The sequence below is a fragment of the Citrus sinensis genome, chromosome 2 (assembly GCF_022201045.2).
Source record: "Citrus sinensis cultivar Valencia sweet orange chromosome 2, DVS_A1.0, whole genome shotgun sequence".
Taxonomy (NCBI): domain Eukaryota; kingdom Viridiplantae; phylum Streptophyta; class Magnoliopsida; order Sapindales; family Rutaceae; genus Citrus; species Citrus sinensis.
The window spans coordinates 18900340-18961287 of NC_068557.1; the positions used below are offsets into that span (position 1 = coordinate 18900340).

Here is a 60948-nt window from a genome sequence, read left to right on the forward strand (position 1 = left end):
TGTCACATTGACTAGATGATGTGGCGGCATCTTACTGGACCGAAAAATGTTAATGTGGTGTTGACTGATGATGTGACGTTAACCGATGATTTGGTAGTATTCTATTGGATCGAAAAATATTGATGTAGCGTTAACCAATAATATGGTAGCATGTTATTAGACCTAATGATATATTTTAACCAACCAGATCTTACCACATGGTGCAATTCTGAGCGTCCAAATTATTTTCATTCAATGGCATGTTTTACTTATTGTATCTATAAAGAGTGACTCTATTGGCACCCCTCTATATCTCTTATGAAACCCCTCTTATTTTTATTTACAAATTTACCCTTTATATTTAAATTATATTAAAAATAAAATTTATCTAATTAAACCCACCTATGTTTTCTTATTTTTTTTCTCTATTATAAACTCATTAAATCTATAAAATTTGAAAAAACAATGAATTGTCATAGAATAAGAATTTGATCTAAATATAACAAAATTTTTGTAGGAAAAATAATTTTGTGAAGTTTGTTTACTTAGGCCAATTTTTTTTTTTTAATTCGCATATATGTCTTTATGTATATATTAAGGTTATTACCTACTAAGAAAAACAAAGACAGATAGAGATAAAAATCATAAATTCATGAATGTTATAATCAATAAGAGATTGAAAGTGATTTGGAATGGGAGAAGGGTGATAGAGAGCGCCTAACAAATTTTTTTTTTAAGTATCGATGCAAGGGTTTATTAAGAAAGTACAACAAACGAGGGTTTTTAGGAATTAAGAAGAATATGTAGAGAAAAGGGGTTTAAAAAGAATGTTAGAGGTGTGCCAATAGTCCAACTCATCTATAAATAGGGGCTCGTCCCTCTAATTTGACAGTTCTAAATCTAAATTTGAGCCACATTTTCTGTAATTCTCTCTCCATCTTGTACTTTCAATGTATTTTAATAAAATTATCATTCTACCCTAAATTTAAATATGAGTGGCTAATTTATTTCTATCTTGGGTTGAAAATAGAGCCTCAACATGATCTATGAGCTTAATTTGGTAAGTTTATTTTATTTTCTTCTCTAATTTATGTGGTTGTTTTGACTCATTGTTGACAGACAGTATATCTTGTCTAGATTTTACATGGTACACCAGCTTCTTAGTGAAAATTTATTATTGTTTGACACAATGAGCACTCTACACTATATTTATTAGAAAGAGACTCCCCTTTAGTATTTGTAGATCATCTTGATTCAATGTTGACAGAGAGTACATCTAAGTTATTTAGTAGATGGTCTTGCTACAATGTCGATGGAAAGATTATTATCGTCTGACACAAAGCGGAAGATTGTTACTCTTTGGTATACTGAGCGCTTGATATCATATTTATTAGAATAATGTTTATGAAGAGTGGAAATATCCCCTCATAAATTAATCGAAACTAAAAATGAATATTAAACCCATGGTGAAGTGTTGATTGTGAATTTAGAGACTCAAGTGTTTTATTATTATTTTCATCATCAATTTATTCCCGCAATTTTTATTTTAAATCTTAGTATTTCTCAAAAATCATCTCCAGTCAATTCACAAACACACGTAGAAAATTAACCTTAAGGATAAATAAATTTATCTTCTCGTGGGATCAACATTCGTCACTATAAGTCTATGCTAAAATACATTCGTGTGCTTGTGAGTATAATAAAATTTGCACAATAATGTGGAAAGATTGTTTAATGAATATTTTACAAACATCTTTACTTCAACCAATCCATCCCTAGCCTATTTGAATGCAGCCTTAGTAGACTTGCCAAAACGAGTAACAAGGGAAATGAATAGTTATTCAGATAAGAAGTTTACTGAAGAGTATGTTTCAGAAGCTCTTGCTCATATGTGCCCTCCACTGAAGCACCAGGTTCAGATGGTCTTCCAGCAATCATTTTTTAGAAGCATTGGAGCCCGATCAAGGAAGGAGTGATCAACACATGCTTGAATATTCTAATGAGGGAGATAGTATAGCACTCGTAAATCACACTTATATTGCCTTGATTCAAAAAATGCATAACCCTATAAAGGTGATTGACTTTAGAACAATTATTCTTTGTAATGGTATCTATAGGGTTGTGGCAAAAACATTGGCAAACAAATTGAAACAAATTTTGATTGATATTATCTCTCCAATCCAAAATGCCTTTATCCCAAATAGGTTAATCATTGATTATGTAATTATAGGATATGAATGTTTTAACAAAATGAGACAAAGAAGGGAAAAATGAAATAGGTTGGTAGTACTCAAACTAGACAATAGCAAAGATTATGATAGAATTAAGTAAAACTTTTTAAAAATGCAATGCAGCAACTAGGTTTCTCTTCAAATTGGGAGAACCTAATTATGAAATGCATATCCACAACAAGTTTTTTAGTGCTGATCAATGAAGTGGCTAAAGGTCTAATCTATCCACAAAGAGGATTAAGACAATGGTACCTATTATCACCATATCTCTTTATCATTTGTGTAGAGGTCTTCTCAAACCTACTCATACAAGAAAAAAAGAAAAAGCTAATTCATGGATTGAAGTTCAGCAAAGCTTTGTTTCTCATCTTTTGTTTGTAGACGACAACTTGGTTTTCCCGAGAGCTTCCACTGCAGATTGCAAAAACTTAAAAAAGGCTTTCAATGTTTATATTGTTGCTTCAGGTTAGATTTTCGACTACGAGAAGTCTTCAATGCTCTTTAGCAACAACAAAAATCATAGACAGATGGATGAGATTAAAAGCATATTTAATTCGAATGTTGTTTCAAGACATGAGAAGTATATTGGCTTGCCATCCATGGTGGGAAGGAAGAATATCAATTTCTTTAATGATGTCAAGCTAAGAGTTCTCAACAAGTTGACGAGCTGGCAAAGCAAATTCTTTTCTTATGGGGGAAAGAAAGTGCTTATCAAAGTTGTACCTCAAGCAGTGCTTGCATATGCGATGAGTGTTTTCAAAGTGGCTCAAAGCATCTGCGAAGACATTCAAAAAGCTATAACTAGACTCTAGTGGGGTTCTTTAGAGAATCACAGAAGCATTCACTAGGAAAGATGGCAGAGATTGTGCCATGCCAAAACAAGAGGAGGCTTGGTTTTTAGAGATTTTTCTAGCTTAAAACAAGCCTTAATTGCAAAGTCCACCAACTTTGATGACATAAAATTTAAAAGCCATGTATTTTAAGAATTCTAGCTTTATGGAAGCAAAAGTAAGCTCAAATTCATAGCAAAAGTAAGCTCAAATTCATATTTTGTGTGGAGAAGCATTTTATGAGATAGGCAAATTCTTCATAAAGGTTCAAGATGGAGAATTGGTAGTGGAGAGCAGGTGTATGTTTATAAAAGTAACTGGGTTTTAAGACATGAGACTTTAAATTAATTTTCCCCTTAGACTTTGCCCTCAAATTCTATTGTAACTGACTTGATTAACAATCAACAATGGAAGGAGGATGTGATTGTTCATAATTTTATAGAAGAGGATGTCACAAGGTTTCTAAGAATTCCTCTCCCAAGATCCCCACAAATGGATAAAATAATATGGCATTTTGACAAGCATGGTAACTGCTCAGTAAAGAGTGGGTACCAAATAGCTCTAAAGCTAAAATTTGCATACATGGCTAGCAGCTCAAACAAATTCAAAACTCATTGGGAGGTTATTTGGTCTAAGGAGATCCTAGAAAGGATCAAAGTGTTTATGTGGCGAGTAGCTCAAAACTTGCTGCCTACAACCCATAGTCTTTGGAAAAGAAGGGTCATTAAGGAACCAATGTGTTGCAGATGTCAAAGTGAGAGTGAAGGCATTTTGCATGCCTTAATGCGATGCAAGCATGCTCAAAAGGTTTGGAAATTGACTTAATTTCATTAGAACATCAAGTTGCTGGCCAGACAGAATATGTTAAGTGCCCTTCAAGAGTTGGCAACAAATAGAAGCAAGAAAGAGATGGAATTGATAATTGCTTTGTGTTGGCCGATTTGGTATTCAAGGAATTTTCTCATCTTCAAAGGTTAAAAAGAAGATTCTCAATTATCAGTGGTAAGGGTCGTAGCAGTTGTGGATTTATATCAAAAAATTAAAATTTCAACTGATCAAACAATTTCTAAGCATCAGAGCAGCAACCAAAAAGCATGGTTACCTCCTCCAAATGGGTGGTATAAGGTGAATGTTGATGCTGCCATCAGATCTTGAAATCTAACAACAGTGCTGGGAGTGGTTATTTGAAACTCTAGGGGCAAGGTTGTAGCAACAGCAGTTCAAAGGGTTCCTTATCAAAGGAATTGGCTTGCATGTAAGCTGAAGCAGTAAGTTTCAGCATTCACGTAGCTCAAAGTGCTAAGTTTCTGCCAATAATCATGGAATTAGATTCGAAAGAAATAGTTAATCTCTCTTGCAATAAAAAGGGGATCAAGACGGCAATATTTTGGACGATAGCCACAATTCAAGCTAGCTTAAAGAGCTTAAATGGGGCACAAATCCAACAAGTTCCGAGAGGTTGCAATACTACTGTCCATGCTCTAGCGAAAATAGCTCTAGATTATGATACTCCTGTTGTATGGCTGGGGAGAATCCCAACTGAAACTTTGATGTTATTTTCTGATTTATATCAATGAAAGCTTTACTTTCGCATCCAAAAGAAAAATCATTTAGAAGCTAGGAGGTAATCATCAAACAGGAAAAGAATTGTATTAATGAAAATAATTCTTCGTTCACAGAACAAAGATCTCGACCTTTTGAATTGTTCCCAGAAAAAAAGACTCAAGTCCCATCAAAGGGATCTTTCTTACATTATTTGAACTTTATTCAACTCTCACATTTTACAACCGTAAGTTTCTTTGGATGAAGCAAGTCCGCCTAGTAGAAATGATGCAGTTATTTACTGCTTAATCAGGTTGCGAATGACAAACGGAAGGATGCCTCCATGATCAAAGTAAGCCAATTCTACCTGCAAATCCAATTTGAAATTAAAAACAATGGAAAGCATTAGGAAACTTCAAACATCGTGGACCCAAAATCACAGTCATACAATATCAACACATCTTCTTGCTTAACGCCATTGACAGCCTGATTTACCCTTTGCCCCCATATTCAAAAGCAATAATAAATGAAATATTTCAAATTTAGACAGGGAACTTAATTGGAAGTACCTCTGTGTCGAAACGGACTGTGCAGGTAAAGGATTTTCCACTGTCAGTGGTGACAGTCACATCTTGGCCAGGTCTTATTTCACTGATCTTACTTGGGAGATCAATACTAAATCTCTCATGACCAGTCAAACCCAATGAGTCTGCATCCTCACCAGCCTTGAAACAGAGAGGAATGATACCCATTCCAACCAAATTACTGCGATGAATTCTTTCAAAACTTTTGGCGATCACTGCTTTAACTCCCTGTAACATACAAAAATTTACTCTCAAGAGGACAAAATGTGGCCAACCACAGCAAGGTAAATGAAGGGCTTACTCAAATGGCCAAATAAAGAGACTTACCAACAACATTGGACCCTTGGCAGCCCAATCACGGGAACTTCCACTTCCATATTCAGCTCCAGCCAAGATAATTGTACCATGACCAGCACTCTTGTATTTCTGAAATAGAAGATTACTCAGAAATTTAGAAATTAACTATAAACGTGGGTACAGACAATGATGTTGAACATTAGACATTCTCCAAAAATACTGGAAAATAACATCTGATGCATAATAACACTTCTCTAAGACATACATAATAGAGTTTGGTATTATAGAAGGATGTGATGTTGCATAATACGAGGAATTCTGGGTCAAGCTGTTTATGATGGGCATTGCTAAATCTCAAGGGCATGGTTGCCACACAGAGAGTAACCAAGTCAAGTCAGGATTCATAGTAGTCAAAAAGTTCCTAAAATGAGGAAGCAAGAAACAAAATATTGTCACGAAGAAATACTATGCCAGGATTTAATACTGAGGAACTCACCATTGCTGCATCAAACACAGAGAGTTTCTCCCCTGTTGGAACATGGACCGTCTTTGGACCCACTTCCCCATTCAAGAGCTTGTTAACAAGACGGATATTTGCAAAAGTTCCTCTAGCCATCACTTCATCATTGCCACGACGACTACCATAAGAATTGAAGTCCCTGCGTTCCACACCACGCTCTAGCAGGTACTTTGCAGTGGGACTGTCTTTGTGGATACTTCCTGCCGGAGAAATGTGATCTGTAGTGATACTGTCACCAAAGTTCAGCAAGCAGTAGGCATCCTTAACTCCATGGGCTCCAGGAGGATCCATAGTCATGTCCTTGAAGTAAGGAGGTTCATGAATGTAGGTTGAGTTAGGGTCCCAAGAATAGAGTTTACTAGCTGGTACAGATAACTGATTCCAAGTGGGATTTCCCTTTGTGATAGCCTCATAGGTACTTTTGAACATGTCTGGCAACACACTGGATTGAACAACCTAAAAATTATGCAACCAAAGTTAAATAATTTCAAGCTGGTAGTTAAAAATTATATCACTTTATCACATAATATGCAATTTGAGGAGAAATTCATTTCAAGAACCCTTGTGTTGTATTTGACTTTAATAAAACTTAGTCCCCAAGGTTTTATTTGCTTTTGTCACATCATGGGACCTTGCTACTTTGCTGTGACAAAATACTTTGCTGTGACAAAAAGGACTAGCTGTCAAACCTTTAGAGATCCGGCTGTGCTTAAGCCAAAACTTTGGACCTTGTCATAAAGTTTCCAAACTCAACATTGCTTACCTCTGCAATTTCTTCTGTAGTCGGCCAGATATCCTTGAAATAAACACTCTTACCATCCTTGGTTGTTCCAATCGGCTCCTTATCAAAATCTATGTCAACCTGAAACAGATACATGTTACTCATTGAAATTATAGGAGAAAATGACTCATATCATATAAATGTATATACATGAAGGATTATTGCAACTATTAGTACTCACGTGTCTAAAAATTTAAACAGTTGTAGCTTTAGCAATCTTTTTGAGTTCTTTAAAATGGTACATTTTCACATTTTTTGCAGTAACTGCATGAACTGTTCCCAATATCGAAAAAGTTTAGACTCCATGATCGATTAAAATTACATACCGTGCCAGCAAGGGCATATGCCACAACTAAAGGAGGAGAAGCAAGGTAATTAGCTCTTGTCAAGGGATGAACACGACCCTCAAAATTCCTGTTTCCAGAAAGCACAGCTGCTGCCACAATGTCTGCATGAAAGAAAAGCACTGAATTAGATATACAAGTTGAAAATAAACACGATAACTATCAAAGGAAAACAAGATAATTGCTAAAAAAATTAACATAACAGATCCACAGTAGTGAAATCTAATGTTATTTAAACTATACACCCTTAATCATGGAAAAGTTTGCAATTAAAAAATTTAAACAGTACCATTGTCAGTAATAGCAGATGCAACAGATTCATCCAGATCCCCTGAATTTCCAATACATGTTGTGCATCCATATCCAACAATATGGAATCCTTGCTCATTTAAATATTTTTGCAGTCCACTATACCAAAGAAACCAAAAATTAAGGCTTTCTCATATTCACATAGGCAATAAGCAATAAAATTATCTTCAATATCACTATTTCACGAATCTTATGAAATACCTCTGGAGTAAATATTTAGTAACAACTCCTGAGCCTGGGGCAAGACTTGTTTTAACCCATGGCTTGACCTGAAAAAGCAGTTAATTATGTGATCATTACAAAAATCCAAGGGACCAGTAAACTAGCTTTTACATCATTACGGATGATGGTTGAAAAGAAGTGGGGTAGATTGAGGACTTTCGTTTTTTTGGAGCTTTTTGATTTCAAAATTAATACATCTAACCATGCATACCTGCAAACCAAGTTCACAAGCCTTTTTGGCAACAAGACCAGCACCAAGCATAACACTGGGGTTTGATGTATTGGTGCAACTTGTGATTGCAGCAATCACGACACTCCCGTGCTTAAGCTCTGCTGGCTGTCCATGGAATGAAAACTTGACCACTTTTTCCTGTGTCTCTTTAGGTACAGCAAAGCCCTGCAACATATCAAAACATTTAGGAAGTGCTGAGAAGGGCAGGGCTCTCTCCAACATGCTTTTTGACCAGGGATCTACAGTAAATTTCTAAGCACAAGATGCCGTGGCTATAAACATAAACCAGATTCACACTTCATCAAGATTGTTGTAAGTTAAGAGCTTCATATTATCCTCAAGTAGCATATGCAGAAAACCATGTGAACATAAACTCATAAACACACGGAGAGGAGAGTGAGCGAGAGAGAGATTTTATAAATAATTCATAATGAAAGCATGTGGCTCAATGCAGGCCTGTAGCACTGTTAGTGGGTACCGATCATGGTGCAATATAGTGCAAAGGATTAGCAGCTAATAATAAGGGTTATAGTAAATGTAACTAATAGCTATAAGCAAAAATCTCAATGGTGAAACCGGTGGAAAAGTAATTGTCAGCAATAGGCAGTGCTGTTGCTGGTCAATGTCACAGGTCTAGGTAATTGTAATGATCTTGTTTATGGTGCTTGAAGTGCGGAAAAGGCCATCATAAAGAGGTTCAGACCAGTGGATGGTACACAGCATTACTATATTTAATTATAACCAAATCATCAGAGAATATAAACTACGTTACTAAATCAATTAAACCAATTAAACCAAACATCGAGTATGTTAATTGGGCTGCAACTTGACAAGAACTTTACAGCATAAGATTCACCTTGAAGCCGACTTTATTGTCAAGACATGAATGCCAATCTGCCTTCATTTCCTTCAAGGGAACCCGATCATGAGGTCTGCAAATAATAACAGTTAAATCTTGCAGAAACAGTAGCAATTGCATCAATGCCTAAAAATTTGCACAAGGCATAAAGCACACCTCTTTGGTCCCGAAATACAAGGCTCAACATCAGCAAGGTTCAATTCTAGGTATGATGAGTACACCCTTTCTTGTTGGGGCTGAAAGTTGAGCAGGGGAAAAGGTCAAAAGAAAATTTGGCTTTGTTGAATATAAAATTATAATATAACAGAGAAGAGGAGAGGAGGAGAGAGGGAGATATTACCTCATTGTAGTCGACAAACATTTTATTTGCTCGAAGATAGCCTTCTACCATTGCCACCTGAATTTATGGAAAAGTCATCAACTGCTTTAAAGGGAAGAATTGCAATCACTACCCGCAAAAAAATTAATATACTCACTGTCTCATCACTCCTTCCAGTCAATTTGAGATATTGTAAAGTAACATGATCCACAGGGAAGAACCCCATGGTTGCTCCATACTCGGGAGACATATTAGCAATGGTAGCTCTGTCAGCAAGTGAAAGTTCACCCATACCATCCCCTAAAAGGGCACACAAAAAGTATTTAACAATGGTACAGAAGGAACACAAATAAGAACAACTATAATTCAATCCCACGAAGTCAATTTACCATGGAACTCAACAAATTTTCCAACAACACCATGTTTCCTAAGCATTTGCGTTACAGTTAAAACAAGGTCAGTAGCTGTGACCCCGTTGTGCAACTTTCCAGAAAGCTTGAACCCAACAACACCAGGCAACACCATGCTCATAGGCTGACATATTAGAAAATATGAAATTAGAACCGAAAAAACAACACATACAACATACTGATGCCACGGCTGTATACACATCAGTCAAATCCAACATGACCCTGGTAGCATAGAATCAACAAAATCATCCAGAATCAATACTGGAAATAGACAAAAATTGACCACCAATTTATCAAAAAAATTACCTGACCAAGCATTGCAGCCTCTGCTTCTATACCTCCAACACCCCAGCCAGCAACTCCCAACCCATCAATCATGGTTGTATGAGAATCAGTACCAACCACACTGTCGGGGTATAGCATGCCGTTGGTATTGAAAACAACCCGTCCCAGATATTCAAGATTGACCTGAAATTTAGTCCATGTCAACTCACTTCATGCAAAATCTTTAAATGAAAAAAAGTCTATGAGAGAATTCATATTTCAACATAAACTCAAATAAAGGTTAAGTATTTTGACCAATGAAAACAGATATTTCATTCAATCATCAATAACAGAGGCAAAAGAACACACGGCAAGGGAACCATCTAGAAGTCATTGAAAGTGTGTAATACCAATACAGGTTATTATGAAAAGATTCAAATCTCCAGTTTGAATATTAAACTAAGTTTAAAAGCTATCTTACCTGATGCACAATACCAGAACCAGGAGGAACAACAAGCATGTTATGGAAAGCACTAGATCCCCATTTGAGGAAAGCGAATCTCTCCTTGTTCCTCTGAAATTCAAATTCCATATTTGCCTTAACTGCATTTTCCGATCTTGTTACATCAACCTGAACCGAATGATCAATGACAAGATCTACAGGAACCTGCACAGGAGAAATTGTTTTCTAAATGCATTGCAAGAAGCCAATGAAAGCAGGTGGTGGAAAAGGCTTGGTATATATGAAGAGGGAATTAAAACTAAATTTGGAAAATTTTGAAAAATAGAGTGAGTACTTTAGTTCACTGTACTATTATGTTTTTCCTAAGATATCAATCATAGGATTCTCCAAGACGATTAATCCTGCACAATAGGGTTACCTTGAGAAGAAAGCGGGAAAAAGAAAACTAGAAACAGTACCACTAATAAAACATTAAACAAGGAAAATTAAAAAATAAGCTTATTAAAACATGAGGTAAACTTATCCAATATAAAACCAAGGGAAGCGTGCACGGCATCTGCTCAAAGAGTTAAAATCTGAATATTTTAACATATTATGATAAGAATTGCATCAGCAATAATCATAAGCTAAGTGATGAATGCTTCACTAATGTCGAATGTGGACGCAGAAGATTAAAAGGAGACGTACAAGAGGATTGATCTTGTTGGAATCACTGCCAAGCTTGTTCATAGCATCACGCATGCAGGCAAGGTCAACCACGGCTGGTACTCCAGTAAAATCCTGCCAAGAGAAAAGAATGGATTAAAGATGATGAATTTTTTATCAGAGCTACTCTGTAAACTCGATCGGTGATATACCTGCAACAATACACGAGCAGGCTTGAAGGGAATTTCAACTTGCTTTGGTGCAGAATTTTCCCAGTCAATAATTTTCTCGATATCTTCCTTCTTAACTTGAAAGTTGTCACAATTACGAATAGCAGATTCAAGCAGGATTCTGATAGAGTATGGCAGCTTCTCTATCAAGCATTCACAAGAAACAAGAAATAAATGGTATCAATACAAGCTTGGCAGAAAAAAGAAACAGCAACTGGATTATTGCCCTAAAGTTTTAACTCCCAGGCTAAGTTATAAGACAAAAAGTAATTTTAAAGCATAAGGCAACCATATATGAAACACATGCTAAATTCCAATAACAAGTGGTAGAGAATATACCAATTCTTGGATCATTGAGTGCAGGAAGGCTATAGAACTTTCCAAACTCGCCACCTCCTGGCTTTGGAAGAGCGGTCAAGATCTCCTTGAATGGATGTTCAGCAGCTGAATCCACACAGAGAAACAAACACAGAATTAAGTCAATCCAACCGTCTAGGCTCAGATAGCAACCGAAAAAAAAAAACCCAAGGGCATATGTTAATATAAGACAAGCCTCTCAGAGATAACTATCAGTGTATACAAGTTGCTTTGGCATCAGTAAAAGCACTTTTAAATAGCTAAAAAGTGCTTATCTTCATTGTTCGAGTGTTTAATCTTAAAGAGACGAAAGTGATTTTTACGATCAAAATGCCATTTCCAAAGCATCCTATTTGAGCACAGAAAGTATAAATTTCCATTTTTTGAAAAAAGAAAAAGTACCGAAACATCATCCTAGTTTTTGATATGCATCATCCTATCACATGAAAGTAATTTATTCATCAATAAATCCACCTAGATCCAGAAACAAAAAAAACAAGAAAGCCTAAATTTTGAATATAAAATTTTGTTACTGACCATAAGAAGTAGCGTATTAATTAATAAATGAGATTTAAATCTCAAGTTTCCAGTTGATTGCGACCTGAAGAAGCTAAAGCGCGGACTTAACTTATAGTTAAATCTAACAACTTTATTCAATTTAACAAAGTTTTTGAATTACTTCATTCTAACTAAGCTGATCAAAACAACTCCAGAAAAGTCGGAAGTGAAAAACAGTACCCATAGTAGCAAAGGCGCGTTCGAGCCGTTCGATGGCAGGAGCAACGGTTCTGATCTGAGCGCGAAGACTAAGCGGAGAGCGCCAGTCAACGCGGTGGCTCCAGCGAGGGACGGAGCAGCGGAAGGATCGAACGGCCGAGGCGAAGCCGAGAGATCGCTGAGAGACCAACGATGAAGGAGAAGGAGAAGGAGAAGGAGAAAGAGAACGTGCAGGTAAGGACTTAAATGAAGATAGCGAAGAGACGAATCGTGACCTAGAAGAAGCTCTGAGGAGTGAAGAAGCTGCTGAGGTGGAGGTTGTTATATACATGACGATGGTGAGGTACGTATATGTCTTGGATCACGCATTCACACAAAACGGAAAGGCAAAAAACAAGAGATAAGGATTTGGTACAGAGTCTCAGATGGATTTGATTATTGGTCGGTTGATGGCAATAATGCTCTTTCAATTCATGGCGTCTTCTGTTCTGTTATGTTAAGATGAAAGAGAGAGGGTGAGAGGGCGTGTGGTGCGCAAAAGTGGCCTAGGGCTGCGTGCCGTTTCTACGACTAAATGTACTCGTTCAGAGCTCGGCTGGCTGAAATTGAACTGGCTGGGAATATGCTTCTCTGTGGTGATCTCCAGTTTTAGCTTTCTGTGTATGCAATTAATTTGAAATAATTAACTGAAAATTCAAAATAATTTAGAAGTTGAAATTGATAAATTCAAACAACACTTGATAAATGGTTGGTAAAATCATGATTAATAATGTCTTTTTAATTGTTAGCCTAATATCAATAAAAATCATCAAAATCAAACTATTTAAACATATCCAGATTGCGAGATATGGTTTCCATGAAATAACATAATGAAAATTCAATTAATAAATATTTTATTAATTTATATATTATCAAGAGTTAATTCAATGTCTATTAAAAAAGAAAGTAATAATCTAACGTGACAGATATTAAGTGCCTATAAAATTGCCACTAGATTATTACTTAAGCTTAATTTATAAGAAGAAATCATTAATTTCCTCTTACTAAAGTTGATATATACAAATTATTCTCTTGTTGTTTTCACAATAGCCAATAACTCTTTAGGCACCATAATTTTACTCTATTATTCTATTTTTTAAATATGCTTTTATTTATATTTCTTATAAATTAATTAAATCATATGAATTAAAATAAAAATAAAAAATTTAAATATTAAAATAATAACTATAATTTTTGGTGTGAATAAATAACATTTTTTTCTTATAACAAATTTACATTTTCAAGATAAATTATCTAAATGATCAATTTATCCCTCTTTTCCTTCAAATTTTTTGTGCCAAGTTTTTGGATATTGTAAAAATAATGAAGAATAAGTGGTATATACTAGTTTTATTAGGAGAAAAATTGACAATCTCTCTTTACAATAATTCAATTGTATTGGATTCAACCATCGGATTTAATAAAGAACTAATAAGATCATTTAACAATTAGATTATTTAATTATATGAGCACGATATGTTCAATAAAAATTATCGAAATCTATTTATTGTTAATTACTTTTAACTGCAGTTATAAGTTTAGACAAGTTAAGGTTTTTTTTTCCTTTTCTTCATCAGTCCCAAATATTTGGATGAGATCCAAGGAACGAGAGAGGATTGAGATTTCTATTAAGCGTATGGTAAGTTGATTTAAGCAATTTTGATGGGGACAAATAAAGGGATCGTATGGTCTGAATTATCTGATTCAGTAATACAAATAATCTGGAAACATCGCACTGGAATATAACCTCAATTCAAAAGAATTTATTTTGGAAGTTTCGCAAGTGGCATCCTTAATATTCCCTCGAGGGCCTCAACTACGTTTCATAAAATAGTGGGATGAGGAAATCATTATGTTTTCTTACATCATTTACAGAGTTCAATAATCTACACTGCTACTGGCCCACGTCGAGCATTCACAATGGCCCGTCAGATATGATATTTTTTTTTTGGGTTAAGATATTAATTTAAGAGAGTGCGGGGACCATGAAGCGAGGAAATATTGCCATCTTTCTGTAATCTGAATTCTGAAATCAAAAGTCAAAATGGACGATGAGAGTCAAATCAACGGTCACGGTTCGCCAAGAAAGAGATCAGCGAGCTGGGCCACCAAATGGAGCTTCTAAAATTCAGCCTTTTTGTTGGTTCTGCCGGGGCCCAGTAGAGGTTTGACGGTTCCCAGGCCTTTTTTAGCTGCTTAATATTAATAATATTTGCATTTAATTATTGACTCGAAAACTTATGATTGAATATGTAACGAGATCACCAAGTTTGAATAGGAAAACGGGAGTTGGGCAATTGAAAGTTATCCTCTGGCAAGAAAATTTCAATACGAACTTTTGTTGAGGAAGTTTGAAGAATGGATGTAGAATTGACAGAAGCTTCTTTAATATTTGGTGTTTTGTAACTTTTAATTGGAATTTTGTTGAAAATTGATTAAAAAAAAAAGATTGTGAACAGTAACACAGTTTGACCACACGATAAACAGTAATATGGTTTGACCACGCAATGAACAGTAATACAGTTTGATCACGCAGCTTGAACAGTAACGTAGTTTGAACAGTAATATCCGTTTGGTTATAAATATGAGCTTTTCATAAGTTTTCATCATCGCAATTTTGAGAAGCAAGAGAAGCATTAAGAGCTTCCAACATGGGAGAGAAATGTTCTTAAGAGGAGTATTTGGTTCCTCAATATGGGTACTATAGGTTTGCTTTGTTAAGGGATATTTCTGGAGATTATGAATTTGGAGCTTGGGTGAGAGAAAATTATTTTATGAGAAACTAGTTGTAAAAATTTTTTACATAATGAATATTTTTCTTTGGTTGTTTTTTGACAACGGCCATGATTTTTCTCAAGATTTAGAGTTATCCACGTAAATCTTGTATTGTGTGATTGATGTATTCTTCATTTAATTTTTTCCTGTTAATTTGTTGCTTGACAAATTGCTTGAAGTGATCTTAGATGAAAACTCAATTTCCTAACAAATTTGAGTTATATACGTCAAAATTTGAATTCATTCAAATCAACCACCATTTATAACCACATTCTCCGTTTGTGACAACCCAATTTATTTTTTATGTCCAAAAGACTACAATCATGAATACAGCATGATAGTTTCTCCTCTCAAGTGGGTGAGGGTTTAGTTCTCTTTTTGGTCAAATAGAAATATTTGTAGTAACCTTAGCCCAATTGAGATTAAAAATTACGGGGTAAAACAAAGTTATAGAGTAATTTAAATCAATTCAATAGTTTCTATCAGGCTATATAACCGATGAAATATAAAACACAAATAAAATAATTTTTATGCCCTTTATTAATTTGAAGATAAATAATAAAATAAAGAGAAGGCTATGTCTGTACTCCTAAATTTGGACTATTGGTGCCCTCAAAACTCCATTAAAACTCCTCCAATTATTATACACTTAATACCTTCTATTGATTTTCTCACTCTTATGTATGTGTGTGTGTGGGCGCGTGCTCTAATCTTAAAATTTTAAGTTTGTGCAAATAAATTGTCCAGATTGAAGAGAGAGAAAAAAAAATTAGACATGTGTGATGTGCAATAAAGAGGGAATAATTTTATTAATATTTGTACTCAAATATAATTGTAATAAAACAAGGATATTATAAGGTTAACGAGGATGCCGCCGCCAATAGTCCAACCCAAGTTACTTGAAGGGCAATATATGGCAGACGACCATATGGAAAGCTGTGGACAGATTAATACATTTGACCCTAGGTAGCCCTTCCCCTTGTTCACATTCACGATTAGCTCTATCTCAAATGCCCAATATCCTAATTTTTTTAGTGTCTTATAAAATATTTTTTGAAATGTTAAATTTATCGATTAGAAGCACAATAATATAGTAAGAGAAAGAGAGAAAGTAAATAAGAAATACAATGTTTAAAGAGAAATTTCACTGAATCTCATGTGTATCTAAATAAGAAGTAAAAGTCCTTTTTTTATAGTGATACAATCATAGTGAAGTAATGAAATAGATCATAATGTAAGAGACAACGATCCATAATTTAGGGAGATCATGAGAGTTGTGGAAAGATAAAAAGTTAATAGTGGGGAGATAAATAGTATGCTTAATGAGCATCCACATAATTATAATTATTTCATAACACTTCTCTTTAGATGTTCATCTTATAAAGAATATGTCTTGTTAAAATCCTTACTAATAAAATCCCACTGGAAGAAAGATTAGTTAAGAAAAAAAGAGTATATTATTCATTTATATGTTTTAAATGTGCTAATTGCCTCATTAAAAACCATACTAGGAAAAATCCAATGGAATGAAGCCTAATGAATGAAAAAAGAGTATAGTGCATGCAGTTCTCTCTATCAATAACTCCCTTCATTGAATACGCTTTCCCTCAAAATGATATGGATGCATTAAAGATCAATTATAATTTGTTGTAACTAACAATATTTTGGTGAAATATTCTGCAGGATCAAGATCATCCTTTGAAAGCTTAAATATATAATAAATTAGAAATACCATAATCTTAAATTTGAAGAATATCGCCATATATATATCTTCATATTTTGTTGATCTTCTTAAATAAAACCAAGTTTTAGTATCCATTTTAAGGGGAAAAAATATATGATAGACTTTATTTTAACATCTCAACTTTATGCTAAAAAGTATTTTAATTTGCAATGATATAGTTTTTTCCATTGCATGTATATGCACAAATTGGAATAAAGTATAGTACTTGAGGACCAAGACATGTATATTATATTTCAAAATAGAACCATTTTTTAATATGAAATACTTATAGTATTTTTATAATATCAACTTTTCACTTGACAAATTTCAGTTCATAAATTGAAAGAAATTCTTTCATGTCAAGATCTTTCATCTTGAATTTTTTTTTCTTAAAAGAAATAAATTCATACACTCTTCATGAGTTTTTTCATGATAAAATCATCAACATATATTACAAAGATTGAAAATATAATTTCCAATTTTTAACAAAATCTCATAGTAAAGTGGATAATTACATATTCCACTTATAACAATTTCACTCAAATAATTATATTTTTATAAGTTTGGATTGCTATAATATACACAACTATGATTATAGTTTTATCAAGAACATATAAGGTGTAAACTTTTTTATTTAGTACTTCAAGTACTTGTTCAAGCATTTTATCCTTTAAGGATAAATACATAGATTCTTTAATTTAATTTTAACACATTATAGTTTAGATTCACATTTTATTAATAAATTTTAAGACTTCAGTCGTATGAACTACAACTCTATAATTTTTCAAATTTTACGTCTTCTAGCATATGGACTACAAGTCCAAATATTTACAATTTTGACCAATCATATAATATGATATTCTTTCACATTTTTCTGGTTCGATATCTTGAAAATTTTATCGTAATAACTAAATGTTTATTGACAAAAATCTTATGTCAATTTCAATTCTTTCTCTTGCACCAAGTACTAACATTAATTAAATATTTCTCATTTTCAATGTATATGTCTAGTTGAGATCTTTTGAAGCTTTTAACATATTGCCTCTACAGGGACTGGAGATCTCTTTTTCTTAATGTGCATGCATGTCTTTTATAAGGCAATTTAAATCTTTTTATCTCTCGCCATTTACCTCTTTGAGGTTATTTGAGATTCATTTTCTAGTTAATATATTATGCATCTCCATGGATAATATATTCAATAATTTAATATAGACCAAATATTTAGCTATACATGCAAACATGGTCTTTTTAGGAGCACAAAATTATTTCATTTCAATTTTCTGTGAATTAAATTTTTGCACCATTTGATCTACCACATGCTTTATTTGTCTCATAATTTCGTCATTTATAGACATCATATCAACCCATAATCATATCTCCATGTAATTTTTCTCTTTCACACATCGATAAATTCATCTAATAATTGATCAACAATACACAGAGTACGATAATATATTTGAACTTCATGTTCAAGTTCTAAAAGAATGAATAGTCCCCTAAAGGATATTAAATGATTTTACTCTACCAGGGATATGATAGTAGAAGAGAATCATAACTTTTTTTTTTCCATCCTTCAAGATACATGTAGACCATTTTAACAATTCTTTAATACTTCAAGGATTCCTAAGTTACTTTCATGTTATATTTTCAATATCCTGAATTTTAATTGGCATGATAATCAGTTTGCTATTTTAAGAGCATTTTGAATCATACAATATTCTTTATGATTTAGAACAAGAAACCATATGAGCTTTCAAAAATATTTATTCAAATCGTGATGATTAGGGGTGGGCACAACTGAACTAGCTAGTAAAGTCGTTAAGATACACTAAATTAAAAACTTACTAATGATATAAACAACTAGTATGAAGCAAGTAAGGATCGATCCCACAAAGGCTACACTAGTTTTATTTATTATCAACTCTAAAAAAAAGACTTAAAATAAAAATAATACAATAACAGTAACAAAAATAATAAAGACTAAAAATATAAATTAATCTAACTAAAGAAAATGCCAACTATAAATAGAAAGGGTATTATGAAATTTTAAGTAAATGGCAAGAAATAGAGAAACCAAAACTATAAAGATAATAATATAATAGAAACTCTAATTAGAGAAATAATAATACTGACAACTTTGGTCAAATGATTACTCGTCACTAGCAAACAAGTACATAAACAATATATCAATTCTATCATAAATTTTCATTGAAACTATCAACTGTGGATAACAATAACCTCTGTTAATCTCTATCTTTCCTTAATATGTTGTTAAGCAAAATAAGTTCTTCACACAATCTCTAACTATTAAATAATTTAAGACTAGGTCTCTAAATGTAATATAATGGAAGCATCAAGTAGAGAAAGATATTAGGTTGATCAACACAATAAACACAAAGCTCGGATTATTTAACCTAAGTTATGTTCTCCAATTGCAATCACGAATTCCAATTTGCTACTAATGATTAAAATATCAAGACAATTATGAATCAAGTATTTCAATTTAGTGGTAGAATTATTCAAGTCCTATCTAATTGACCACTCAAATAAGAGAAGAATAAAATCATTAACATTAATTATAAAATAACACAACAATTTTAATTAAATAAATTGAATGATAGAAATTAAATATTAATTATATAGCATGTTTAGGGTTTTGAATTCACCCTCAACCAAATAGAAAATCTAGCTTACCATAATTGAATAAGGAGTAAAAGAGTTGATAAAACCAGTCATAAAAATTAATCTAAGCAGCTGGTTTTACTTTTGTCTATATTCGGCCAAATAGCTCTTGCTCATTTGTCTTCAACCAACACCTCTTCCTATTCATGTTTCTATAAAATAGAGGCTCTTGGGTTTGTGTTGCTTTTGGTTGTGTGCAGCTTTTGGTTGTTTACCACTGCTCCAAATGCCACTAACCATGCCTTTATATAATGATTTCAAAAACCAACTCAAGCAACACAAGATTTATGCATGCAATCTTTTAAATTGGTTATATAAATATTGCATGCAACTTATCAAGCCATGCACATTAGATAAATTTCTATTTTATGCATGCTTGTTCCCAAAGTCTTCAATAATCTCCATGTGATGGCCATAAGCTTTTGCATGTGCATGAATTAATTTTATTGGCTTTGGTTTGATCGGCTTGAATTCCACATGCATGTATGCCTAATTGCTTCCTAGTGCTCCACATGAATGCATGCATGATGGATAATTAAATTGCATATTCCTTCATTTGTTTTAATTAGATTTGTTTATTATTTTCCGTTTCTGATTCTTTCAAGCATATTTCTTTCTAAATGTTCCGAATTATTTTCTGTTTAATCCCAAAATATACCTAAAATAAAAAATAGGGCAATTATTATTGCACTACCTTTATTTTACCTTATGTTCATCCAACCACTACAAAATTTTAACATGTACTTTGCACCACATTTCTTTTCACATTTGTATCAACTAGCCACTTTTGCATTAACATTATTAAATAATTTTAATAAAATGACAATTTTACCCCAAATAAATTAAAAGATTATTTTATCTTATAAAAACTTTTAAAATTAAAAATTATAATAATAAAAATATCCTTAAATTTAATAAAAAAATAAATCCCAAATAGAGGTGCTCAACTAATTTTTAATAAATTTAGATTTTACAAAATTTTAATAATTATTTTTATTAAAAATTATAATTTTAAAAAATTTAATAAAAATAAATGAATTTATTTATTAAAAAATTATAATTTTATAAAATTTTATTAAAATAACTGAATTTATTTCTTAAAAGAATAAATCCTAAAATTTTAATAATTTAGGGGATTTTTATTAAATCCCAAAATTTTGCAATTATTTTTATAATTATAATTTTATATTAAAATAATTTTTATTAAAAATAAAAATTCTAATTTTGGAATTTATTTTTATTAAATTTAGGGATATTTTTATCATTATATATATATATTTTAAAGTTTTTATAAATAAAATGGTCTTTTAATTTATTTTGGGGGTAAAATTATCATTTTATTAAAATTATTTAATAGTATTAATGCAAAAGTGACTAGTTGATACAAATGTGAAAAGAAAGGTGGTGCAAAGTACATGTTAAAATTTTGTAGTAGTTGGATGAACCTAAGGCAAAATAAAGGTGGTGTAAAGATAATTTCCTTAAAAAATATAAAAATTAAGATAATAAAATATAATTTAAAAAATTAACTAAAATAATTAAAATATTTAAGACCAAACCAAGAAAAAGATGGAGAAATTAATAGTAAAATACGGAGAAAATATGCACTTATAACTAAACCCAAAAAAATTATTCTAGTTTGGTTTTTCAGTGGTTCGGTTTAGTACTTTTTCTTAGAAAAAACCGATTATTCCAATTTGGTATAAAACCAAATAATTTGGTTTGGTTTTTGATTTAAAATTTCAAATCTAAAAACCAAACAGAAAAACCAAAAAGATAATTTTTAATTAAAAAATGTCTATGTCATATTACGAGTGGGTTGGACTGAATTGGACAGTATTTTATAAAAAAAAAATTGAATAGACTAATGCAGTAACCAAACATAATAAAAATTTCTAAACTGATTTTTTAAAATTCCCAGATCGAACTAACCAAAAATTTCAATTTATTCTGAAACCGAACCGAATCGAATTGTGCCCTCCCCTTATTGATGATAATATTTTTCCTTCATATTGTTTTATGAAACAAATTCATAGTCATCTTTTCATAAAATTTATAGTCTTTCCTCCTATAGGAAATGATATATGATGAAGCAAAATTACTTATTTTTAGTTTTATTGTCCTTCAAAGACAAGATAATGAATAATATCACTAATTTTAGTATAGTTGTTCAGAACATACAGTTAAAGAAATTTTCATCATAATGCAATCCTTCGGGAATGCATTCTAAATTATCTTTCGTTCTATATTATAAAATTCACACTTCAGAATGAATTTTCTTGATTCAAGATTACAAAATATATAATAGTAATTGAATATTAGAATAAGAAATATAAAAAAATAACGATATAAATAATAATGATAAAAGTATGAATTCATCGATAAGTTATTCTAAATTATCAAAATGCATTTACAAATGTAAATATAATTTTAGATAAAAACAAGATAGTACAACTCATACTTTTAAGAGTAAGATAAAGGAGAGATATTACCAAATTTTAAAGAAGACATGTATTGATCTCTTGTGGTTAGAGACTCATGCTAATAACATGTTAAATTATTTATCAATTAGGAGCAAAAGACACAATGTCTGGAAAGAAATTTTATTTAATCTCAAGAGTCTACAAATATAGTAAAAGAAAGAGAGAAAGCAAATAAGAGACATAATGTCTGGAGAGAAATTTTATTCAATCTCAAGAGTATACAAATAAGAAGCAAATGTTTTCTTTTATAGTGATACAATCATAGTGAAGTAATGAAATAGATTATAATGCAAATCAATTTCCACTTCTTAATACCCACTTGAAGAAGAATTTTGAACATAATGTTGATCAAGTGAGATATTCCCAATAATTGGTAGCCTAATGTACTTGATAAATAATACAAGGCCTGGCATCACATATGTTGTAGGTAGATTGAGCAGGTCTACTCAATGTACAAATGAGTATTATTAGATTGCAATAGATAGACTGGCAAGATATTTAATAGGCACCATTGGTTACGAGCTTAAATATGATAGATCTCTAAATCAAATGAGATCAAATCAACTAGTGGTTATATTTTCACCCTCGGTGGAGGTGCATTATCTTGGAAATCATCCAAGTAGACACATATAGCTCGTTTTACTATAGAGTCCAAGTTAATTACTTTAGAAATAGCATGTGTCTGAGACTGAGTGGTTGTGGAACTTCTTAGCAAATCTTCCCATTTCTGCTCACCTTCCTACTGTTGTGCTAATCCATTGTGATTGTCAAACCACTATTGGGAGAGACAGAAGTAAAATGTATAATGGGAAAAATAAACACATATGTACGAGATATAGTATTGTTAAGCAACTGCTTGAATTTAATGTTGTGAACCCAGATTTTGTAAGGTCAAAATCAAATTTGGTCGATCCATTTGACAAAATCGCTAAAGAAGAGTTTAATAGAGATTACGTTGAGAGGGACGGGACTACTGTTTATATCAAAAAACAAGAGTGATGGTAACCTTACCTATATGATTAGAGTTTCCATGAAGTAGATTCATAAAGATTTTCTTTATTTATGAGTACTCCTTATGACGATATAATGCTTATTGTACTGATTAAGTTGAGTAAATGAGCTCTTAATGAACTGTAAAGCCCATATTTTGTATATGGTGGTGTGTCAAAACTACATAGCTTACTTGATAAAAGTTCACCTATATGAGTGTGGAATTGGATCAATTCTTATGAGAGTTTGACAGGCTTCTCTAGAGCACTCATGAATCAAGGGGTTCAAGGCAGCAATACATTGAAAGATTAAATGTGAGCTTTTAGTCCTCTGTTTTACACAAACGGAATACTGGTTGATAGAAACCTTAAATTTTACTAAGTTCTTATGAGACATGGTTAATTATTGAAAGGTGGTTCATAGTTCAAAAGGCACTAGTCCATATACATTAAGCTCTATGAACTATGATGGAGTTGAAAGAAATTAAATATTTTTGAAGTATGTAGTGGCATTGTTAAAGATTTAAGTTGGTATTTCAAAATACCGATATCTCATATTGCTCAAGTAAGAGAGCACAAGTTGATTTAAATTTTAGAGACCAAATATAGTGTGGTAACAAGCCCATTAACAAGAGGCCCACGCGCAAAAATCTAAGCCTAAGAGAGGAGTTTGCTTTGAGAAACTATTAACTGGGCACTAGTGCCCAATAACTCATGGGTAAGGGGGGACCCCCTCCCCTACCATTAAGGTGACATGTACGTGCGCGTGTTGGGTCTCTTTTTATGTTTTTGCACTTTTTTTTTATTTTTTTATTTTAATTCGAATTATATAAATAATTCGATTCCTAATTGAATTAAGATTTAATAAAATATGTGCATAATTATAATTTGGATTTAAATCTATTTAAAGAGCTATTATATCACATAATGGGCATCCGAAATTTGCTCTTTGTTTCTCGCTCTTTCTCTATTTATTTTCTTCATTGTTGTACGTTTTGTTATTCTAAACTATCGTGCTGAAGTACAACGTTATAATAGTAGTCATTCTATCCTGTAGATCAAACCGTCTTTGGTAGTCTTTCATCCACTGAGATATTGTATCTTAAAGAGCAGAATTTAGTCTTAATCAAATGTGTATTTGCTGTTTTCCATTCAAATTTATGCTCTACTTGCTCCATGATCCTTGAAAGTCGACAGCACATCCTTGCAACATATCTTCAAGCGTCTGAATTGTTCTTTCTGATTGGCCATCTGTTTAAAGGTGAAATGATACACTAAATTTTAATTTCGTCCCCATAGCGCTATGTAACTTTTCCCAGAATTTGGAAGTAAACCTTGCACCTCGGTCAGAAATAATAGAAATGGGTACACCATGTAGTCTTACTATCTCCTTTACATATATTTCTGCAAGTTGGTCCATGTGTACGTCATTCGAATAGCCAAAAAGTGAGCAGACTTTGTGAGTCGATTGGCGATCACCCAAATAACATCATGCATTTTTGCAGTCCTTGGAAGACCAATGACGAAGTCCATCGTGATTTCTTCCCACTTCCATTGAGGAACTTGATTGGATTCCAAAAGTCCTGCTGGTCTCTGATGCTCTACTTTGATTTGTTGACAAGTGAGACATTTTGCCACGAATTCAACTATATCATTCTTCATTCCAGGGCACCAACACTGCTTCTTTAAGTCTTTGTACATCTCTTGTTGTGCCAGAATGAAGTGAATATGAGGTTGTATGAGCTTCAAGTAGAATATATTTCTTTATATCTGCATTATCTGGTACACATACCATGCCCTTGAACAAGATGATTCCCCTCTTTGACTTCTTAAATGACGTCTCCTTTAAGTTGGCCTCTACCTTCAAGTTCTTCAAGTAGGAATCGCTTTTTTACCTTTCCTTAATCTTTTCTAATAAGGTTGAGTGAAGCGTCATGTTGGCTAATTTTCCTGCTACTAGCTCGATCTCTGCCTTGCATATATCATTTTGTAATGGGTTAGGTAAAATCTTTAAAGCTGACAGACTTGACTTTCGACTTAGTGCTTCTGCTACCACATTTGCTTTTTTAGAGTGATAGTTTATTTCGCAGTCATAGTCTTTGACAAGCTCTAGCCAACGCCGCTGTCGCATATTTAACTCCTTATGTGTAAAGAAGTATTTGAGACTCTTGTGATCAGTGTAAATCTTACAATGCGCCCCCATTAAATAGTGACGCCATATTTTTAATGCATGCACCACTGTTGCCAACTCCAAATCATGCGTTAGATAATTTTTCTCATATTCTTTCAATTGTCTGGAACCATACGCAATTGACATCTGGGGTCCAGAGTTTAATAAAAAAAAAGCGGAAATTAGAAAGCTCAAAGCCGAATTGACAAGAATTGATGCTAAAAAGACTCGACCTTCCCTTTTTACTCAAACACAAACCACACCAGTACCCCCTCCAATGTTTGAATCGTATGCACCTTTCTATACACCATCCAGACCTCAACAACTTGCTTACAATCAGTTCTTTGGTTTCTCACATCTCTAAGTATATGAGAGCTTTAGTAGTAAACCATTGCCAAAACTTGCATTAATTCAACTTACATGACCAAAACATTGCATTAGGATTCTGTTGTGTAATAGAAACCATAGCACATGCCTGCACACCACACCAACAGTTCTTAGGAATGCATTTAACTTTTCTATGTGGCTGTCTGTTGTGCAAATTTTAATGTACTCGCAAGCGCACGAATCTGTTGTAGTATAGACTAATGGTGACGAGTGTCGATCTCACGAGGAGGTGGATTTTAATTATATATAGAATTAATTTTGTAAATGGGTAGTTGGATTTATGGTGGAAATGATTTGGAATATGCTAATACTTAAATTAAAATGGCGAGAATAAATTCTAAAATTGGAATTGCAATTGAGAGAATAAATTGAAGAGAAAATCTATTAAATTGACGTACTTGGGTATCTGGATCCGTATCAACATGCATCATGGCTAAATAATCCGTATTAATGCCAATTAAATCATGAGGGGGGAATCCACACCTCATGAACCACGCTCTAATCAATATGGTGTTAAGGGCTTATCGTGCCAAATAATAATAACCTTGTACTAGAGGGCCGGTGAAACCAAGGCGGTACTAGACAAGATTAGTATTATTTGTCGACGAGAAGTCAAAACATCCACAAAAACTAGAGGGAAAAAGAAAATAAATTTACCAAATTAAGCCCATGACACATGTTGAGACTTCACCTTCAACCCAAGCTTGAAAGAAAATTAGCCACTCATAATTGAACTAGGGGCAAAATGGGAATTTATTAAAATACGAAGAAAATACAAGATGGAGAAGGAATTACAGAAAATGGATCTAAAAAATGGATTCAGAGATATCAAATTAGGGGGGAGAGGCCCCATTTTTATAGATACATGGAGTAAATCATGGCCATCGGATTAAAAACAGTTTGGACGCTCAGGATTGCGCCACGTCATCAGTCAACAGTCCACGGTTTGACCACGCGGATGAACAGTAACACGGTTTGACCCGACTTTGAACAGTAATGCGGTTTGACCCGGATGAACAGTAATGCGGTTTGGTTGAAAATAATCCTGTGTGATGCATGCACCGTATGCGAGATTTTTCGTCCACTGATATGCTGCCACGTCACCATCAACAGTATATAAGAATTTTAGTCCAACAGGATCGTGACACCTCATCAGTCAATGCCACGTCATCGGTCCGTCTATGTGAACAGTGTCGTAAACAGTAACGTACACGTGAATAGTACCGTACATGTGAACAGTGCCATTTTTCATTTTAGGTTTTCGACCGTCCTGAGTTTAAAAGTGATGTCCGTTTTGCCATCTGATTTCTCGTTTATTGTGAAATGACTATGATGCCCCTAAAATACATAAAATACTTAATTAAAATAAAACACATATAATTAAATCACAAGAAGGTTAAATACATAAAAGTAAGGGTTGTTAGTAAGACTTGAAATGTAAAATGACGGTTTTCTCCTTTATAAATATGCATTTTCTAACACTCAACACACCCCCCAACCAGCTTATTGCTAGTCCCTAGCAAATGAAGTGAAAATAAAATTCAAATTAAAAATGATTTTTTTTTTAAATTCAGAAACACTCGTGTTTATTCAATCAGATTAATGATAGCAATTAAATAAAAGTATAAGCATTATCTCCAGTCTAAAGTAACATCACACCCACATCAACCATCCACATGAATCAGCCCAGTAGACTTTGTTATAGCTACTTTCAAGAATGACATGTCAAACCCCAAAATCTCACTAGAAGTAGTGACACTCTCACAAAGAAATTAAACCCAATAAAAATAGTCACTCCAATGAATGATAATTGAGAGAAAATAATGAAGAAGTGATATCACATGCTCTCACCAAGATGAAATAAATATGCCCTCAGCTTAAAAATAATACGATCTCAAGTCAAATAAAAACTGTTAGTCAACCCAATTTATTTATTTATTATTATTTTTATATGCACCACTACATCTTTTTAGCCCATATAACTAGTTTCTACTTCAGATTATAGTTCCCTAAAATCAGGAAGGACTTTTATTAGGATGTAACGTAGGCTAGGGACATGATTAACAAAGAAAGGAAATAAGGAAAACAAAGTGTACGTTTGAGAAAAATGCAGAGAATTTTTTTTTTTTTTTGGAAGTTGCAAGGTGGATTTCACCTATTATTGTTATTTTTATTCTTTTGAAACAACAACTTTTGTTTTGTTGTTGTTGTTTTTTTTTTTGCTTTTTTTTTTTGGTATAATTTCACTGAACAACATAATTATTTACATTTTCTCAAACATAAATAGGTGATGGAACTTATAAGATATCGGGTAATACTCCAAATCGGAGTGGGTCAAGATGATAAGTTGACAAAGAAAATGTTTTTTTTTTTAAAGGCTCAAAAGGGTTAACTATGGATATTTAATAAAAGGGATGACTAGAAAGGCTCAAACGGATCAAAGATGACCTTTCCATCATCTTTTAGGGCTCTAAATAACCTTCCATATCTACTAGTTAGATGAGCCTCCAAATGTAGTAACACACTTTTTTTTTTAATTTTTTTTTAATTTTTTTTTATTTTATTAAGGGTTAACTCAAAAGAAATCTAGAGATCGTGTATACAATAATAAACTGTTAAGCTGTATAAAGAATGGGCAAAAGGGTTACTCTCCAAGAAAAATGATAGGCTCAAAAACTCACTTGGTACTTATTATGACATGTTCATTCCTTCAAGCAACTCATATATGTCTCCGACATCAACATGTAGAGTAGCAAACATAATGTAACATCACTTAAGACCAAAGATAATACAAATACTAAAATTTAAATTAATCATGTCACCCAATGTTAAAACAAATCACACAAATTTTTTTTTTTTTTAAACAACATTCTACCCCTCAACCTATTCTAAACATGAAAGGAAAATATGCATGCAGAAATGTGAAAATGATGCAAAAAAAAACTAATTAGAAAAAGTACACTTAAAATGATAGAAAAAGAAAATGGTTTTTTTTTAACTAAGAAGATGCGTTTCTAGAGGCACTACACTCCATATTCAGCCATCTTCGACTCAAAAGTTGGAAAATATATATTCATAGAGGAGAAATTAATAAGAAGAAAAATAAACATCAAAACTTAATAAAGAAAAAGAAAATGTGTAAATTTTTTTTTTTGAATTTTTTTTTTCAAACGATGAAGATGCGTTTCTAGAGTAACTACACTCCATATTCAGCCATCTTCAACACAAAAAGTTAGCAACAGTTAGTTTCTACAACAAAAAATCAGTAAAAACCTAACCAAGATTCCACAATTGTCGACTATTCCCTCCCCCCAACCAGAACGAAACATTGTCCTCAATGTTTGAAAGGAAAGAAGTAGAGTTTAGAAGACATCACCTGGGTGGTGCAACACAGAAGAAAATATTTACAGGAGGAGAGTTAAATCTAATTTGTACTTCTTACTGCTGCTACTGTTACCATCATTATTTGGACGCTCCAACACAAAGGTCCAGGGGTCTGGCTCCGGTCTATAAGCTTGTAACAGATCAAGTAGCTCATTAGCAGTGTGAGCGCAAATAAAGAGTTTTTTCACATTAGCGGGAATGAAATAGTTTTTTATTGCATGGTTAAGAAATGCGATAAAGCCATCATAAAAGTTATTGACATTTAACAAACCGATGGGTTTCTGGTGGATGTGGAGATGGGCCCAAGATGCTAGCGTGATAAGTGCCTCTAGTGTTGCAAGATCTCCTGGAAGGAAAATAAAAGCATCAGCATGATTAAGCATTTCAGTTATTCTTTCCTGCATACCTGAGACGACTAACTCTTCTCCAGTTGATGAGTCAGACGAACTGCCCAATGGTTTTAAGACTCTTGGGATGATGCCTAACACTTGACTTCCTCTGATAAAAGCTGCTTCTGAGACCATTTTTGATAACCCTCGATTACCTCTTCCATACACCAAGTGTAATTTTCTCGCTGCTATGCTTCGACCAAGATCTATGGCTGCCTCAACGAACTCTTTATGTTTGCCATATGTAAATCCAGAAAGCACACAAATGTTCTTGAATTGTCTATTGGGAGTAGCTGACATTGTGATACTTCTCAAAAATAATTTGTGAGTGCTTAACAAAAAAGAAATCACATTTAAGAGTCTCGGTGATAGTGGGTTATGGTTGTGTATGAAGTAATATGTCAGTGTCAAATAACGCGTAAAGCACGTGGCTCGCAAGTCAAAAAGAAAACAGTAAAAAGGAAAAAGCAAACAGTAATAAAATTATTAAAGACAATAATGCAAACAATAAGACAATAGTGAAATAAAATAACAATAAAGTAAAAGGATATTTACAGGTAGTTGCGACTGTGGCTCACATCTTCCTCTGGTTTTACGTCCAGAAACGGCTTGAACGCCCTCAATGGGTCGAGGATAGACTTCCTATCCAGTTTTCTTATAAACTGGCAAACAAGGTCGTTTATAGTCAGATTCCCGAGACTATATCGTGCATGCTCTTTCTGGAATAATGGCCATAACTGGAGAATCGCTCCTTGCACATATCCACTGGGATGCGTTTCAAGAGACAAAAGGATATCATCCAATGACTCCTTATTCAAGCCATCCCTAATGAATTGAATCTTATCTTCCCTGTTATCAGACATCATTCCTAAAGAACATGGGTTTTTATTGCAACTCATTCTAGCACACTTATGACAAGCAACAGAAATTCTTCGAGCTCGTCGTTTTCTTGCATAATTTCCTTTACCACAACCAGGCATGTATGCAATAAATTTTGGAGGTAACTCACCTGCCGATCGTACTTTAGCCTCGATTAACCAACGGATGTCAGCAGGTATGTTATTCCTCATGAATAATCGCATGCGTTCGGACCGAGCTTTATAGATCGTAAGGAGGGCATTCTGAGGAAGTGAAGGGAATCGCTTGTGAAGCTTCGCTAGAATCTCGTTTTTGTCCATACCTTCGCCTCAGAATATCAGTTATTATGGGAAACTGAAGTAACCGACTTGATTGTCACGGAGTACCGTTATCCGCCACTTCACCGGGGTAACAAACTAAAGCACACAAATAGAAAACAAATGAAAACACACAAAGAAAATTAAAATCGTCATCTTATTGAATTTACCTCAAGCTCCAACTGGATGTCGTAAACACTTCTCTCAATGTCTCGGAGTTGGCGTTCTAAACCTTCAACATAGGCTACTAACTCTGGTGGTTGTAGAACCCAAATGCGTTGTGTTTTACAAAATTGAATCTGCCTTTTGAGATGAGTTTTGACACATTGAAGTGGTTTAAGAATGTTCAGGAGGAACGGTCTAAGTATGAGACTCATGATTAAAAATGATAAGAGAAAACTTAATGGTAAAATAAACACACTTATGCAAAAACAATTTCAATTAGCAAAAGAATAATAATAAAAAGAAAGAAAGAAAAATCAAATCAACGAAAAGAAAAATATCAATTCAAATTTGGTGGGTCACTCAAATTTATTTCGGTGTCTTCGTCATGTGGTTGGTACTCTAGATATGGCTTTAATCTTTGACCATTAACTTTAAACGTGACACCGTTCTTTGGGTCCTTAATTTCAATTGCCCCATGTGGAAAAACAGTATGAACAATAAAGGGACCAGACCAACGAGAGCGTAACTTACCTGGGAATAGGTGCAAGCGAGAATTGAATAAAAGCACTTTCTGACCTGGAATGAACGATTTTCTCATAATTTGCTTATCATTGAAGACTTTCATTCGTTGCTTGTAAATCTTGGCATTTTCGTATGCATCATTGCGAATTTCTTCAAGTTCTGCCAGCTGTAATCTTCTTTCTGAGCTGGCTTGCTGCATGTCAAAATTGAATTTCTTAATGGCCTAATATGCACGATGCTCGAGTTCCACAGGTAAGTGGCAAGCTTTTCCATACACTAGCCTGTAGGGTGACATCCCAATCAGGGTCTTGAAAGCCGTTCTATATGCCCATAAGGCATCATCAAGTCTTAATGACCAATCTTTTCTGTCCGGCCTCACCGTCTTTTCTAATATGTGCTTTATTTCTCGATTGGAGATCTCAACTTGGCCACTGGTTTGCGGATGATACGGGGTCGCCACTTTGTGTGTGATTGAATACTTTGTCAAAAGTGCTTTGAATGCTTTGTTACAAAAGTGGGCACCACCATCACTGATTATTGCTCGAGGGAATCCAAAAATTGGAATTAGTGGCATCATATTCCTTCGCGTAATGCTCCTCATTCGTTGACACCTATCACATGAAGAACAGAAAGTGTAAGAGTCTCGAAATATAGATGGCCAATAGAAACCACATTGTAAAACTTTAGTCGTTGTTTTCTTAGCACTGAAATGGCCTCCACAAGCTTGTTCATGGCAGAATGAAAGAATATTCTGAATTTCATTTTCTGGGACACATCGTCTAACAATTTGGTCTGCACAATACTTGAACAAATAAGGGTCATTCCAAAAGAAATTATTTATCTCTGCAAAGAATTTAGCCTTATCTTGCTTGGTCAATTGCTCTGGAAGTTTACCTGTAACAAGATAATTAACTATATCAGCATACCAAGGTAATACTTCCACACTCATTAATTGTTCATCTGGAAATGACTCTTTTAATGGTAATGGCTCTGTAATTGTGTCAAAATGGAGACGAGAGAGGTGGTCTGCCACAATATTTTCTGTCCCTTTCTTATCTTTGAATTCCAAGTCAAATTCCTGCAAAAGTAACACCCAACGAATTAGTCTAGCTTTTGCATATTTTTTTGTGAGAAGATATTTAAGAGCAGCATGATCTGTGAACACGATTATTTTACAACCAATGAGATAAGATCGAAATTTCTCTAATGCAAACACTACTGCTAGCATTTCTTTTTCAGTAGTTGAATAGTTCAACTGTGCATCATTCAATGTCATACTAGCATAGTAAATAACATGCGGAATTCGATCAACTCTTTGTCCTAATACTGCTCCTACTGCATAGTCAGATGCATCACACATTAGCTCAAATGGTAAGCTCCAGTTTGGGGCCTGAATGATGGGTGATGATGTCAACAAATGCTTTAATTTTTCAAACGCAATAAGACATGAATCATCAAAGACAAAAGGTACATCCTTAGCAAGTAGATTGCATAAGGGTCTAGAAATTTTGCTAAAATCTTTAATGAAACGTCTATAAAAACCAGCATGCCCAAGGAAAGATCTTACTTCTCTGACTGTTTTGGGTGAAGGAAGATTAGAAATGAGATCCACCTTGGCTTTGTCAACCTCAATACCTTTACTCGAAATGATGTGACCGAGAACAATACCTTGTTTTACCATAAAATGGCATTTCTCCCAATTTAAGACCAAGTTCTTCTCGATACATCTCTGCAAAACTAGTGTTAAATGATGTAAACATTGATCAAACGAGTCACCAAAGACAGAAAAGTCATCCATAAAGACTTCAAGAAATCGTTCAACCATATCAGAAAAAATACTTAGCATGCATCGTTGAAATGTAGCAGGTGCATTACATAATCCAAATGGCATTCTCCTATATGCAAATGTGCCAAAAGGGCAAGTGAAAGTAGTTTTCTCTTGATCTGTTGGTGCTATGGGAATCTGATTATATCCTGAGTAGCCATCTAGAAAGCAATAAAATTCATGGCCTGCTAATCTATCAAGCATTTGATCAATAAATGGTAAAGGAAAATGGTCTTTACGTGTGACAGAATTCAACTTCCTATAATCAATACATACACGCTATCATGTAGTTACTCTAGTGGGTATCAATTCATTATCAGCATTCGTAACTACTGTGACTCCTGACTTTTTGGGGACAACTTGTACAGGACTGACCCATGAACTATCAGAAATGGGGTAAATGATACCTGCGTCTAATAGCTTAAGGACTTCAATTCTAACAACTTCTTTCATGTTAGGATTTAACCGACGTTGCATTTCCCTAGTAGATTTAGCATTTTCATCAAGGTAAATGTAATGCATGCAGTCTACTGGGTTTATACATTTTATGTCTGCTATGGTCCATCCTAATGCTCCTTTGTGCTCTTTTAAAACATCCAACAACTTACCTTTTTGTTTGTCATTGAGGGATGATGAGATGATTACCGGCAGAATACTTTCTTCTCCCAAAAATGCATATTCCAGAGTGTTGGGTAATGGTTTGAGCTCGAGTTTTGGTGGTGATTCTGATGATGGGATGAGTTTCTTCTCTGATGGTGCTAGTTGTTCAACTCTTGACTTCCATTTATTAGTGTCCATGGATGGTGCTGAGTCAAGCAGGGCATTGACCTCATCGACCGATCTGTCAATATCAAAATCCAAACCAAAGTGAGTTAAACATGTTTGTAAAGGATCATCACTAAGGTTTGAAACAAAAGTATCATCAACTAATGCTTCAATTAAATCCACATCAACAATTCCATCATTTGCACTGTGAGGTTGTTTGGCAATGTTGAAGATGTTCAGCTCCATAGTCATGTTGCCGAAGGACAACTGCATATTTTCGGTCCTACATTGAATGTGAGCATCCGCAGTTGCCAAGAAAGGTCGGCCTAGAATAATGGGGATGTGCTTCCTTGAATCATGTATTGGTTGAGTGTCAATTACAATGAAATCAACAGGAAAATAAAACTTGTCTACCTGGATAAGTACGTCCTCCACAATACCGCGAGGTATTTTCGTGGACCGATCTGCAAGCTGTAACACCACTGGAGTTGGGTGTAATTCTTCCAGTCCAAGTTTCACAAATACTGAATAAGGCAACAAATTTACACTAGCTCCTAAATCCAATAAAGCATTCTCAATTGTGTGGTTCCCTATACTACATGAGATAATGGGGGAGCCTGGGTCTTTGCATTTTAAATGAATTTTATGTTGGAGTATAGAACTAACATTTTCTGTTAAAAATGCCTTCTTTTGAACATGCATGTTTCTCTTTTTAGTACAAAGGTCTTTAAGAAACTTGGCATAAGATGGAACTTGTTTAATAGCATCAAGCAAAGGGATGTTAACACTTACCTGTTTGAAGATTTCAAGAATCTCACCTGTGGATTTTCCCTTCTTGCCTTTCGCTAACCTCTGAGGAAATGGAGCTTTGGAAACGTATTTTCGTGGGTTGGTTTCTTCTTTCTCCTCCGGTGATGAGTCTTCAATATTCACAGGTACAATTTGATTTTCTTTTGTCACCGGCATCTCCACTTTGTTGTCGACTTTTTTTCCTTTTCGTAAGGTCATGACTGCTTTGACCTCTCCATGCTGCTGTGGTGAACTGGTACTTACTTCATGTACTCCTTTAGGATTAGGCACTGGTTGACTTGGAAATTTCCCTTTCTCAACAGTCATTGCCAAGGTCTGAACTGAAGAAGCAAGTTGTCCCACCATTTTCTCGAGGCTTGAAACTGATTGGACTTGTGAATTGAAGCCTGCTCTCAACTCATTTTGTAGTCCATCAATGGTGCGGTTCTGTTGCTCAATCGTGGAGTGAGTAACATTCTTGAAATTCTGGAATGCATCCTCCCATGGTCTAGACTGAGTGTAGTTCTGGTTCTGATTGTATGGTCTAAATGGTGGCTGAGAGGCTTGAGGATTTTGTGGAATTGGTGGACCTGGAGCTGCTGGTCCGTTCTGTTGGAATCATTGAGACCATGAAAAATTGGGGTGGTCTCTCCATCCAGGGTTATATGTGTTGGAGTATGGGTTGTAATTCGATGGTTTTCTCATTACACCTATGGCATTGGCTTGATCTGAGTATGAGTCATGGTCATGTGGCTCTGTTGATTTAGCAGTCGATAACGATGCTATTTGTCGAGAGAGACCTTCAATTATCGCTTTGACTTCTTTAATTTCTGAACTTGACTCGTCAATGTGAACCTCATTTACTCCCTTAATTCTTCTAGTATTCCTGAGTGATCGACTCCGTTGTTGGGAATTATCCGCTTGTCGCTGGAAGAATTCCCAAATCTCTGATGCACTTTTTGACATTAGCTCTCCTCCACTTGTTGCCATTAGCCATTCTTGCACATTTGGCAGTAATCCCTCCAAAAAGTATTGGCATTGGTGCCATTTCTCGTACCCATGATGTGGACACTTCAAGAGTAGCCCATTGAATCGCTCCCATGTTTCGAAAAATTGCTCGTCCTCTCTCTGGGTAAACTCCGAGATTTCCCTGCGAATAGCATTGGTTTTATGCACTGGGAAATATTTATTCAAAAATTTAGTTACCATTTGTTCCCATGATGAAATGCTATTGGCAGGCAATGTATTAAGCCATGAACGAGCTCTATCCTTTAAAGAAAATGGGAATAATCTGAGTTTAACATCATCGTCTGAAAAATTTTCATATTTAAAAGTTTGACAAATGGCATGAAAATCATTCAGATGATTATATGGGTCCTCATTTTCTAAGCCATAGAATGTGGGGAGACAATTCAGCACACTAGGTTTTAGTTCAAAACTTCTAGCAGCTACATTTGGGTATCTTATGCATGATGTGCTCAAATTAGCTAAGGGACTAAAATAGTCCTTAAATGGCCTCTCTTGTGGTGCTTGTAAATCCATTCCAAATTTATTTTTAATGTGCTTTTGTGTGCGAAGTGTTTTCTCAAGTTCAAGGTCTATAGGTTCAAGATTAGGTAATAATGACCTACGACCATGCATGCAAAACAAATAAAATAAAAATAAAGATGGGAACAAAACAAATAAAAATAAAGAAGAGGGAGAAATTACGATACTAACCTTATTGCGCTATTACAACCTTTCTATAAAAATACACAAAAATAAATACGTAAAATAAATTAACTAAAAATTAAATTAATAAAATAAAATAAAAATTACAAAGAAAATTAAATTGAAAATTAAATTACAAAATGTTAAAGAAGAGAAAAAGAAAAGAAATACTAACCTTTATATGTAGATTCACTTTTTTTTTCTTTTTTTTAATTAAAAAAATACAAGAAAACAAATAAAAGAAATTATTCAAAAAAATTAATTCTATGAATTAAAATTACTTACCTCCCCGGCAACGGCGCCAAAAACTTGTTGTGCAAATTTTAATATACTCGCAAGCGCACGAATCTGTTGTAGTATAGACTAATGGTGACGAGTGTCGATCCCACGAGGAGGTGGATTTTAATTATATATAGAATTAATTTTGTAAATGGGTAGTTGGATTTATGGTGGAAATGATTTGGAATATGCTAATACTTAAATTAAAATGGCGAGAATAAATTCTAAAATTGGAATTGCAATTGAGAGAATAAATTGAAGAGAAAATCTATTAAATTGACGTACTTGGGTATCTGGATCCGTATCAACATGCATCATGGGCTAAATAATCTGTATTAATGCCAATTAAATCATGAGGGGGGAATCCACACCTCATGAACCACGCTCTAATCAATATGGTGCTAAGGGCTTATCGTGCCAAATAATAATAACCTTGTACTAGAGGGCCGGTGAAACCAAGGCGGTACTAGACAAGATTAGTATTATTTGTCGACGAGAAGTCAAAACATCCACAAAAACTAGAGGGGAAGAGAAAATAAATTTACCAAATTAAGCCCATGACACATGTTGAGACTTCACCTTCAACCCAAGTTTGAAAGAAAATTAGCCACTCATAATTGAACTAGGGGCAAAATGGGAATTTATTAAAATACGAAGAAAATACAAGATGGAGAAGGAATTACAGAAAATGGATCTCAAAAATGGATTCAGAGATATCAAATTAGGGGGGAGAGGCCCCCTTTTTATAGATACATGGAGTAAATCATGGCCATCGGATTAAAAACAGTTTGGACGCTCAGGATTGCGTCACGTCATCAGTCAACAGTCCACGGTTTGACCACGCGGATGAACAGTAACACGGTTTGACCCGACTTTGAACAATAACGCGGTTTGACCCGGATGAACAGTAACACGGTTTGGTTGAAAATAATCCTGTGTGATGCATGCACCGTATGCGAGATTTTTCGTCCACTGATATGCTGCCACGTCACCATCAACAGTATATAAGAATTTTAGTCCAACAGGATCGTGACACCTCATCAGTCAATGCCACATCATCGGTCCGTCTATGTGAACAGTGTCGTGAACAGTAACGTATACAGTACCGTACACGTGAATAGTACCGTACATGTGAACAATGCCATTTTTCATTTTATGCTCCTCCTAAGGTTTTCGACCGTCCTGAGTTTAAAAGTGATGTCCGTTTTGCCATCTGATTTCTCGTTTATTGTGAAATAACTATGATGCCCCTAAAATACATAAAATACTTAATTAAAATAAAACACATGTAATTAAATCACAAGAAGGTTAAATACATAAAAGTAAGGGTTGTTAGTAAGACTTGAAATGTAAAATGACAGTTTTCTCCTTTATAAATATGCATTTTCTAACACTCAACACTGTCCTCTAACTACAGAACTTGAGCTATAACTCGATGCCATTTGTAAAAGAGAAAAGGAAAAGTTGTGAGCTTGAATGTGTGGATTATTTATTTGATGGACTATATGAGCGGATTTTGTAGATGTATAAGTAGGTTTTTAACTTCAATTTGGTTGGTAATGGTTGTAATTAGGACAAATGAATGGCATAATTGTTTGCTTTAATGTGCAGTTATGGGTTTGATGGATTATATGAGGCAGATTAGGTTGATGTATAAGCAGGTTTTTGGTTTCAATTTGGCTGGTTCTGAGATTTAAAAATGGCAAATGAATGGTATAAATGATGTGTTTGAAGATGACGTCTTTGAGCATTGTGAGCTGTTTGACATGTTTCTTATGATTTTTTGTGTTTATATATAGCCGAAATTGTAGTCGTTGGAGAGCTAACAGTTACATTTTTTGAATCTTATTTTCTTATATTTTATTTCGTTTAAATTGTAATTTTCCCTTGAGGGGTAAAAAAGTCATTTCATTAATATTTTGTTAACTCTATTAACGGAGACTAAATGGAAGTAAAAAAATGAAATAAAAGAATAACTTCAGGTGGTGCGTTAAAAAAAAATATTTATGTAATTTTATAAAAGACTAAACAAATAAGTGGATGGCCGTAAATTTCCCTTATAATTTATACCAACAACGGCATCGCATGGAGACCCAAGGCAGTTACACAAACTGGCGAACGCAACGCAAGCTAATGCAAAAGGCTGCGGGGACCAGACGCCACGCGTCACATTCTCGTGAAAAGCAGGCCGGTGAAAACACGACGATTGAAAAATAAATAAAACAAGAAGCTCATTTTACCTCCAAAGGCAAAAGCCCCACAAAAATATCCCGCGCCTCTCGCTCGCTTTCAAAACCTTCGTCTCGTTTCCCGCCTCTCTTACCTCTCCTTAAATCCCCTGTATCTCTCACTAACCCTAAGACTCCAATCTAAATCGTAATCTCTCTCTCTCTCTCTCTAAAATGGAGCGGAGGATCCGTTCTCTCCACCGTAAATCTATCACCCGATCGGAACCGTTTCTTAAGTACCTAAAGCCCGGTGCCCTCGCCCGCCTACGGGACTCCAAAATCAGCGCCAGATCGCTTAGGGTTTGCTCTATCCCTCAGATCTCTCCGCCGTCGAGTGACGGTGAGCCCCCGGTCAACGTGATCGATGCATTCCCGTGCTTTTCCGGCAGGATCTACGGCCCGCGGTGTCCTCAGAGAAAGAAGCTTGTCGCGGCTAAAGCCGTAATGTTGCTCGGTTCCAGCCAGTCGGGTCCCGTGCCGGATCATCCCGATCCGCTCATTGATGTTTTTAATAGTGACAGTAACATAGTCGTTGCTCATTAGTTCAGTCAATCTGTGAATTTTTACTTCTGTTGCTAAAATTTTTGTAGATTTTAGTTTTAGAGGAATGGTAGCGGGATTGTGTCAAAAATATCTTGGAACTCAAATTAATAATAAAATCAGCACATTTTTCCATTTTCAGATCTTGCGATTATAGATCGATTTCTGATTTTACCTTCACACTGCTTTAAATTTATGTCTTTAGTCAATGAATTTGACTGAAGATTCTATAACTGTTTGATATATTTGTCATTAATCATATTTTTGTTAGTTTATGCAGTTCAATAATTTCTGGCGATGAATTAAATATCAGAGAGGTCTAATTTATCTATAATTTTAGCATTGACTGCATTGTGATTTATAAATTGTGTTATATTCATAATTAATTGATAGTTTATACTTAATGCCATTTTAGTATGATAATGCTTATAGATAGGATATTGCAAGAGCATTCCCACTGCATGACTGAGATGATTAATTAGTTTTCATGTAAATGCAGGTGCTCTGTTTAATTCATTTCTAAATCAAATGTGTAATATTTTTTTTTATCAAAATGTAAGGGTCCCAAGTCTCTAGTTTTAGATCTGAAAGAGGGTGTTGATTCACATCAATCGCTTGTTCTGTGAGGTATTAAAGTTTATCAATTGAAGTGATTCATTCTAAGTAAACCATTGGTTTTAGTTTGGAGCTTTATTGAAATTCATTTCAGATAGAATGTGTTGTGATGACTTTGGATCTAATTGCAACAAGCTTTTGAGATTGTTCTTAGAAGTTTCTATCTAGGCACCTCTCAGCTAGTGTATGGTATTCAACAGCGTTGTATTCTCAATTTGATATGATTTCCCATTTGAGTTGGTAGATGCATAAGCCTGATAAGTTCACTGGATCGACATTCTCTTTGTTATTCTCACTCTGCATTTCTTCCACTACATTCCATTTGTAAGATGTGTATGAAGTATGATCGACAATGAACATACTCTCCATCTTGTAATGCAGGTTGGTTAGCTCCTTTTCGGGTTATAGTTTCAACCACATTATATCATATGTGCCTCTCACTTATGTAACAAAGTCTGCCACGTCCGCACACATTTTCACTGAGTGGATACAGACATACAGGTCTGATTGACATTGTTGTCATGCACAGAAGCTGAGACTTTTTGAGGGCAGATTTTGTTGTCAGCAATATGTTATTAGAGATGTCAGGCCCTGCAATCTGTTTGGCCCGTGTCTAATTTTATGAGCTCGTGAAAGAGGTGCAGATAGTCTAATAGATCGATCACATCATTATCTAGTTGTCTGTAGATGGCATTGCTCAAACTTCTGTTCAAGCTTCAGAAGGTGTATGAATATATAAAGCAACCTTGGTTTTGATTTTGAAGGGTTTAGCGCAATCATGCAAATTCGGATGAAAGTTATAAACAAGATGGATCACTGCCTCAAGGTACTCCCATTGTTCACTGCTCTTATGAGAGCTTGCTAGTTTCAAACAGAATTAGAATCCTTACTTTCAAGCTAGATCTCTGCGTTTAACGATTGAATAGTTTTAAAAGTAATTCGGTGAAGCAAAATTTACACAAAATAATTCTTTCTTAGATGTTCAGCCATTCTTCATATCTATTTGCTGTGCCTGTGCGTGAAACAAGGGCGTTCCATTTAATAATCCATTCGGTCTCCAGCCACTGAAAATTAATAACTAAATTAGTAATTCTGAGTTCCAGCAGAAATGGAAACAAAATGTCTTAAATACCCTTATGTCGAAACTTTCTAATTGCTGCTGATGAAAATGTTAATTAATCACATTTAATTTTTTTCAGTAATTCGTAAATGAACTAGTATATTTATTGTGTTAGGATTGTTTGGATTGAGATGTTGTAGTTTAAATTTGTAGCTGGTATACTAAAAAAAAAGTTTAGAATGTATGATAATCACTATGTTGTAAGGTATAAGTTAATAAAATTTGTACGTAATTATTAAAATTTAATAAATTTATGTTCAAATTATATTAATTCTAGTGCATTCATTTTTAAAGTTAATTAAATAAATTATAAAAATATAATAATGTAAACAATAAAAAAAATCAGCTTGACTTTTAAAGTGAATTGTTTCGTTTGAAATTAATGTTGCCATTGAGCTACCGCAACCCAGTTACTTGATAGTTGTCTCGATTAGGACCATAATTAGAAAATTAAAAATTTGTGAACAACAAGCTTTAATATGAGGAATGCATTATAATTTTATAAACTCTAAATAATCATTATGTTTTGACCTTTTATTGAACAATGAAATTGAAATTTGATGTTAAAAGCAAAAAGAAAAAGTAGTTTTACTTTTTTACAATCCAAACTTGGGTTGCCTACTGTCAAAAAAAAAAAAAAAAAAGATTGGGTTGACTAAATTAATAATTTCAATAAATTAATAAGATAATATTTTTTTCTGAAAATCTTTATATAACTCTCTAATATTATTCATAATATAAATTAATAACTTGTTAAATTACAAACATAATTGTTATATAACTTTATTTTTACTTGTTTTTCTTGTAATTTAAATGTAGTTGGATTTAATCTCTAATTTTTCTTATTACATCTAAAGTCATGGTGTTGAAAAATTATAATAATTTTAAATTTATTTTTAATTAATTTAATATATATTTAGTGAATTAACTCATATTTAATTGACTAGATTGATAAAGTATAATAAAATTTTAGTTATTTAATTATAACTTTATAAATTAAAAAATTATTGTTTATCGATTAATTAACTAATATCTCTTTAATTAATAAATTTTATATAGTCTCAGTACTACTAATTTATAGAAGTTTTACTACTTTTCTTTAGAGAAGGGTAACTCTGTCCTTCTACCTACTATTTAGGGCTAGAACCAAGAATCCTCAGTTTTCCGATCAACGATGTGCAGCTAGAAATGCGAATCACACTGACATTGCGTAGTTAAGAAGCACTTGAAAGAGCACGGAGAGCTTCTCATTTTACTGCGGCCACGAAATAGAAAAACGAAATTTTAAATAAAGAAAAAAGAAAAAAACACACGAACAGCAGCAATGGCGGAACCAAAAACCAAATACGACCGCCAGCTCAGGTACTCAACCCCACCTCCTCACTGTCGTAGTTGTATTGACCGTTTTGCCCTCCTCAATTCCCATTATTATCGTCTTCCACCTTCTCTTTGCTCCGTGTTTTCTGTAGGCCGATAACTTTCCACTCGGAATAATTTTCGTTTAAGCTCTCTTCGTTTCAATAGTAACTCTTTTGCTGGAAAAATCATAGATGGTTAAATAATAAATCTACCGATATTTATTGATAACAAATTATATTTCATTTCGAAAGATAATTTTCATGGGATGTCTATGTCAACTCTCAAGTGATCATTAATTTTTTTTTACACTATTTAATTTTTATTTATATTGTGGTAGGAGCTTCTAGTAACTATATAGTGTTTCGCTGTTTAGTTTTCTTGCAATGACAGTAGCTCATGAAACATAAAATTGCAAAAAATAATATTAATAAGGATATTACCAAACATATTCGTTTAGTCGGAAGAAAACTCTATTGAAATTCAAAAGTGAAAAATAAAATGCTGAACATAATGTTTATATTTATTATTTTTAAAATTTGATCTAATGTCGAAATTGTAGGATCTGGGGTGAGCAAGGGCAAGCAGCTCTTGAAAAGGCAAGTGTATGCTTGCTCAACTGTGGTCCTACAGGTTCCGAGACTTTGAAAAATCTGGTTCTTGGCGGGATTGGAAGCATTACAGTAATTGATGGGTCTAAAGTTGAAGTGGGTGACCTTGGAAACAATTTTATGTGTATGTTCCTCCGTTCATTAGATTTATTTATTTTAATTTTCTTTCTATGTTTCCTGTTCTTAGTATGTTTTTGTTGTTGCTGGTAGTGGATGAGTCATGTGTTGGGCAATCAAAAGCCAAGTCTGTGTGTGCATTTCTTCAAGAGCTCAACGATGCTGTTAAAGCCAAGTTTATTGAGGAGTATCCTGAGGCACTGATTGAAATGAACCCTCCCTTCTTCTCTCAGTTTACTTTGGTTGTGGCCACACAGGTATATATTTTTGGTGCCAATGTTTAGATTTTTCGCAATCATTTTTGAGCTTTTATTGTATAAGTAGCTTTAATTCTGGTGGAATTTTTATCTTTTAAAATATTAACCTGGTTCTTTCTCTAGTGGCTATGACCAGCAGCACTCTTTAATGCCCTATCTTTAGTATATGTAATTTGGATTTTCCTTCTTTATATAAAGAATTGACTACTATCTTCATTGTCTTTAATCGTAAGATCTTGGAGTAATTTTTTTAACTTTGCTTTCAGCTGGGAGAAGAAAAAATGATAAAGCTTGATAGAATCTGTAGAGAGGCAAATGTGATGTTGATTTTTGCTCGCTCCTATGGCCTCACTGGGTTTGTTCGAATCAGTGTGAAGGTAAGCCAGTGTCTCTAATTCTTATTCGCTATCCTGGCATGTTAGAAAGTGAGTATTGAAAATAAACCTAGTAAGTTGCCTTACAAGAAAACACTTGCACACAAGGATTACTTCTTGGGTTCATTTATCGGCCTACTCTAACATAGATAAATGACTGTTAAATTGAAGGATCGTATATTTCTTATTGACTTGAAACCAAGGCAATCAAAGTTTCTAAGCATGCTAGATGAATATAGGGATTGTGAATTTTCAGTCAAGATTTCTGGAATTAAGAGAGAGCTGGTTTGGGGGGAAGAAATTATAATAATCCATTCAAAGATTAGAATTTTTTATGCATGCATGAAGGTTGCTAAATCTTCTTAATCTTCTTCGTCTTGTTTATTTTTTGAGTCAGGAACATACAGTGGTTGAGTCAAAGCCTGATCATTTTCTGGATGACCTTCGATTAAATAACCCATGGCCTGAGCTAAGGAAGTAAGGAATTTTGGTTTTTTGTTTCTTTCCTTATTTGCTTAATTTTTGTGTCTTTTTATATTTGTAATATGTTTTTGACCGGTCTAAATAGGCATACATTTTTTACCTTTCTAACATATATTCTTACTTTGTGCAGTATCCTCTAATCTGAAAACATACTAATTATGGTCTAGTCGTATTAATCTGTTGGTATTTTCTTACAATAGATTTGCAGAGACATTCGATTTGAATGTTCCTGATCCTGTCGCCCACAAACACACACCGTATGTTGTCATTCTTATTAAGATGTCTGAGGAATGGACCAATAGCCATGGGGGTAGCCTTCCATCAACCAGAGAAGAGAAAAGAGAGTTTAAGGTTACATGGTTCCTGACTTATATTTTGGGCTTTTACTGCTCTCCATTAACGTGACTGATATAGTTGGGGTCTTGTGCATCTTAGGAGCTTCTTAAGTCCAAGATGGTTGCAATCGATGAAGACAACTATAAAGAAGCTATTGAGGCCTCCTTTAAAGTCTTTGCTCCTCCAGGAATAAGTAAGTTTCTAATTTTGAAGTTTTGGATGAAAGTTTATCAGAACTTACTGCAACTAGAAATTTGTTTAAGGGGAATTTGATCTTCATCATATACGTTTACCAAGGAACCACGGGCAGTGGCAAAGCTTGCGCTAACTCAAAAATAGGGTGTTTTACCATCACCTCTTGGGTGAAATCCTGCACATCTGAGCTCAATTGCTGATAAAATTTGAATTAAAGAAAAAAAAAGGTAACCACTTAACCTAACTCCTTAAGCTGATGGGTAAGATATAGGGTAAGTGCCTAATAAGTTGTATTTAACCTCTAACTGTCTAACATGCCTTTTCAAGTGCAATGCTTGTTGATTAAACAACACCACAGCCTCTAATATATCAACCAAAAAACCAAATGTTCTAATTAAATCAATATGAATATACGATGGTGGTTTAGTCAACCTATCTTGATCGGTGATACCAATAAACGTAAAAGCTTAAGCTTAGATAATAGGTGAGGGCCAAAAAATAGGATTTAATATCTAACAATGTTATATTCCTGAACATGTATTTCACAGCTCAAAACTGAAAGGAAGGGCTTCAGACCTAATTTCACAATGCCAGAAAATGAAGGGTTCTGTTCTGTATGCAGAACTGGCTTTGAGCAAAGTATTGCAGTCTGCAGATAGCTCATTCTTTCCTTTCAGTATTGCAATAGGTCGGCCTTGGATTTTTGTACCTGCATGAGGTTTGAGACAGGAAAACAATTGACTTATCTCGCTGTTTATCCATGTAATGAAAATAGTTATTGGACAATTTTGGCCTTGATTAAGAGTCTAGATTCTCAGCTAGAATGGTTTATGAGTTTGTATTTTTGACATAGAAAGTATTTAACTGTTGAAACAAATTGAATAGAGAGGTTATTACTGCTATGAAACATTAACTCCTCACTTATTATGAACTTTCAACATGAATTTTGAATACCGGATCATCTCTATTGTTTCATTTCGAATTTTGTATCCATAGCTAATTTGATTTCAGTTGAGTGTGATAATCACTCATCTAATTGAGTTGCCTGTGAATAGATAATTAACCTTTCTCTCTCTGTGGCATCTTAGGTTCTGATTTGCAACAAATAATTAATGATAGCTCTGCAGAACTTAGTTCTACTTCATCAGATTTTTGGGTGATGGTGGCAGCTTTAAAGGTTGGTAATTTTAAAGATTGCTTGTTTCTAACATTAATTTGTTTGCTTTACTTTAATGTCGGAGTTTAGGGCATGGTGAGAGAGTGGTAAGTTGTTTGATGATCATCTATCGAATTACTCTTACACTGGGGCATTTGTACGAAAGTTAATGCAAATGTTTTACAGCTTGTACATCCATCTTATGCTATTACTACTGCTGCTGCTATAATTTTACATTCACTAAGTCGTTAAATTGCTGTCTCTGTAGGAGTTCATTGCTACTGAAGGTGGTGGTGAGGCACCCCTTGAGGGATCGATACCAGATATGACATCTTCAACTGAGTGAGTGATTTTTCTGCAGGAATTTTTCAGTTCCTTTTTCCTTTATATTGGAAAGGAAAAGCATTGGTGACAAAAGCCAAATGAAATTTTACGCAGGCATTATGTGAATTTACAAAAAATCTACCAAGCCAAGGCTGAGGCTGATTGCCTTGCCATTGAGCAACGGGTGAGGAATAATCTAAAGAAGCTCGGTAGAGAGCCAGAGAGCATCTCCAAGGCAACAATAAAAAGTTTCTGTAGAAATGCTAGAAAACTCAAAGTAAGCATGTTAAAATTGTACTCTAATTATGATTCTAAACTGTAGACAATTGCTTGTATCCCTTGATTGATTGAACCATTATAATTTTGACGTCTTCACAACTCCATTTTTCATGATGTGCAATAACGTTTTGTCAGGCACATCAATCAGAACGCCTGTTTATAATCCCTTCCTGCCTGTATTCCCATAACACCCCCCCCCCCCCTTCTCTCCCAAAAAAAAAAAGGTTTTCTGCCTATTGAAGCTAGGTGTTAATTGTCAGGTTTCCTGCTGACTTGAATTTTCCTTCATATATCTGTTTCTACATATAGAATTTCACCCCAGTGATGAGATGTACTTGTAAATGTTAATGATTTCAATGCCAAAAGAATGTGATACACATACAGGCATTTTGGAGTGATTTGAGAATTAACTGATATTTTAGAGTCCTGAAGAGATTATGCTGACACAATTTATGTTCACCTTTTTGATTTGCTGTTCAATGAGACACTTGTTCTGTGCAGGTTTGCAGATACCGCCTTCTTGAGGATGAGTTTAGCAATCCCTCCGTTCCGGACATTCAGAAGTATTTGACAGATGAGGACTATAGGTGACTAGTTAACCATTCTGCTTTCAGATGTTGATTTATCTATTTTGTACAACATTCTCTAACTAAGGCTTCGCTGTCCTGTGATCCCTTATGATATCGCGTGATCTTTTTTGGTGCTCATGCATTGCTTGAAGCACCCTTATAGCTTTTGAATGATTGGCTTCTTCTATGAGTAATAGAACATGCATGAGGCAAGAAAATTTACATATTCGCTGCGCCACCCCAATCTAACCTATGATTAATTGAAAGAAATGAAACATACAATATTTGCACTAATGAGTCTAGTGCAATCAAATCTTTACATGTAATGAAAAGAGTTATATTTTTTGACTGTGAGGCTCATTTTCTTTCCGGTTCATTCAATTTGCTTGTAGGGATTATGGCAGGCATGTGAGCCTCTTTATGTCTTTTGAATATGTGCTTAGTTTCTAGGATATCCGAAGTTTTTATTTCTAACGAAGCTTCATGAGCCAAACAAATCTCCATATATGTTATCCTTGCTCAGTTGAGAGTTCTGTTGATTTTTTTCTTAAATATTAATAGCAATAATTTTAATAATGTCAATAAATCATATACGATAATAAAAGGTTTTGATTTTCGTGATGATTCCCTGTTTCATGCAAGTGACCTGCTATGGTTAAATGTGTCTGGGCATTTCATGGATTCTTGCATTGCTTGATTACAAAGACATAATGGCATTGCTTATTTTGGAGAGTTAGCTTGAAGAAGTTCTAAGCTGGAAAATATTTTATGCTGAGAAGTATAATATAATCCGAGTTGCTGTTGATATATCAGCATTAAAAAATTACTTGTAACCTGTTTTCCTATTTGTGTTTGCAGTGTTGCGATGGGGTTCTATATTCTCCTAAGAGCAGTTGACAGGTTCGCTGCCAATTATAACAATTATCCTGGGGAGTTTGATGGGTAAGAACTGATGTCACTTTTACCTGTTCTTTGAAAAGCCCACTCTTGTTTCCTGTAGTTTCCTGTAGTTTGATCGTTGGAGGATAATTTCTCTGCTGAATGTCTCCAGCCCCATGGATGAAGATATATCTCGGTTGAAAACTACAGCTGTTAGTGTGCTAAATGACTTGGGCTGCAATGGTTCAACATTGACTGAGGATCTTATCAACGAGATGTGTCGCTTTGGTGCAGCAGAGCTCCATGCTGTTGCTGCGTTCATTGGAGGAGTTGCCTCGCAGGAAGTCATTAAGGTTGTGTTTCTATCTTAGCTAGGTTCTTCTGTTTGGCTTTTGAAGTTATTTTCCGCTCTAAGACAAGACTCATTGTGTTTACCACAGCTCATTACAAAACAGTTTGTTCCTATGTGTGGGACATTCATCTTCAATGGCATTGATCATAAGTCGCAATTGTTGACACTTTGATGGAATTTGATGCTGTGAATGCTGAATTAACTGGTATGTTTTCATTTTTTCAATCTTGGGTTCAAAAACCTTGCAATCGAATTCTATTTTGTTGCTAATATTAGCGTCTTTTCTTTTCCTTTTTTGGGGCAGATACTATGTTCATGTGATGTAGTACCAATCTTCTGGAGATCCACAGGCTTTTCCTTTTCATGTCATTTATGACATTTCATGAATTGATGCATTCTTTGCATTGTAACGAGAGGGGCACATCATTTAGTTTGATGAAGTTCTGGAAATTATTAGTTATCACCACTTCATCTTCGTGTAAAGACAGACTTACTAAAGAATATCAGAGTGGTTTTCGTGGAGTTGGATTCTCCCGGCATTATGATTTTTATGTTTTACGTTGCATTTTTTCTAACATCATGATAATCTCCTCTGTTAAATAATAATAATACATACATACATACCGATCTTGTTAAAGTAAAATTCATTTGCGACTATGCCTTCGAATGAACTACAACCGGTCAGACGGGAGAAGAGACATTTAAAGATGCAACTGGAAAAGTTAATGATTTTGTCAATTACCAAATAGAATTTAAGAAAGAATAAAATGGAATTGAAAGAGATTTCTATGTTACAACATTGAGGACATGATTGGAAAAGAAAAACAGATCTTTAAGTTTTGAAGCCTATCCAATTCCTAAATAATACCAGCAGATGAAGTAGCATGATCTCTCGGTGTCAATGGTGCATTTTATTTATCTCAGCGGCACCATCATCAGCAGGTTTTTTGGCAGGATTGTATACACTGAATTCACCAAATTCTCTTCTGCCACTGGGAAAAACAGTGCTCACAATCAAATCCTTGGACAAATAAAACAAAAATTCAGTTGCTAAACATAAACATATGTAAAAGTTGACGAGGGAACATAATATATCATATGGCTAGTGAGTAAGACTAGTCAAATGTAGGTGCCAATCGGCTTAACCAGTAAAACCATTTGTGGTGGTACAAGATGTACAGGATTTGAGCCCTGATTACTTGGGTGGGAAGGGATTAGTCTCCATTCTTGCAATACCAAAAACAAGTGATTGAAGAGGTTTTCAAGTAACACAAGAAATTCACAAAGCTGGAACACAGTCATAATCATGCAAGTTGATCTTTGTAATTGTATATTTCTTTTATCAAGTTGATTAAGTAAGAAACTCAAATAAATCTGACTAATAACTTTGTACTTGAAGCAAACCTGAAAATTTTGTATATTAAATAAGCTGATATGGAACTGATAATGGACAACATATAGGTAGGGGTGTTGCCAAGGAATATGTCAATTCTCTTGATTAGAGCATGATACGTGTTAATATGTGCAAAAGTAATGCATTATACCTGTGCATTACATCCCAGCCAGCCGGTAAAAAACGAGGATGAAGAGCTTCAACAAAAACCTGTCTCCACCTTTGACAGAATTGGCGAATGCCATCTTCCCCGTACTTCCGTAATAGATAATTGACAACTTGTTTTCCATGAGGTCCATGTCCTAATAAAGAAACTTTAGAATTAGGCGTTGGAGAGCTACTTCCAAAACCATTTTGTGCACTGCTATTCTCACATTCATCATCAACATTGCCAACAGAATCATCTTTTGAATCAGAAACTTTGCTCATAGAATTCATCTTTTTCCAAATGGTAGAAAAGACTAGTTGATCAATCCCTCCATTTGAAAATGTAGGGGGCTTGCTTTCATGACTTTCTGTTAAAGAGCTTCGGCCTTCTTTCTCACCTGATTTTTGTGTTTCAATAGCATGTAAACCAAGTACATTATCAGCTTTGGTTGCATCCATAGCGGCAGATTCCACCGTGACACCAGGATAACTATCCTGCTGTTTATTTGGGAAGTCGGTGGGTTTAGACATTTTTAAAGACAACCCTCTCTTCTTCGCATGTCGTCTTCGCTCACGAGGACTCATGCCAACTAGCAGAGCCCTTTCCAAGTCTTCCTCGGATATTTCCCTTCCTCCATAATATCTCATGACAATCTGCAAGAGCAAGAAAAGTGAATTCCATTTATGGAATAGCTCAAGAACAATAATCATTAGCATTTCGTGCAAAAGAAATGCCAAAGAGACAGCTTTGATTGATAGAAAGTTTTAAGCTCATCCCTCGTCATATAAATTCCTTCCTTTAACCAGAAAAACAAAATTGTAAATATTAATCATGGGGTGGAGATAGAAGTTCCTAAAATAAGAAACTAGTAAACAAACTATAAATACGTTAACAAGTTATTTTCACTGGTTTTGAATAGTAAATTATTGCACTAATGTATAAAAGGCATCTCCTGTTTATCTTAATAAGTGACTAAGCACCCGGAACTTTCTGATATCAAATAAACTTAGCTGGCATTTTCTTTAAATCATAATGTTTGAATAACAACTAAACCAATACTACTGCAGAATGAAAACTCTAAAATGGGCTATCACTGGTGGTTATCCAATCAGTGTTACTGATGCCAGTATGCAACACCCAGTGAATCTTAAAAATGAAAATTTGACCAAAATGAAAAAAATCAGGGGCTAAAGATATAGTCTCCTACCCGTCTCAGTTCTTCACGACGGTTGGATGGCATTGTTGGTCCATGGTGCAAAAGAGCCATAGCAGCCGTTCGCAACTGCAAAGGAGATACACCTGCCTCCTCAAAATTTGTAATTGATGCAGAGAAACCAGGTCTAGCTTCTTCTTTCCTTGAATCAGCTACCTTATGGATGAAAAGAGGAATTCCAAATTCTGCAGAAATTTGCTTCTTATACTTCTCAGCAGCAGCATGAGCAACTTCATGACAGTCCACACAAAGTAGGACAATATCATGGGACCTATGGCTTTTCAACTGCTCAGGGAAATGTATTCTATAACATGAGGGAATTATTCGATAGCGTAAGTAGTGATTTCCTTCACCACAGCTGACGCATATATTTTTCTTACTTTGAATATAAAATTCATTGCCCTCATCTTCTGGCCGGCCTTTGGGTTCAAAAAGAAGCATTATAGCAGGTGGGTTATCCTCAACAAGTTTTGCTAGATCTCGAGTAAGATACCTGTAAGATGAAAATAATTCTGTAAACTGCAGCATATTTATAGTTGAATTGAAAACAAAATATAGACAATCTACCAACCATTCGAGCTTCTTGCGATCACAGTAACAAAGCAACCGCCCATCATTTGCATAGATCCTACAATTATGATAAACTGGAGATTTGCAGGAAAATTTTTGGACAAACAGATCTCGTGAAGCCTTCTTAGCAACTTGCCTTGAAACTTTAACGCCATTTTGCTTGTAAACGAATTTATTGCTTTGATTTTTTAGTTCCCAGTTATTTTTGGCTGGTAAAACATAATTAAAAACAGATAACGGACAACTACCATTTGGACCAAGACACTTCTGAAGATTTGCTAACAAAATATCATCAAGGTTTTCTACATTATTGCAAACCTGACGTTCTACATCATCTAAATGACTGCAAACAACTGGGGATGGAGATGGTAGAGAGGAACTAAGATTCAAACAATCAACATCCGAATCAGCTTGAGCTATGGTGGTGTATACATCTGTGCGATTAGCCGGAGCTTTATTGGCAAGAGCAATAATAGCCTGATCGGATAAGACAAATCTCAAGCTCTCATCATGCACACGAGCCTGAAAGGAAATGAACACCATGTGGAAAGCTTAATAAATAAATTATAGTTTTCCAGTCCACACCAATGACAAAGTATACAGGAAATGTAACACCATGTGATGCTAGAATGAACAGAATGGAATTACAGGTAAATGGCTCTTGAAAGAAACACCACCTGAAAAATAAATAAATAAAGGTGATATCACTGCTTAACTCTAAGGTCTAGGGGGGAAAAAATGTACAGACAAATGCTATTTTATGAGGCATCTTAAAACATTTGAAGTTTTATAAAATTTCCACCAGTAGAGTTCCCATGGCTTGCAAGGGAATATTGACTTCATTCTCCATGCATTCATAAGTCTATTCTCAAAATGAGAGCCAAAATGACAAGTTACAACTTACCATTAAATCTCTCCAAGCACACAACCGCCTCACAAGATCCTGATTTTCAAGAATAAATTATTGAATGTTATAAGATTCTAGAGGCTAAGTTCTATTGATTGCAGTGAAGATCAGGTAGAAGAATCACACCTGGGTTACAGAAGAAATTGAAGAAACACCTCCTTGGCCATTCAATAGTCGGAAAAATATCGATGATGCAGCTGCTTCTCCAGGATAAGACTCAATCTCTTTGGTGTAGACTTGCAAACAAACCATGTTTGAACGGCGACTAGCCTCGAGAACAAAATTGAATTTGTCATCGGGGCAATATGAGTTTTCTGATACATTCATATATTTAGCATTTGATACTATACAAAATTGTAGATTCAAGTTTAAAAAATAATCAATTTGGAATTGTGGCTGAACACAGGTTCCAGCGCAATATTCAATGTCCTGTTTTGACCTTGCTAAGTTTTCTTCCCTAACTACTCATCTCAAATGGGAAACTGTCATAGATCACATCAGAACTATCCAGCAAAGTTTTCCTCAAGGATGTGGACTCTCTTAAGGTATCCCCCTCTCCATTATCAAATAAAATAAGAATAAAGCTAATTGACTCATTACTGGCAATGGATTTTATCGCTTAATAATTAACAAGTGACGCCCGCACTAAATGCTCTATTCTTTTTATTTTCAATTCAATATAAAATAACTGAAAGATCAAATGACTAACAAAGCATGGAATTAGTGAAACTAGAACGCGTACCATTGCCCTGTTGTTTGAGCTCAGCAACTAAACATTTTGCAATATACAATAAATAATGTGCATCAGTTTGAGCATATTGCAGCATTTCCGCAGGCAGTGGTCGCTGTCTCCAGTCTTCACGCTACAATGCAAAGTGAAGTGTTCACAAGTTAAGATTTTATGGTCTCTTAAGCAATGTTATGCCCAATCACTAAAAAATAAATTTTCAATTTACTGGCTTCCTATAACAAAGCACACAGACACACGGGTCTTAAAAGAAGTTTCAAAAATGACTGAAAAGAGCAGGAAAATGCACAAATAGACACCGCACCTGTAAAAATTTATTTGTGGCCACGCCACAGTAGGTTTCAAGTAAGTAAGCTAGTGATTTCTGAGGTTTTGACAACACCTCGCATGCCTACAGGGTAACAACAGAAAAAATATTGAAAACAAATCACCGTGAGGAAATTGCTAAACATGCTCTACCTCTTTCTCTAAAGAACAACATTACATGGATGTATGATCGAACAGAAATTTAATACTAAAAGCATACCTTTGCAGTATCAAACAAATTAACAACATAAATATGGAAGTCTCTTTGTAGCCACAGAACATCATTATCCGACCCATGAAACACCTACACCACAAAATTGTCCACATATGAGATAACAAATATCACACCACAAGAAAATAGTGATTTTTACAACTAGGCTACCTTGCAAACACCAGGATCAGCAAAAAATGGTTGAAGGATACTTATTTCGTCATGTAATGCAATTGTGTCAACCAAGTAGTCTTCCTTCTCAGTTGAAATCTGCTCAAATAAATACAATTCATAACATGAGAATCAACATATCATAAATACAACAAAAAAAACATGGTTCAATCATTTACCTGTATCAAAGCTGTAAAACCAAGAAATGACCGTAGGCTGTGCTGTTCAGTATCAACAGCAAAAAAAAATTCTTTACTTAACGCATTGGCAAGTTCATTCAACTGCGACTTGGTCTCAACCCAAACAAACGAGTCACTCCTTTGCAAATCCAAATCAACATTTGAAAAATCAAACTCGGGTCGAGGGTTCTCTAACAAAGCTGTAATCTCCAATTCATAAGGATGCGAGCCAGAAGATTTCTCTACAATTAGAAGCAGAAAAGTTAACCACATTTACTTCAATAATTCAGTTTTCCCTCTATGTGATTGATTAGCAACTCGAGGAAAATAAAATAACCATAAATTTAAACAACTAGAGGAAAGCTTAACTTTCTACAGAGCGTTTAACCAATAACTGTGAAAACGGAGCGCCAGGATTTAAGTAAAAAACCAAAACAAAAAAAAAAGAGTAATAAATGAAATAATGATAAAATGAAAATATAATTTTAAAAATGCACCTTTATTGGCGTGTTTGAATGGAGAATAAGAGTTATCAGCTAAAACGCGCTTGAAATTGTGTTGTGGCTTTGGTTCGGACTGTAAATAACAAGAATATTGAGGGCATTGGTTCAGCTTTCGGCGTCTCCGCTGTTGCCTGGTGAACAAAATGGATATTGCTGCTAAAGAAGCAATCGTGATTGCGATTTTGATCTTGGCTTTCTTTTCCATTTGCTTCTTTTTTTTATTATTTGTTATTCGCGTTTTCTGCCTTGCTTGTTGGTCTCCGTCTTGGTGGCAGCTCACTGGTTCGATGGCTTACTTTCAAGCGTTGTATGAGGGCGAGGGAAGCGTCTGATACTGATTTTAGTCGAGGCGGTGCGTTTTGTGGGGGCAAAACGGTACCGGCTCGTACCCTTTTTTTTTTATTAAAGTGAAACGCTTTGGGCTGGGCTCAAAAGATTGCTGTTTTAACCCAGACCAACTTCATTATTTGAAGAAACCGCTTTTCAGTTTTCAAAAGTTGGTTATATCAAGCATGTCTAGACCGATTCTGGAATCTGAACAGAGAGAGAAGAAAAAATATTTCATAGCCGATTAAGGAAATCAAATGGCTTCCAGTAGCCCACAATTGGAAACATGTAGTAGTGAAAGTGATAAAGAAGCAATGGAACAGATTGCTCTTTCTGAATCACCAATACAAGACATTGCCAATTCCTCAACCAACAACAGCATCAAAGGGAAACCTGAACTGCACATCAAGATTGCTGAAAATTTTGGAAACTTTTTTGCTTCTCTTAGGGAAAATTTGTTCGTGGTCAAAAGGGTTGTTCAGAATCTCTGGTTACAGTACATTCGTGGTGAAAAATCAGATAGAATCAGAGCTTACCAAGTCTGGCCAGGAAATAACGTATGTCTTTGTAACAAATTCAATTTGCTAACAGTATTGAGAATATCTAACAGAACTTTTTGTACTTCATACGCAGGTATTTTTCTTCCACGGGAGATTCATTTGTGGCCCTGATCCAAGGGGGCTACTTTTGACAACCACATCTATAATTCTTTCAAGTTGGATTTTTGCCATGTACATTGGAGATGATTTGCCTAGTCATTCCAGTACCATTGTCACCATCTCTGTGATTCTAACAGTAATAGTTAGTTCCTCACTTGAAACTTTTTTTTTTTTTCCATGATCATAATCACATTTCTCTTTAAATATTTTATTGTTTGAAATGCAGGTCTTTATCAACTTGATTCTGGTTAGCACAACTGATCCAGGAATCATTCCTCGAAACGATCAAGCGAATATAGAAGATGTTGGTACCAGCGATGGAACCAGAAGTAAAAGAGTTATGATAAATGGGGTGGAAATGAAACTAAAATATTGTCGAATTTGTAAGATATTTAGGCCACCAAGGAGCTGCCACTGCGCTGTGTGTGACAATTGTGTTGAGAAATTCGATCACCATTGCCCTTGGATTGGCCAATGTATTGCACTGGTACGATCACATCACAAAGTGATGCTCCTGTCACATAGACTCTATATAGACAAAGTGTCTAATTGTACTACTACTACTACTAACAGCAAACTAATTTTAATTTATGTATGCGCAGAGAAACTATCGATTTTACTTGTCATTTGTGATCTCGGCTTTGGTTTTATTTGCCTACTTATTTGCCTTCTCTGTTTGGAGAATCCACGCAAAAAGTAAGAGTGGATTGCTAGGGATGCTGAAGAACTGCCCAGAAACTGTGGCGCTAGTGTCATTTAGTTTTGCTGCCATTTGGTTCCTAGCTGGGCTTGCCATATTCCATATTTATTTGATTACAGTAAATCAGGTTAGTTTTACCATAACAGATTTGCATGAGCAAAATTGTTCGAATCAAAAGATCATTACTAATGTTTACAACTTGCATAATGCAGACAGCGTACGAGAATTTCCGGCAGCGCTATGCAGATTCTCAGAATCCATATGATAAAGGAATAGTAAGTAATTTTAAGGATGTGTTGTTTGGGCCAGTGCCTCCTTCTAGAGTTGATTTCAGAGCAGAAGTAACGTCAAGCTGGCATATAAAGGCTACAAGGAGAGTATAAGTTGAAACTTTGGAGCTCCTATCTGAAAGATTTTAATTGAAAGCACACGATTTTACATAAATGAACTATTCGTCTTGTGTTGATCATAGCTTGAGCATTTTGTCTATGTGAATACTTGTTGGCAAGGTCATTAATCATCATGTGTTTGTCTTTCTGGTTTCCCAATCATGTTCATCATTTATCTTCACATATCAAACATTAAGTACCATGAATATTGAACATATACAGAAACAAAGAATCAAATATGCTTGGAATTCAATCCAATCGCCTGAGAGCCAAACGTCCTGATCATTGCCATACTCAAAACAAAACCTTATTTACTCTATATTGAGAAGAAGTTGCAGCCTGCTGCAAGTGCCATGTGGTCATCTACAGTGCTCCAATGAGTGCAAAATCTGCAGGGCAGAGAGCTGCTGCCTTGGTTTACAAAACGGCAGTAAACACATGGTACATGGGGCCGTCCATTTATGGAGACACTGTTGTGGATTGATGGAGCTACCTGATAGTGATTGTTGAATTTGTTATGGGCCTCCACAGTAATTAAACTGGACTGCATGTGACATAATGTAATTTCTGGATCTACCAGGTGAATAAACAATTGCCCCATTCATGGGCTTTGAATTACAGCAAAAATAAAGAAGTTGGTCGTTGAAGAAAAAGGAAAAAAAAAATCATAACTTCTCTGCAGGTTGAGCATGTGAAGATATGCCTAGAAATGTGGCAGTCAAAATCCAAGAACATGAAAAGTCTTATATATATAATTTTTTTTTTTTGTTGTGTTTTTAGTCTCCTTACTGATAATGGTTCACGATTATTGAAATTATATGAATCACCAAACTTTGTCAACATTCTATTTTCCCGGATATTCCTTCCATAGAATTAATTAAGGAATTAAAAATTGTGACATTTCAATGTAAATTTAAACTACCAAGCTTAATCAATTTGCCCCTCCATGATCATTTGGCATTAGACCTATATGTGAGATAAATCCCTAGACTAGGGTTAGTCTATATTATATATAATGTATCATTTAATAAATTCATGAGTTATCACTCACAACAACTCAATTATTTCGTATGCCGCAACTTTTTAAGTTTAGTTGACAACTTAAGGATTGTTGTATGTTACATATAATATAACATAATATAACCCCAAACTTACTATAATAGTGATTGGAATTGCTTGTGCTAATAATAGTCCAAAGAAACTTTAACACCAACCGGGCATCAAAAGGTGGAGTGATATTGGAAATTTTTGGGGGACAGGAGATGGTTCTTTATTCTTCATCTTATTTTTAATTTATTCTTTGTGAGCATTTGGAATCATATCATATCTTATTTTATCTCTTAATCTTCATCTGTCCATTCACATTTGGCCTGGTCCAAAAGAAGAAATTTTCTCTTTTGATCATCCCTTTGTTTTCGGTGGTGATTAACACAATCCCATCAAGTCCCAACTTTATTATATCATGCAGAAAAGTACAATTTAATTAAAGCAAATGGGTAATGATTCTCTTATCATATGAACCCATATGGTATAATGCATGAAAATTACCCTTATATGCTTAAGACAAAATTACCCTTCTTTTCAAGAGGATAATTAAGAGAGCCCGAGTGGTAAAAATTTAATGGCTTTAAATTTATGTACTTGATAAAGCAACTGCACCAACCAACAGAAGGTCTCGTGAAATGGCAGCTTTGTGTTGCTTAAGAACTCTGACTAGTGAAGTGGAGGTGTAAAGCGACAGGGAATCCTATTGCAAGCAAGCAAGGCACCTGTGACCTAACCGACGCACACAACCACACATACCCGTTTTCACATTCTGCGAAATTCCTTCTGTTTCTAATTCTCTCTTCCTTCCCGACAACTCCCCCCCCCCCCCCCCCAACTAAATGGCATGACTTGATCCCAATTAACTGCCTCAAATAGCAAGAAGATTCCATTCTACGATTGTTCATTGTTTCCTTTGTGGCGAAACTAGAAGATAACTAAAGTTGATAATTGATTAGCCTCGTCTTTGTAGCACCATGGGACACGTAATATCATTTAGGCAATTTCTCAAACACGTAACATGCAAAACATTAAAGTAAGTGTATTATTATCATTTGGCCCACCAGATAGTAACATTAAGTAAATACATTTTCTTTTGGCCCACCAAATGGTAACCAAATGAAACGTGTTTGGATATTCAGGCTGATTTTTCTTCGAGAATAGCTGACGTTTGTGTATGTGTACCAAATTGATCATCCAGATTACTACAAAGTCAATGTATGCACATAAAATAATTTTATATTTTAATATTTTTCCTGAGAACAAACGATTGGGTGGCTATCGGCTCTCTTATCCAGCTTGACTAAACTTAACCGATATATTTCAGCTTGTCAACAATTTTATACCCACCAAAGTAGACTAATTTTTCTCAAAAAGAAGAAGAAGAAGAAGAAGGTTGAAAAATTTTGCCATTGTGTTGATCAAAATTTGGCCCTAATATATTTTTAATTGCGACATTAATAGACTGATTAACGTAATATTAAAAAGAAGCATCTTTCTGTTAAATGGATTTTCTCGATTTTATATTTTCATTAATTTTGGCTAATTAAACTTGACTAATTTATTGTGTGCAGGACTAAATTAAGATAAATCTTATTACATTTCTAATTTAATATGATATTAAAAAATAAAAAGTATATTTTTGCCAAGCAAGTTATCAATATCAACTGTTCGTCAATCTTCAACTCACTTATCTTACAAAATTAAAATAAATAATATTAAAGTTACAAGATAAATTTGCTATATCAATTTTATCTTATATGCGAAATGACATTCATGATACCATTTGCTGTATCAATTTTCAATTTAAATTTGCATTACTAAATTTGTATATGTGTGTGTATTGCATAAAACTCAAAGATTATTTATCAAATATATTTTTGAATTACTATTTTTTTAACCAAACCTCAAAGGTACGAGATAAAATGCGAGATATAAGTTTCTCCTTACACATTAATGAAAATTTTTTGGCTAATTATTTCATTTGAGATCAAATCACATGTTCTCATGATTTTTTCTCCCCAATACAAAATTATATGACCACAAAAAGACAACAAGCCCTTTAGATTAAAGCTTTGATTATTATTAACTAACATGCTGGACATCTAACTCCCACAAAACATCGTATTAACAAAAGGAGTATATTTCGAAATCCAAACCAAATTTTAATTTAACAATTTAAAATGAATTAAATCTTATCTCAATCTTATATTAATGAAATTTCATTTGCCAAGATGCACTTAAAACTCAGTCCACACCGACCAATACCAACATACCATGGCTTCCAATACGATCTTCCATTTATTTTGGAGGTGAATCCAAGATGCATGCTTCCAAGAATTTATATCCCACAATAAAATAAAAGAAGTATATAATTATATATATTATCCCAAGAAAAGAAACAAGATTTAAAAATTAAACCCCACGAGGACTAAAAAATGCCCTCTGGAAAACAAAAGGGCGCGTCCCTTATTTTTTTAGGGCACCAGGCCGGCTGGCCCAGGAGAGGTGCCCTTTTTACTGCCTGAAGTAACATCAAATTTGGTGCTTATGAATCACATCATGGCACGTGTCAGGTTTGCCTGTGAAATGGGTCCTATCCCATGCAGACATTTGCATGCTTCCACGTGAGATAAAATTTAGCATGTTACATGTAACGTGATTGGACACAGTAAGCACAACTATCCAGTTACTTCCTGCCACGTACCAAGTTACTAGATCTGATCACGTGTACACACATTATCATTTGGAATCATTTCCAGCCCAACTTCTTGCTTTGGCTTATATTGTATAATATAACTAAAAAATAGAACCGTGCTTCACGCAGCTTTGAAAATAAAATTTAGTATTATCATTTTTTTTTATTTTACACTTGATAAAACTGATAAAAAATATGAATTGATTTTTTTTAAGATGAAGCAGCCTTATAGAAAATAAAAAAGCTATTAGTCAGCAATACAAATAAAGAAGCAACGCAAGATAAATAATAAAATGAAAGAATATATTATAAAGTGATTTTATTCATTCCAATTGTGTGTGTACAAAACAAAAAGATGAGCTCTCCTTTTATAAATACATAATCACTCCATGAAATTAATGAAAAATTATAGATCATAATTCCTTGTGAGATAGTGGGAGTTATAGGGAAGGCAAATGTTGCTAATGGGAGATAGTGGGGAGACTAAGAGATATATGTTATGAACATCTACATTTATTTCATTACAAAGAATATGCTTCATTAAAATCTTTACATAATTGTTATTGTGTAATAATAATCAAATTAATTATGAGAAGATGAAAAGC

General features: G+C 34.4%; 4 protein-coding genes and 1 non-coding gene across 7 annotated transcripts; 3 read left to right on the forward strand and 2 right to left on the reverse strand.

Moving 5' to 3' along the window:
- Positions 1-4665: 4665 nt before the first annotated feature.
- Positions 4666-12702, reverse strand: LOC102609713 (aconitate hydratase, cytoplasmic). Its single transcript, XM_006469622.3, has 20 exons — positions 12157-12702; positions 11401-11505; positions 11044-11204; positions 10874-10966; positions 10205-10390; positions 9766-9927; positions 9439-9583; positions 9207-9349; positions 9071-9127; positions 8887-8966; positions 8728-8803; positions 7851-8036; positions 7619-7686; positions 7398-7516; positions 7091-7212; positions 6747-6845; positions 5960-6439; positions 5494-5592; positions 5152-5394; positions 4666-4949 (listed from the first exon to the last, which is right to left on the reverse strand). The coding sequence occupies exons 1-20, from the start codon at positions 12464-12466 to the stop codon at positions 4881-4883; spliced, it is 3003 nt and encodes a 1000-aa protein (XP_006469685.1). The 5' UTR covers positions 12467-12702; the 3' UTR covers positions 4666-4880.
- Positions 12703-35451: 22749 nt separating this feature from the next.
- LOC127900503 (small nucleolar RNA R71) lies at positions 35452-35555 on the forward strand. Its single transcript, XR_008052686.1, has one exon. It is a non-coding gene; the product is annotated as a small nucleolar RNA R71 (small nucleolar RNA).
- Positions 35556-41992: 6437 nt separating this feature from the next.
- Positions 41993-48728, forward strand: LOC102609153 (NEDD8-activating enzyme E1 regulatory subunit AXR1). Its single transcript, XM_006469620.4, has 15 exons — positions 41993-42251; positions 42808-42980; positions 43067-43230; positions 43497-43607; positions 44002-44081; positions 44288-44438; positions 44523-44616; positions 45707-45795; positions 46043-46116; positions 46213-46375; positions 46879-46964; positions 47805-47888; positions 47998-48178; positions 48266-48382; positions 48482-48728. The coding sequence occupies exons 1-14, from the start codon at positions 42214-42216 to the stop codon at positions 48347-48349; spliced, it is 1572 nt and encodes a 523-aa protein (XP_006469683.1). The 5' UTR covers positions 41993-42213; the 3' UTR covers positions 48350-48382; positions 48482-48728.
- A 149-nt stretch (positions 48729-48877) lies between these two features.
- Positions 48878-54884, reverse strand: LOC102608683 (protein RRP6-like 3). Of its 3 annotated transcripts, XM_006469618.4 has the most exons (12): positions 54521-54884; positions 54024-54265; positions 53845-53943; positions 53683-53766; positions 53461-53547; positions 53151-53271; positions 52535-52722; positions 52406-52444; positions 51503-52023; positions 50926-51424; positions 49722-50371; positions 48878-49169 (listed from the first exon to the last, which is right to left on the reverse strand). In XM_006469618.4, exons 1-12 carry the CDS (start codon positions 54729-54731, stop codon positions 49076-49078), a joined length of 2835 nt encoding a protein of 944 aa, XP_006469681.1. In that variant the 5' UTR covers positions 54732-54884; the 3' UTR covers positions 48878-49075. The 3 variants fall into 3 exon arrangements, with proteins under 3 accessions (XP_006469681.1, XP_052290701.1, XP_052290702.1); XM_052434741.1 differs by having other exon boundaries at positions 50926-52023; XM_052434742.1 differs by having other exon boundaries at positions 48878-49198; positions 50926-52023.
- Positions 54885-54963: 79 nt separating this feature from the next.
- On the forward strand, positions 54964-56716 carry LOC102613326 (probable protein S-acyltransferase 7). Its single transcript, XM_052434743.1, has 5 exons — positions 54964-55410; positions 55487-55654; positions 55739-55999; positions 56115-56339; positions 56425-56716. The coding sequence occupies exons 1-5, from the start codon at positions 55111-55113 to the stop codon at positions 56593-56595; spliced, it is 1125 nt and encodes a 374-aa protein (XP_052290703.1). The 5' UTR covers positions 54964-55110; the 3' UTR covers positions 56596-56716.
- Positions 56717-60948: the final 4232 nt, after the last annotated feature.

Bases quoted from the DNA above. Each gene is read 5' to 3' on its own strand.
- LOC102608683 (XM_052434741.1), bottom strand. From the start codon at position 54,731: ATGGAAAAGAAAGCCAAGATCAAAATCGCAATCACGATTGCTTCTTTA. The intron at 53,548-53,682 runs GTATGCTTTTAG...GTTACCCTGTAG, and splicing joins ATTTGTTTGATACTGCAAAG to GCATGCGAGGTGTTGTCAAA. The intron at 52,723-53,150 runs GTACGCGTTCTA...TGAATGTATCAG, and splicing joins GCTCAAACAACAGGGCAATG to AAAACTCATATTGCCCCGAT.
- LOC102609153 (XM_006469620.4), top strand. From the start codon at position 42,214: ATGGCGGAACCAAAAACCAAATACGACCGCCAGCTCAG. The intron at 44,439-44,522 runs GTTACATGGTTC...TGTGCATCTTAG, and splicing joins AAGAGAAAAGAGAGTTTAAG to GAGCTTCTTAAGTCCAAGAT. The intron at 47,889-47,997 runs GTAAGAACTGAT...GAATGTCTCCAG, and splicing joins TATCCTGGGGAGTTTGATGG to CCCCATGGATGAAGATATAT.
- LOC102613326 (XM_052434743.1), top strand. From the start codon at position 55,111: ATGGCTTCCAGTAGCCCACAATTGGAAACATGTAGTAGTGAAAGTGAT. The intron at 55,411-55,486 runs GTATGTCTTTGT...CTTCATACGCAG, and splicing joins AAGTCTGGCCAGGAAATAAC to GTATTTTTCTTCCACGGGAG. The intron at 55,655-55,738 runs GTTAGTTCCTCA...TTTGAAATGCAG, and splicing joins CTGTGATTCTAACAGTAATA to GTCTTTATCAACTTGATTCT.
- LOC102609713 (XM_006469622.3), bottom strand. From the start codon at position 12,466: ATGTATATAACAACCTCCACCTCAGCAGCTTCTTCACTCCTCAGAGCT. The intron at 6,846-7,090 runs GTATGTAATTTT...TATCTGTTTCAG, and splicing joins CATATGCCCTTGCTGGCACG to GTTGACATAGATTTTGATAA. The intron at 6,440-6,746 runs GTAAGCAATGTT...CATAATTTTTAG, and splicing joins CTACAGAAGAAATTGCAGAG to GTTGTTCAATCCAGTGTGTT.